This window comes from Rattus rattus, chromosome 2 (assembly GCF_011064425.1).
Source record: "Rattus rattus isolate New Zealand chromosome 2, Rrattus_CSIRO_v1, whole genome shotgun sequence".
Classification (NCBI taxonomy): Eukaryota; Metazoa; Chordata; class Mammalia; order Rodentia; family Muridae; genus Rattus; species Rattus rattus.
The window spans coordinates 21,263,376-21,335,464 of NC_046155.1; the positions used below are offsets into that span (position 1 = coordinate 21,263,376).

The 72,089-nt window shown below is 40.9% G+C and overlaps 2 pseudogenes; one reads left to right on the plus strand and one right to left on the minus strand.

Moving 5' to 3' along the window:
- The first annotated feature begins 25,224 nt into the window (after window positions 1-25,224).
- On the plus strand, window positions 25,225-26,169 carry LOC116892710 (annotated as a pseudogene).
- A 9,043-nt stretch (window positions 26,170-35,212) lies between these two features.
- On the minus strand, window positions 35,213-36,218 carry LOC116893741 (annotated as a pseudogene).
- Window positions 36,219-72,089: the final 35,871 nt, after the last annotated feature.

Here is a 72,089-nt window from a genome sequence, read left to right on the forward strand (position 1 = left end):
CATTCCTCTGTGCCCTCTGCATCAGCTCTTACCTCCAGGTTCCTGCCTCATTTGAGTTCCTGTCCGGACTTCCTTCAGTGATGAACATTATGTTTTTAGCAATGTGTCCTCTTCATTTTAGGACCACCCAGCTGGCAAGTTTGATAACCTGCCCCACAGTTCTTTCACCACTCCTGTCACTGATTTTAAAAACTAAAGTGGTACAACTTCCTGTCACAGGAACTGGTCTATGCAAAGTGATTCCCTGCAATATAGGACTCAAAATTACATGGAATTCAGATCTTACAGTAGAAGGAACTAGCCATAATAATTTCACCTTGGGGAATCAAAGATCCAGTAGAATGTATGTATGACTTCCGGAAGTATCTGTCCTTTGGAGCCAACATCTAATACTCCAAAGATAAAGATGGTTACAGACTCTAGAAGCATCTGTGCTCAGCATTCACTGGAAATCTCAGCTGGGAAGGAAATGAGGCACTATAAACCGCATCTTGCTTATATCCAAAATATACAAAGAACTCAAGATGTTAGACCGCAGGGAAACAAATAACCCTATTAAAAAATGGGGTTCAGAGCTAAACAAAGAATTCACAGCTGAGGAATGCCAAATGGCTGAGAAGCACCTAAAGAAATGTTCAACATCTTTAGTCATAAGAGAAATGCAAATCAAAACAACCCTGAGATTTCACCTCACACCAGTCAGAATTGCTAAGATCAAAAACTCAGGCGACAGCAGATGCTGGCTAGGATGTGGAGAAAGAGGAACACTCCTCCATTGTTGGTGGGATTGCAGACTGGTACAACTATTCTGGAAATCAGTCTGGAGGTTCCTCAGAAAATTGGACATAGCACGCACTACCTGAGGATCCAGCTATACCTCTCTTGGGCATATACCCAAAAGATGCCCCAACATATAACAAAGACACATGCTCCACTATGTTCATAGCAGCCTTATTTATAATAGCCAGAAGCTGGAAAGAACCCAGATCCCCTTCAACAGAGGAATGGATACAGAAAATGTGGTACATCTACACAATGGAGAACTACTCAGCTATCCAAAACAATGACTTCATGAAATTCATAGGCAAATGGAATGAAATAAAAAGTATCATCCTGAGTGAGGTAACCCAATCACAGAAAAACACACATGGTATGCACTCATTGATAAGTGGATATTAGTCCAAATGCTCGAATTACCCTAGATGCACAGAACACATGAAACTCAAGAAGGATGACCAAAATGCAGATGCTTCACTCCTTCTTTAAAAGGGCACAAGAATACACTTGGGAGGAGATAGGGAGGTAAAGTTTAGAACAGAGACTGAAGGAACACCCATTCAGAGCCTGCCCCACATGTGTCCCATACATATACAGCCATCAAACTAGATAAGATGGATGAAGCAAAGAAGTGCAGGCTGACAGGAACTGGATGTTCATCTCTGCTGATAGACACAGCCAGAATATGGCAAATACATAGGCGAATGCCAGCAGCGAACTACTGAACTGAGAACAGGACCCCTGTTGAAGGAATCAGAGAAAGGACTGAAAGAGCTGTAGGGGCTTGAGACTACATATGAACAACAATGCCAACCAACCAGAGATTCCAGGGACTAAGCCACTTCCCAAAGACTATACATGGACTGACCCTGGGCTCCAACTGCATAGGTAGCAATGAATAGCCTAGTAAGGGCACCAGTGGAAGGGGAAGCCCTTGGTCCTGCCAAAGCTAGACCCCAGTGAACGTGATTGTTGGGGGGAGGGCGATAATGGGGGGAGGATTAGGAGGGGAACATCCATACAGAATGGGAGGGGAAGGGGTTAGGGGGATGTTGGCATGGAAACCAGGAAAGGGAATAACATTTGAAATGTAAATAAGAAATACCCAAGTTAATAAAGATGGGGAAAAACAAAACCTCATCTTGGGTTAGAAAGATGGCTTAGTGCTTAAGAGCACTGGCTGCTCTTCCAGAAGGCCAGAGTTAGGTTCCCAGCACTTCTATAGTGACTCACAGACATCTGTAACCCTAATTCCAGAGATCTCATGTCTCTGACTTCTAATGGTACCAGGCACTCACATGGTGCACAGACATATATATAGGCAAAACACCTATACACATTAAATAAAAATAGATGTAAAGTAAATTTTAAAATAGCACTCCCAAACAAACCCTATATAGAAAAATACCTGCGTTTCATATCTCTATAGAAAAAAATAAGAAATTTAATAATACCCAAAGGAAAAAAGAAATTTTCACTGTAAAAACCACTAAATTACAGGTGATTTTATTCTCTACCTGGTAACATTTTTTCTGATTTTTGTAGATTTCATAATAACCATGTGTAATATTTAACCATATGCTATTTCTAAAATAAAAATTCTAAACTTTAAAATCAAAAAGCTCCATGTAGCTTTTGAGACAAAAAGAAAACATTAAAAGAATAGTCCAGTGCTGTGTTTTTCATCTGTCAACATTATATCCTAAAGGGAATTGTTCAAAACTCCTTAAACTGCTCTTAAAATAAATAAGTAATACGGGTCACAGAAAAGAGGATGGTGGTGATCCTACAATGGTTACTGGAGTCTGGAAAGCTAGCACAGCAGGCAAAAGCACTTGCTAGACAAAAGAAAGAAACTGTTGAAGTCCCAGGTAAAAAGCCAGGTCAGACTGTACACATCCCAAAAATCTCCATGTTAGAGGGATAGAAGAAGGAAGGAAGTAGAGACAGGAAGCTCTGTGCAAGACTCCATCTCAAGGCACTAAAATGATGAACACTAGAACAGGCCACCAGATGACCCAGTCTGCCCTCCAGGTGTATCAGTCCCAGGAGGTTACTTCTGACCTCACAGTTTGGGAGAGCAGATGACTGGGATAAAGGTTTCCTTTAGCTTCCTCTAGGCCCTGCCTTCTCTCTGTGTCCTGGGATCCTGTTCAGTTCATTTCATACTAATGTAACCAAAAAGGCTGTGAGTGAGTTATATGTAAAGAACAAGAATGTATCAGTGCATGGTTCCAAAGGCTGGGAAGGCCAAGCTACGGTGCTGGTGTCGGTCAAATCCTTCTTTATCCATCCTTCGGTGGAAGATGAAAAGGCAAACAGCATGTGTGTTGACAAAGAAGGAGACCAAGCTCATTTAGTCCCAGGAACCCCTTCTATGATACCTAACTCACTCCAACAATGATGCCATTCAAAGGCAGGGTGCTCATGTAACACACATATGAAGGACACACTCAGATCATGATTGATTCCTAACTTTATGTGTATATTCAGTATCCGTGTGCCTGATTTCTTCCACAAAAGCCATCAGTCATATTGGGTTAATAGCCTAAATATAACCTAATTTCTTCTCTAAATGGCCTATCTCTAAAGACAATGACATTCTGAGATACTAGGTATTAGGGCTTTAGCATACTAATTCCATGATTAGAGGAATGGAGGGACATAATACAATCAATCCATAACATTTAGGAAACAAAAATTGAAATAAATTAGGAAAAATATGACTCGTTTATATAACATCTCTAACAAGGTAATATTAGGATTATGAAAGAATGGTTTCTCAATTATAATACTGACCTTCACTTGAGTGGACTGTCCTGTGCTGAGTTTAGCAGCATCCTGGGCTTCTCCTCAAAGATTCCACCATTACCATTCCACCTACCCTTGAGTTTCAGAAAGAAAAAAAAAATCTTGCAAATATTGGCATGTTTTCTCTATGGAACAAGTTGCCCGCCATGAAAACTACTAATTTAAAATGACTCAGAAACAGCACCAAATGGAGACTCTGGGAACCAGAGGGGTGAGAACATCACCTTCAGCTCAGCACAGTGGTGTCAGCAATTCATCCATATGCATCTCTTTATTAATTGCTTTCTATTATTTAGTCTGTATTCTTACTTATGCCTCATGTGGTTTTACTTTCATCATTGCTATTATATTTTAGGGTTGTTCATCCCCTTCACCCAGTTTACTATAAGGCATTCTTTACATTATATCTTCCAGCCCCCCACTCCTGTCTGATCGCCTTTCTATCATCCTTATCCCTGGCTCCTTTTACTTTTTAACTGTGACCTTTCATAGATGTAACAATCTCTAAACTCTTTGGATGATAGCAGTATCATCTTTCCTCTCCCAGCTACTTCACCCACCTGAATTATCTTTCAAAGTCCATATAATTCTTAATCCTTATCCTACTCAGCCGTGTTCCCTCTGCTTCTGATCTTATTAACCGAAACCACACTATCCTTGGTTGTATGTGCTCCAACAGTTACTGAAGTCAAAGAGGGTCCTGATTTTAATTGGCTAGTATGACTTTTTTACTGAGATAATATCAAGTATCTGTGGTTCCTCTTCCAGTTAACAACTGATTCAAGAAATAATATAGAGTTTATACCAAGCACTCTAAAACTTTGGACTAAAGAACCATTTTCTCCACTACATACTCTACATCCATGTCCCATGTGAGCATTGTACATAGTTCAATGTAAGTATATAGCTAATAGAAAACATAAACCAAGCACCAAACCAATGCCAGAGGCACAAACCCCAGCCTAGTAATATAAGAAACACGAAACCAAAACAGAACACAACTCCTTTAAAAATATTAACCTTATAATAATAACACCTAGTGGGAATAAGTTAGATGAACTCCTGACCATAGAACTCAAAATAGTGATTATGTATTATATAAAATCACAAGCAAACAGCTTAACAAAATAAGGAAGGTGATGAATGATGTGAAAGAGGCCTTCAAAAAAATCTGAAATGATGGAAATAAAATACTAGAGCTAAGTCAAATAAAAAACTCTTCAGACAGTTTCAGTAATGGAATAGATCAATAGACAGATGGCATGAGCTTAAAGACAAGGTGAAAGAATGGAATGATCAAACAAGGGCAAAGGTGCAATGATAAGGTACCAGTGATGTATTTCAACATGGAACTGTGTGGTGGTTGCAGTGAGAATGACCTCATAGTACCATATGGTAACAGAACATATGGCGAGCTCTCAGCCATTCCTTCACTCACCATAATGTTATCTTACCTTCTGAAACCATAATTCAAATTAAATTCTTCCATTTATAAGTTGCTTCAGTATTGGTGTTTGATCACAGCAATAAAAAAGTAATTCAGGCAACCTGACTCAGGCAACTCTATAGGTAATGGGCATGGAAGTAAGCTACAGTTTCCACCCTAAAGGTATAGAAAACATTGTTAAAAGTATCATAACAAAAAATTTCCCAGAGTTAGCAAAAGAAATGTCAACACAGATACATGAGGTATTTAAGATACCAAGCTGACATGAGCAGAAAAGAATCTCCCACTGTGAAATTATAGTTAAAACAGTAAATAACCCCCCCAAAAGGGTATATTGAAAGCACCAAGAGAGAAACACACACTTAGATACAAAGTCTATCAAAATAACAATAGATCTGCTATCTGAAACTTTAGAAGCTAGAGGGGACTCAAAAGATATACTTCAGAGTCAGGGAGATGCCTCAGCCCATTAAAGTACTTGTCATATCAGCCTGATACCCCTGAGTTTGATCCCATGGTGGAAGAAGAGACTCCTAAAAGTTGTTTTGTAACATCCCCACATCATAGCCCCGGCCCCCACACACATACCACGCACATACAGCCAAGAATAATAAGTGAGTAGTTTTCAAGATGTATTTCCAGTTCTGCAAAACAATAATTGCCAACCCAGGCTGCTATACACAGCAAATTCATCTGTCAAATTGGAGGAAAATTTTTTAAAAATTCAAATTTACTTAATAGACTAAACACTAAGCCTGGTCTTCTAAAAATATCTGAAGGAAGCTTCAGATTGAGGAGGTCCATGCATGAGTCTCTAGGGAAAAATAAAGCATGCCAGAATAATAGTTAATCATGAGGGAAAATGAAAAAACACACCACAAAACTAACAAAATGGCTGGAATCAGCACATACTTTTCAATAACAACTCTGCACACTAATGATCTCAATTCCCTAACCAAAGGCACAGACTAGTAAGATTGGGTTAATAAGAAAGAAAAAGAAAAAAAAAAAAAAAAAAGCAGAAGCCATCTATTTGCTGCCTCCAGGAATGCACCTCACCACAATGGACAGACAGTACTTAGGGGGAAGGGATGACAGAGGAGATGCCAAGCAAATGGGGTCAAGAAACAAGCATCATCACTGTTTGAAATCTGACAAAATAGGCTTCAAACCAGACAGGTGAGAAAAAAATTTTTAAGGGGTTCTTCACACTTACTAGGGGAACAACCCATAGGGATGTCTGTAGTACTTTGCTTGTCTGTTGCTGGAATAAAACACTAACCAAAAGCAACCTGGGTAGGAACGGGTTAATTTGGATATAATCCTCAGGCTAGAGCCCTTCCTAAGCCAGAGCAGAGACCACAGAGAGTTGTTCCTGGCTTGCTCACATACATTTTGTTTCTTGTTGGTTTGTCAAGACAGGGTTTCTTTATGTAGCCTTGGCTATCCTAAAACTAGCTTTGTAGACCAGGTTGCCCTTGAACTCACAAAGATCCACCTGCCTCTGTGTCCTAAATGCTGGGATTAAAGGCGTTCACCACCACCACCTGGCCTTCACATCTTTTTCTTATATAACAAAGGCCCATCTGCCTGGAATAGCACTGCTCACAGTGAGCTTAGCCCTCCTACATATATTAATGTATTATATTAGCCTATAGGCCAATCTGATGGAGGCAGTTCCTAGGCTGAGGTTTCCAGTTCCTAGTTTGTAGTGATAGTATTTTGTGAAAATATCTCTTGACCCCTCCCCAAAATTGAACTTTTGGCAAACCTTACAGCAAAGTTAATAATATTATGTGGGAGTCATTTGAGACTGTTATTTAGGTTGCTATGCTACTGTGTATTCAGTATTATTTTATTTACTGTTTTATTTTAATCTACCTTTAAGAGAACACTGTGACAACCTTTCTATGTGATCAGTTTTTGTAACCCAAACTGACCTATAACTTTAATCTTAAATTATGTACTCTTCTATGTCATGGATCTGGAGTAATTCATGTGCATATTGTAGTAATCATTGGCCAAACCCAGCCAACAGGTTGGAAGCAATCTTATACAACAAATATATATCTTAATAAATGTTGGAAATAACATGTGGGATATAGCTTAGTAATGTCTGTTTGTGGTTATGTTTGCTAATATGAGTCAGTTGGGGACAGTAAAAAGACTTCTCCTCTTGTAAAACTCTGTTAAAACTTTCTGTAAAACTTGTCATTCCTTTCCCATGAAATGTTTTCTTTTCTTTTCAGTAAATATTGAGCAATGTCTATTGTTAGGGACTGCAGATGGACAGACAGACACAGCACAGGCACAGATTGAGACACATGCATGTGTCAGACACAGGCACAAATCACAGATACCAGGCAAAAACACACAACAAACTGCAGATAGGCCAATAACCACAGAACACAAATAGCAAAGATGCAGAGAGAGAAAGAGAGAGAGAGAGAGAGAGAGAGAGAGAGAGAGAGAGAGAACTAAGAATTCAAATAGGGCTCAATCTTGGTCAAATTAACTCAAAAGGAAGCAACTGTTTCCATTTCTTAATGGAGACAGTAACAGATTTTGGTGACTCTGAAGTTCTGCTATGTGTGAATAGAGGCATTAGAAAACTCTTGTTTCACATTGAAAAAGAGAACTAACCAGCACAATGGGCATTATAATTCTGAACACCTTAACAAGTACAAATAATATTCTTAACAAACACAGAAAAACCAAAATAATTTCTTGTATTCTTTCTGATTGCAAGGCTGCAAAGCAACAGCAAGAAAAACCATAGAGCACACAGAAGCTCATGAAGACAAAATGACACACTAGAGAATGATGAAAGGGATTCTCAAAGAAATCAAGAGAAAAATCAAAATACTTCTACAGGTGAAAGAAAACACAAATGCCAAACTCTATGAAATATGATGAAAGTGGTCCTTGAAAAGAAATTTGCACCTCTAAGTAGCCACATCAAGAATCAGCAAGATCTCAAATAAATAACTTAGTGATACACCTTAACACTCTTCGAAAAGAAGAACAAGCTGAACCCCAGTCACTAAAATAAGGGTAAAAAATTAACAATTGAAATTAAAAGGTTAATAATTCTAAGAATCAACAAAACAAAGAGTTGGTTCTTTGAAAATATAGACAAAGCCTTAACTAAAAGAATCAAAAGAAAGAGGAAGAATCAAATTAATAAAATTTAAAAAGATTGGGGAGAGCTGTTGAGATGGTAAATGCCACTTGCAGCCAAGCCTAATGACCTGAACCCAATTCTCAGAGCCTACACGGTGGAAGAAGAGAAGCAACTCTGGTGGGCTGTCTTCTGACCTCTGCACAAGCACCACAGTATATATACAAACACATACATACAGATGTCACTTCTGAATCTGGAGAGGGTAAAGAGTTTAACAGTTCTTAACTGAATAAACAGAGGTAGATTTTAACCATATCAAGGAACTTGAACCATTCTGCTTCACCTACAATGATCTACTAGCAACTCTAGGGAGTGTCCCAAAAATGTAACCAGATGTCCCATGTTAAGTGCCTATTTCACAGGACTCCAACAAAGGTCAACTAACACTATTTATAAATCAAGTCAAATAATTCCATGGTACCCAATTGCTAGGCTGTTTCTTTACAACCAAGCAATTGGCACATTACTTTTCTGGGGTTTCCATAACAAAACAGCATAAACTGGGTGACTTAAAAGAGCAGTTTATTTTCCCACAGTCCTACTTTTCAAAATTCTGAAATCAAAAAATATTAGCAGCACCACATTCTCAAGAAATACTGGGTTGACTCCTCCCCGACTTCCTACAGTCCTGTGGTTACCAGTAACCAGTGTTCCTTGTCTGGTTACCTCTGCCAGTCCACCACTGTGCCTCCGCCCTCTCTTCAAATGACATACCTCCTGTGTGTCTCATTGTACACACTAGATGAAATCTAGCATCATCTTAACCAGTTCAACCTGGAACAGAATTAAAATAAAATTAAATAAAAGACAATGCCCACACAAAGAATGTTTTAAATGAGGGTAAATTGGCTTCACATTGTCCTTGGTTATTAGCTGAGTTACTGACAGGAAAATTTGTGTCCAGTAAATTCAGTGTCCTTGGTTCCCACACCAAGGTTATGATGGGTAGTGAGAACAAAACTAGCTCCCAAGTGCTTCCTCACATATATGTGAAACACATGGCTATGGCTGGAAGGCAAAATATACCCCAAAGCCTGAGAATCCACAAATGTGGACACATTCTGCCAACAGCAATTCAGTTTATACACTGTTTAGCATGAGTCAGGTCTCCTACTTTAGCAGAAACAAGAGCCGAAAAATTAGAAATTATTTCCCATCATAAAGTTTTGTTCATAAAGTTTTAGGGTAAAAATCTTTATAGGTAAAATTGTTTGCATTTGAGGGGTTGCTTCTTTGAGGGTGGGTAAGAGCCTGAACAAGAACTCAAAGGGTGCCTGACTGAGTCTCTTGGTTCAGGACGCATTGAATGGAAAGACACGAGAATCCTGCTGTGGTTATGGCTGTATGACAAAGTTAAGAAGAAGAATGTTTCTGTGATCTGTCTCATGTCTAATTTTCCTAATGAGAAAGTCCTAAGTGTTGGGAATTTAGCTTTCTGGTGAACTCCTAGAATCCCACCCCCCCCCGCAAAAAAAGAAGAAAAACAAACAAGAAAAACACCCATTGCTTCACTTCCTTTATTGCCCCATAGTATGCATTCACAGAGTAAATAAATACAGCATCTTCTTTCCAAATTAGTAAGCTATCAATATGCATGAAGCCACTGAAAGCCACATAGTATAACACACAAGGTGGTTATAGATTGTAATACATCAAATACAAGGCACAATGTAGGCAGTTTCGAGAGAGATTAGCCTAGGCGACCCTTTGAATCTCTGAGTGCCAATTGAAAGGTTTTTGAGCCAGAATCTCATCATCATATTGTACATGCTGTATGGAATAGATTAATACTTAGAAATCTAAAGCTTTGCTCTATAAAAAGTTTCTACTTCAAAGTCATAAAACACATATACACATGACGATTATTGAATGTTCAGCTAAGCATATGCTTGATATATGAATATAATGCTAAGTTCAAAAAATTATGCAAGAAAAAATATAACATGCTTAATAAATTATTAATATTTTGGAAAAAATGTATTTTGTGACCTATTTCCACTAGACTAAGTTTAATGTTTTGATGTACTATTTGACTAACACACTTTCCGTGTCTTTTCATGATGGGCAATGTATGAATTCCAAAATAGTTTGGTCAAGTGTTCCTGTGTCCCCTAAAGAGAGATATTCGGTTCTCTCCTTTATCTAGAATTTAACAATTTATACAAGACTATTCCACTCCTGGATAATTTACACCAACCATCATTGTACTGTACAGGGGAAATCTCTTCCTTGTTATGAAGGAAAATACAACTTCAATGCCGTCAATGACTGAAAACCAGTTTTCTTCTAGCTTCACCACCAGGCCTCCTCCATTCCTAATCATTATCACCTTTTCAATGCACTGTGTTTGCTGAAGGCTCTGAGTTTCAGCTTGGAAATCTTGTAGAACACTACTAAGAGGAAAGGTTGACAGACAAAATGAGGGTTGTCTCTTAACCATGAAGCTGATGGGTCCTCTGAATAAACAATGTGAGAACACAATATGTTTTCTTTATCCATTTATCTAGGGATGTCTTGAATTTTGTTACTATTCCATGAGCAATCCCAAAAATGTCTTGTATACAGACTGTAAGTAAATTCAAAACATCAAATTCAAAAACAGCTAGAGACCATTAGACCAAAGCTAAGGGCGCTGCTACTCACAGCTCTCAATGATACAATTAGGGGCTTGTCCTGTTTGATCCTATAATGGAAGATCCTATATGCAGAAGGTAAATGCTGTAACCCTAAACAACTGCGAAATCCCAAGTTATTCCCCTTAAGAAACCAAATTAATTTTGGAGCACAGCGTGGTAGAAAATATGCTTTCATGTTAAGTCCATAAAGACTACGGATGCCACTCCTTGTGAAGCAATTCCTCCCCACTGCTGGACAGCAGGAAACAAAAGCTTGCAGACTAAGTTTGTAGTTTAGAAGCCAGAGTCAAGGAGCACAGAGTCTGTAGTCCAGTAGCTATAACTACTGTGAACAAAAACTCAGATTGCTGCATTCAGGATAATAAGGTTTATTTCAACCTTTGAAATCTGGAGTTGTTCTCATAAATGAAACAGTTTGGGTAATAAATCCATCTTTCTTTCCATGATTGACATTACTCTGAAACAAACTAAACCAAAACTATGTGTACAAGGGATTAAGGCTTTATCCACAGGATACAGGCGTGTGCATCTAAACCCAGCCTTCTAAAGGATAAGGAAGGATTGGTTTTGAGTTCAAACCCAGCCTAGGTCACAGGAAATGGCTCTGCCTCAAAAAGGAGTGTGGGGATATTGGAACCTTGATTGTGATGCATACAAATAAAATATTAATACAATATAAATAAAACACTAAAAGTAAATATTTAACAATTTTGAAGGGAAAATGTGCATCATATCCACTGAAAGCAAAAATTTAGGTCAGGTTATAAATTTGACATGTCTAATCTCATGCTAATTGAGCTTGAAAAACAGCTACACATTTCAGCAACAAAACTATAAATCAATTGTTTCTCTTTCATACACTTACTAGGTGTTTAACTTATACTAGATGGACTCATAGCTATGTTTTTCATCTTGGGCCAGTGCCAAAATACAGATTGATCATCTCTGCTAATGCCCTGTTGGTCAAAGTCAGTCACACATTTAAGCCTTTTCTGAACCTCTGGAATGGCAAAGGTATGCATGTATAGTTTTGTTCAAGAGAATATAGAATTTCAATACCATTGCTCTCAAAGGAGGACATATCACTCATGTCAATATAAAGCCACTACATGGCAGGAAACTATCACAGCACAATAAAAAGGAAGGCATGAACTAAACAAGGACAACATCAACAGACATGCATATAGAAGGGGGAAGGCTCAGCAGATCTCAACTCTAGACCAAGTGCTACAGGCAATTAAGGAACGCTGAGAGCAGAAATAGTCTTCCCAGGAAAGAAAGAGCACACCAATGGGTTATCCAATACTAAATGGCCATTCTTGAAAACAGAAGGAGGAGGTTGTATTTATATATTTAGGAGTGTGTGTGTGTGTGTGTGTGTCTGTGTGTGTGTGTGTGTGTGTGTGTGTGTGTGTGTGTGTGTTTGAAAGAGAGCAAAAGGACTAAACATTGGGAGATGGAAAGGTTTGGAAAGAAGAAAGGGAAGACAATTTTTAATGATATTGTGGTTACAATAAAAATAAAAAGTTTTATTAGATGGAGGAAGTATTTGTGCTCCTCAGAGCTGAAAAGAACCCCAATCAAATGCCATCTCATGTAAAGAATAGAAATAGAGACTTCCAAAGGGGAAGGATTTTTCATGCGATGAGGTGACCCACTAGTGTCCTATAGGATAGACCAATTCATCTTCCCAGTCAGCAATGGAGCACAGTAGAAGAAAGGAAAGGCACTGTCCCAAACAAAAATGTCAGCCCTCGTAGCTGTCAAATCCGAAGATCTGCAAACTATTGTGCTTAACTTAACAAAATGACATTTTCTGCCAAACCTGGTGGCTCATGACTATAATATCAGCTTCCGGAGAGATGGAGGAAAGAGAATCCCAAGTGTGGTCCTGCCTAGACGACATCTTGAGTTGAAGATTCTCTTGACCACCTCAGGAAGTTCCTAGCTTACCTATGAGAGTTAATTTCAATTGTTAACTCGACACATTGTGTCCACAGTCAGAAGTGAACGATGAGTGCAAGTTAGTGCTTAGTTTGTTTTTACTTTATAGAGTCCAGGATTCCTCACTGGGAGATTAACCTTCACACAGTTAAGATGAGTCTTCCTACAGTTACAACACATACAAGGTAATTTCCTACAGGAATGACCAGAGGCCTATATCCTAGGTCATTCTAAACTCTGTCAAGTTGACAATACTCAACACCACAACTACCTCACCATTTTCCTCAAAATCTTAGCCCTCCATCTTGACAAAAGTATGGTTTTTTTTAATTATATGTTCTCTTGCTTTTAAGGTATAAATATATAAATGATTGGGTTTAATAGTTTAACACCAGGGTCTCAAGAGGACCAGGCATATAGCCTGTATCTAAATGACTGAGGTGGAATATAAAAGAGAAGCTTGTTTACCATCTCCATGAAATAAACTCTAAAACAAAGCTAGACTTTCATATGCACGAGCATGCCGTTCTGGGTTAATAGGCACAATTAATGAGCTGCTCACAGAAATGAATGAAAAGGTCTGTCATAGGCAGAAAGGGGCTTGGGTCTGCTGTAAGCATGGAAACGAGTCTGTGTGAGGTGGGAAATTGTATCAGTGCATTTGAGTTGCACAATGTATAGACCTGTCCAGCAGAAAGAAGTCTTTTTTTCTTTCTTCCTTCCTTCCTTCCTTCCTTCCTTTCTTTCTTTCTTTCTTTCTTTCTTTCTTTCTTTCTTCCTTTTTGGTAAAAATCATGACAACAGAATAAGGCCAAGTGAAATTATGGAGAGAAATGTGGAGAAACTGGGTGACGATCAGAGATGTCTAAACATGGTCTGGGCCTCCTCGTGCGTCACCACATTGAAGGTCACTCGTGATGTCTGAGGAAAAGCAAAGTGACAACTTATCAGAGATGACATTCAAGGCTTGTCCTCTGTTTCTGAGAGAGGGATGTGAAATAATGATGCTATGAGATCTCATCCAGCGATTCCTACCAGGCCCACGTCTAGCTTCAGTAAAGCCTTCTGGATAGAACAGTGAGAGATAAAAGGCAGAAAACCAGAAAACTTGAGCTCAGTCCCATTCCCTGCGCCTTTAGCTGAGTGACCTTTACTGAATCATTTAACCTTTGTGAGTCTCTACTTGTGCACTCCGAGCTGGGTTTTTCTCATGTTGCTTGTTCCAAGGAAGTGGCGACATATTGCATGTGGAGTGTTCTGAACTTCACAGAGTAACGAAGTAGCAGCAATGACTAAATTGTGGGCAAAATTAATTGCTATAATTGTTATGACTTAAAGGAGAAGAATAGAGGAACCAGCCACAAGCATATCAGAAAGGACACCGTTGGAATTTAATGGTCCTCTCTGGCCCAGTAAACAAACACACATCTATAAGAAGGGTTGGTTAAGCAAAAGACAAAGGGCCCACTGAGGCTGTCCTGTTAGCACATGGGGTTACATGGCCACTTAATTTACAAATATGAGACTATGAAATCCTTTGCTTTTTCTACAGCATCATTGATGCATCGTCTGTCCTACAAGGCTCATCATCAATGTAGACCTGATCATCAAAATGACCAAAGCCCCTGCAAATGTATCCTATCATTCGGTGTTCATATATTAGTAGGGTACACAGAAATATGTATTTCTTGGGGGTCGGCTGAGAAGCAAAGCATGCTTGCTGGGGCTTGAATACGCATGCCCTTCCATAACTAATATGTTAGAACATAAATCCATGTGATTTATTACAAAGAGGGCCCTTTAAAAGGTGATTAAATCATTCCAGGAGCCCACATGAAAGGATTGGTGACCTTTGAAAAGGGCAGGAGGAGAATGCTGGGCCCTTTCATGTGTTTCTTCTGCCACTGGAGGACACAGCATCATCTCTGCCCTTGGCGTTTCCATCCTGTGGATACAGCAAGATTTTACCAGAAACCACAGGTGCTGGTTCCGGACAAAACTATGATATTGGGCTTCCCAGCTTCTAGAATCAGAAGAATAGGTTGCCAATCCCTGTCCAATACCTAGTTTTGGCCATTTTACTACAAGAACAAAAGGTGATTAAGGCAGGTTGCTTTAAAATCATGAAATACAGAGGGAACCATGTCTAATAAACTCCTCAGGGATATTTTTCAGGCTCACTTCTCTTTATCCCCTTTTAACCCACATCTTTTGTTTCATTACACTGAGAAATCTGGATGGTGTCCTTCCTTCTGCCTTCCCTGAGCCAGACCTCCTGGTCCCAAACAGTTCATGTTCTACAGTCTCAGCACAGAGCACTCACCTGACCTCTGCTCTCACAGCAGCTCAGTTCTTCTTTCTGCTGCTGTGCATATTTGGTCAATGGTGTTTGGGCCTGAGCTCTTCCGGGTAGGTCAGACTTCCTTTCCCTTAGGGGAATACCATGAATCTCCCCAGGCAGGTGTGGACACAAGGCGGGGGTAAAGGTGGATTCTCTCCTGAGAATTCTCTCTTCTCCCTGTTGTGAAAAGAAAAACAGTACCTCCTAACCTTAGTCTACTAAGACACATTTGATTTCCACATTTAGTAAAGAAAGGAAATGTCTTATTTTAATTTAAATCTACTCCCATGAATTGAAATGAATGTCAGCAAAAGTTTAAACTGAAATGCCAGGTCATTGTGCAAAAACTGTAGAAGCCAATTTCTCTTCCCAGGAACAGTTCGTTTCAACTCTACAGACAATGTTGGTTTTTTTTTTTCCTTTTTTTTTAAACTAACATATAGAACATACTCAACAAATATTTTTCACTGGGTAAAAAAAACAAATGGGACTCAATGAATTCTCAAAGAGACAGAGGCCAGCAGAATCACCAATGGCTCTCCTATTTCCCATCAAGAAAGTATAAATCTTAAAACTATTAAGGTTGTCACTGGGGATAACACTCTTGATACCTTTATATCAGAATTTCTAAACTTTAGTGATTTGTATATTATTTTTAAGATTTTTGACATATCTACATAGCAGCTATAGTATTACCCTATGATCTGAGCTAACTCATTTTGCTTGGTGTTTAAATAGAAAACTGTATCTTGAATGTTCATTTATTAAAAAAAAAAAAAAACACTTTTTACCTCAACGTGCACTCATGGGCCCCTGTCAGTGCAAATCTCCAACCGTAGCCCTTCAAATCCTGACTGGAAGGCCGGTCAGGTATAGAGCAGGTCTGTTTCACACTATTGTAACTTCAGGCTTCCCGTGGGGCATCCTTCCCATGCAGAATGCAGGTATTCCAAACCACCTTTGACCTCGGGTGTTGTCCACAAACTGAGATAAAGAAAAGTATTGTGCATACAGTTCTAGCTGCTCAGATTTCCCAGGTACATTTGTTCTGCCATTAGTAGGGAGCATCTGAGGAGCTTCAGGTCTCTTATTTTGAATTTTATTATATGTATATGGTTGTTTTGCCTACATATGTGTCTGAACACCATGGAAGTGTATGGTGCCCATGGAGGCCAGAAGAGAGTATCAAATCCCCAGGACCTAAACTTTGGACAGTCATGAACCGCCATGTGGATGCTGGGAATGGAATTCAGGACCTTTGGAAGATCAGCCAGTTCTTACTGGCTTAGATCCCATTTCAGCCCCTTAAAGAAAGTCATAACTGCCTGCTTTCAAACTTGTCTTAGGGTTTTCTGCTGTGAACAGATACCATGACCAAGCCAAGGTTTATAAAGGGCAATATTTAATTGGGGCTGGCTTACAGGTTCAGAGGTTCAGTCCATTATCATAAAAGTGAGAATATGGCAGCACACACACAGGCATGGTGCGGGAGGAGCCAAGAGTTCTACATCTTCATCTGAAGGCTGTTAGCAGAACACTGATTTCCAGGAAGCTAGGACGAGGGTCTTAAAGTCCACACCCACAGTGACACACCTACTCCAACAAGGCCACACCCTCTAGTAGACTCCCTGGGCCATTACACAATTCATTTCTCTCCAGTCTTTCTATTATTACAACTTTTATCCTCTGCTATCTTAGTCCCCCAGCCTGGTTCCCTGCAGAAATCTCACCTGACTGACTAAATAAATTTGTTTACCGCTATTGCCTCCTCCAGGGATAGGTATCACTGTTATTATCCTATTTTCTTTCATTACTGTGTCCACATCAGTGGGGCTTCTAAATTTATTATGTTATACAGAAATCCCAGGTCCTGGACTTGAGCTCTAGGACTGAAAAAGAAAAGAAAAATAAATAACAATATAGAGGAATGGGGGAAGGCAGATCTGTACACGTGTACTACAAATACACCATTAATTAGTGTTTGTTTGTTTTTCTGAATAATTTTTATCTTTGCTTACTTGAGTTTGTAGCTAAGCAACCCAGATAGGAAGAGCTGGTTCCATGGTCACATCTGAGGGGCCATAGTTTAGGATTTCACATAGGAACTTAAGGGAAATGAGGGACTCAATTCAGATCTTTCTAGTGCATTCAACATACTTGAGAATCTGTAGCATTTGATTCAGCCCTATAGAATAGGTGCCAGCTATAGTTCAGGCAAGGTATGGATTTTGTGTTTCTAGTGGTCTGAAAGTAGGAACTTCATTTGGTGTTCTAGTTGCACAAGAGTCTCTAGCCAAGATCAGTTGAAAGTGCCAGGCAAGTGTTCTCCAAAACACACTCTCTCTCTCTCTCTCTCTCTCTCTCTCTCTCTCTCTCTCTCTCTCTCTCTCTCTCTCTCTCTCTCTCTCTCTCTCTCTGCAGAAACAGTTAAGTGGACTGACCAAGAGTGAGACACATTGCTGAAGGTGAAACTCGAACTAAATATGCTGAGGCAGGAATTCAGTCCCAGGATTGGAATGAGTGTGCCCCTCTGGTAAAGTCAGTTTAAGAACCACCAGACAATGGATTAATGGACTATACATGCCTAGAACATGCAAGGAAGAAGAGCTGCCTCCCAAGGGCCTGATGGATACATCATGAATACAGAAGATAGGGTGCCAAGCATGTTGTGGAATGTAGAACAAAAGCGTGATGCTGCTGGATTAGAGGCCTTAATCTCTGCCATGATTTGCACTGAAGTCGTTAGGAGCCAGCTCTGACCCCCTGCTCCTCCCTACACACTCCAGTGCTGTGTTTTGAACCCAGAGATATTCAAGCAAGACATGGACTATATGAGTACAGACTGTGGATATGGAGTAGGAGATTTCTCCTCCAAGTTCAGTTGTGATAGTTTTGTCTCACCACCATGCGTGCAAAATCAGCTCAAACCAAATCAACCCCATTACTCTTCAATCAGGCTGTACTGAAAATACCTTTGGACAGAATCTGTCCAAGTCCAATGCTCACCAAAGGGAGAAAGAAATCATCCGATTGCTCAGAGGTTGCTAGGTACGTTGTTTGGAGGGCGTGTGTGTGTGTGTGTGTGTGTGTGTGTGTGTGTGTGTGTGTGTGTGTACGCAGGTGGGAGTGCACACATTGTATTTGCTGGCGAAGTAACAAGGCTGTTGAGTGCATTATTAGAAGGACAGAGGTGCATAACGCAAAACAAGTAGAGTCCAGGTCAGTAAACTGTCCGCTATGCTCGCCTGCCTCACCAGTGGTCATCACCACGAGTGTGGACGCCTTCTACTTACAGTTTCATCGTTGCCAAAATCTTACTGGCTCTATTCAACACACATGTAGGGAGCATATCACGTTCCAAGCCTGTATGGAGAATTATGAAGCCAATGTTGAACAAGGTTTATAATCTATCAGGAAATAGGTGTTAAGCAAATAATTACACAAGTAAAGTTTCAATTTGAGAAAAATGTCACAGCAATCAACTGGGCCGAGATCGAGTGCTGAAGGCCTGGGCCTTGATCAAGCTAAATAGAGGCTGACAAGAACAGAATTCCTCAGAGATGAAGGAGGAGAAGGAAATGAAAGTTGTTCTCATAGCATACACCATGTCACGGCCAGAATTTACTGGCACATTGTACAGCTTTGTTGGGGGAGGGGTTCAGAAGAGGCACAGATAGGATACATGGTTTAAACTGTTCTAAAAAGAAGTGGCAATCCAGTCAGGAGTTTATTGCAGGTCTTTTTATTTCTTGTTTTGGTTTTCTTTTGTTTGAGATAGGACCTGATACTCAGGCTGTTCAACTCTTGACACCCCTGCCTCCTACTCCTGGGAGCTGGGCTTACAAACACTACCAGCTCCAGCTCATTTGTGAGTTTTGAGCAGCTGTCTGCGATAAGAAGAAATTTAAATTTAAGACTAACGAGCTACAGAGAGAAGTCAGTGCTTAGGAACATAGGTTGCTCTTGCAGAAAACCCAGGTTTGGGTCCCAGCAACAACCTGGAGGTTCACAAACACCTGTAACTGCAGTTCAGAGGGACTCAGTGCTCTCTTCTGACTTTCTCCGGCATGTGGTGCATATACATTCACTCAGTCACACATGTACACATACTCATAAAATGTATACATATATGTGTGTGTAATGATATATGTGTGTGTGTATATATATATATGTATAGATGTGTATGTGCATATATGTGTAATATAGTATATACATATAATACATATACACATATACATATGCACATACACATATATATTGGACCATGCCTTTAATCTCAGCACTCAAGAGGCAAAGAGAGGCAGGCCCAGTTGGTCTATACACCAAGCTGGTCAGAGCTACACAGTGAGTCTCTAATAAAAAGAATAATGATGTGAGGGTTTAAATGAGATGCTGCACACATTCTCATGCATTTGAATGCTTGGAAATCCTGTTTCAAACGACTTAGGCACTGAGAATCTCTGGGAGGAAGTATGTCACTGGAGGTGGACTTTGAGGAGTCCAAAGACTGATACCATCTCAAATGTGCTCTGTTTCTAGCTTTGTGGTTCCAGGTACGAGCTCTCAACGTCTAGCTCTTACCTTCTTGTCTGCCTCTTCACGTTATGCCTATAGCTAAGAGCATGGTTTAGCTGCTGAGCATGGTGTAACAGTGGGTGAAAGGGTTAATGCCATTGTCGCATTGTCGCACAGCCAGTGTGCCTGGGTTCAGACTGCCAGCGCCCTGCATTGAGCACAGTAGCACACCTTCCTGGCAGAAACAGGTTCTTTAGGAAAAATAAATAGAGTATATTGCTACGTAGGAAAGTCAGGCAATCATTTGCTCTCTGTATTTGAAAGCTAGGTAAAGATAAACTTTCAAATGATTAGGTATATTAGGAAAATAGCAAGTAAATCACTGTTTTGAAGTGTGAATAAAAACTTAGTTGCAAATAATAATCTTTTTCCTTTATTCTTTTTTCCATTTTTAAAATATTGGATATTTTATGCATCTACATTTCAGATGGCAAACAAAAATCTTAATTCCCTCTTTACAGATATTTCATAATGCCAAAATATAGGCGCTCATGGAATTCTTTAGATAACGTTTAAAATAAATGCCTTGGAGATACAAACAATACAGGGTGGTGGATAAGCACAACCTTTGAGATTTTGTGTAAAGTATTTGCTAGAAAAAAATTAGACTTTCTTTTATAGCCAAATGCAATGTTTTCGCACCTTGTGGATGCAAAGCCATAGTACAGCTGGGAACAAAAGAACCAATCACGATCATCAACAGTGGAGGGTGCACAGGGATCATCTGCACAGTACTATTCTCCTCTTGTGTTGCCCAAATTACTCATAAAAGGAAGAACCAGAGCAGGTACATTCTGAGCCCTCTCAATTTAAGGACATGTGTCCAAAAGGAAAGGTGGAAGATGCTAATGTTTCTGGGCATGCTCAGTTCAAGTTCTATTGTGCATGCATGGCCAAAATTGAAACATGAGGTAGATGTGGTCACATATCCTATAATTCTATCACTGGAGAGACAAAAGTAAAAATAGTGGTTCTATGTTAAAGCCAGATTAGTCTACAGATTGAGTATCAGACCAGCACTGGCAACAGCTACATGATGAAATCCAGGCTCAGAAAAGAAAAGGGGAGGTGGCTGACACAAACTGCTAGCCAAGCATGTGCATCAGTAGGGCATTCTCTGTTGAGTTTTATAAAAAGCAATTTCCTTGGGCTACCTGACAAAGTGAACCGGTGTGTTTTAACAACCTTAGCCGATAACTTGCAAGTTTCCCCCAAAGAGTTTTAGTGAAATCAAAACAACCATGTCAAAGGTGTGCTAGCAGTCTTTTGAAAGGGTTGGAACATTCTCTCCCACAAGTGCGACATTCCCCCTCATAGTGCCAGCCTTGCTCAGCAGCTGACATGTTCTTTCTATTTTTAATAAGAGCAGTTTGAACTTTAATAGATTTGAGCTGGTTGATATATTTTCTCAACCCTTTTCAGCTATGCTTAGTACTTACATATATATATTTGGTCTGTTGCTTTAAAAACAAAGAACAAACATACTCTTTGTGGCTGAAAAATAACAAACACATCTTATTTTCTGGTCCCTCAGTCACAGAACAGGGCCAGTCTCCCAGCCTGAAATCAAGGTATCCTTGGGTTTGCACACCTTTCTGGTAGACTGAAGTAAAGATTTCTCTTCTGGCATGAGGTTGCCTACTTTCATGGGCTCATGGGTTCCTTCTTGTGTTAAAGGGCAATGGCTTTGGAAAAGTCTTTCTCACAGCTCATCTTAGTCACCTTGGTCTCCATCCCAAGTGGATCTCCTGTCCCAAATGGGTGGCTTAACCACAGGGCTTTACTTCTCAGGGGCCTGGAGGCTGGGTGTCTGAGTTCAGGAGCAGTGTGCTCAGGCTGAGCTATGACACTTTCTTTCACTGCCCTCACATGAGATCCTTGGAATTTAATCATCTTTCAAACACCTTGTAGTATTTGAATAAAAATGGCCCCCATAGTGCCATAGGGAATGGTTTTGCTGGAGAAACTATATCACTGGGGGGGGGGGGCTGTTTAACTGGAAGAGAAATGAAAAAGTCAGATGTAATGCTTCCATGTTCTTTAGATTCCTGTAGATTTTAATAGTTTTTTTTCTTTGTTTGTTTGGGATTTATTTTGTTTGCTCTATTTTTTAGACAGGGTGTCATCATATAGCCACGGCTGTCCTAGAACTCTCTGTGTAGACCAGACTGGCCATAAAGTCATTGAACTACTTGCCTCTGCTGACATTGAAGATATAAACCAACATGCTGGCTGCTCCTGTGACTTTTAAACTCATAAATTAAGGCTGGTGAGATGGGCAAGTCTGACAACCTGAGTCCAATCCCTGGAACTCACATGGTGGAAAAACAAAACAGATGCCTATAAGATGTCCTCTGATCTTGTATAGCAACATGATAACTTAAAGAGAAATTTGTGTTCTAAAAGGAAACACTCCATCCTATAGAGAAGCTACTTAACCTAGAAATGTAAACAACTCGAAAACTTTAGGAAGTCCCTGAAACTGACCAAGGCCCTCTCTCCTCAAGCTTATATGAATGGTAAGTAGTGCTGACTTTTCAAAATCGGGGTGCTTAGAACAGGCACAGACCAGCTAAGCTGCCTTGGAAGAGACACATAGCAAATCTGTTGATCAAGTCATGCAGTGAGATCCTAGGTTTCAGCTTTTCCTGCTGGGTGGGCTCTTAATGATATAGCTTTCTCTGAGCCTGTAAGTAACCCCTCACCCATATTCCTATAAGTAACTCCAATAAAACTCATTAATTTTAGTGGTATCCTTATATTGGTCTGTCATCGGTCCTTTATCTGGAGTGAGTAAATGTTCATTTACATCTCCATAAGAGTAGTGTCATACAACAGACCTCTGCATACACACACACCACACACACACACACACACAAACATACACGGGGAAAGAGAGGAGGGGGAGGGGGAGAGAAAGAGAGAGAGAATGTAAAACAAAATTAAATTATCAGAATTTATGAAAGATGTTATCTATGTTGTATATGCACTTAGGACATAAATCAGTAGACTTCAAGTAATAAAGATTTCTTTCAATCACGTAAGGAGACTTTGTCCAATCAGCTGAAAGCCTTAAAAGAAAATGTGGGATCTCCTAAAGAAAAGGGATCTCAGACTAAAGAGATGGCTCAATGGTTAACAGTACTTGTTGCTCTTGCAGAGAACCCGGGTCCTATTCCTAGCACCTACATGGTAGCTTACAAAACCCCTTAATCCCCAGTCATTAACATGGTGCACATTCATGATCATAAAGTAAATAAAACTTTAGAAAAGATGGCTGCCTTCAGTCTGCCATTGCATGCATTCTGTGAGACTATAAGATCTTTTGTGAGAATTTCCAGTCTTGGAAACCAAGATTTTGAGGCCAAGTTTCATTATGTTGTGCAGGCCTACCTCATACCACACAACCTAGGAGAATATGAGTTCATGCCAGTCCTCCTGCTTAGGCTTCTAGGCTCTGGGATTGCAGGCATGAACCACTGTGCTTGACTAAGATTTTCACTGCAGGAATTTAATTGGATATGTGTCTGTGGAAAACAACAGATAGTGCTATGTTAAGTTGGAGCCTGAAATTGTCATAATTCAAAGCTGATATCACTTGTGAGGCCCATACAGGAGGGCTACTGTGAGCTTCAGGCAAGAATGATCTACAAAGAAAATTCAAGACCACTCTAGGCTACAGAGCAAGATGGTTTCAAAAGGAGGAGGAGGAGGAGGAGGAGGAGGAGGAGGGATACATGCCTGTGAGAATATTCTATAGTCCTCATAGAAACCTGTTTGAGACAGATAATAATGAAACCATCTTCTTCTTAGTGCATCAGTCTTAGTATCAAGAATCTTGTGAAAATAAGAATTTCTGCTGTAGAAAAATGAAACTAATGAAAAACTAAGATATCAAAAGCATAAATAAAACGTCAATACTTTTATACATTTAGGACACAGGCACAAACCTTCAGCTTTTCACAGGCTTTCCAAAAAACAAAAAACAACAACAACAAAAAAAACAAAATAAAAAACTTTGTCTTAAATTATATACTGAAACATGTATCTTCCAAGCATGTGACCATAGGTCAGGCAGGACCCGGTTAATGCCAGAAGAGTCACAGATGCTTGTCAGATTTGGTATAAGACAAGATGAGCAAAATTCTGTACTAACATTCAAAATTCTGTACTAGTGCTTTTTCAGGAAAAAAAAATCTATAGAATTCATCCCTGAGTTTAAGTAATAAAAGAAAAAAGAAAATGTGCTACCACTATAATTTTCAAATCTACACAAAAATAGGAACTTGTCAGTTCAGTGGATTTCTCTAGCTTTCAAAATGTCTACTAATCAGGCCCTAGGGACCCTTGAGAAAACATCTAACTGTCTAAAGTGACACTTTTTTATAAAGGACTACAGAGGAAAGTCTCTGATTTGGGGATCTCCTAAAGAAAAGGATCTCAGGGCTAAAGAGATGGCTTGGTGGTTAACAGTACTTGTTGATCTTGTAGAGAACCTGGGTACTAATTACACACAACTTATACACAAAGGCAACAGAAAGTCATACAAGAAAACAAAATAGCTTGTGCCATTGGAATGAACCATTTTACAGTTTTTACCTGCCCCAGACATTACACTTCTGATTGTTTCTGACTATGAATAAATGATTCAAAGTCATTAGTAGGACACTAAGCAGCCAGCAGGTAGGACTAGGGCATGAGGATGAAGTTGGTCCATCCTCTCCATAGACAGCGGATCTTAACCTCAGTGAACAAGGAAAATTTTAATTGCTGCAATATACCCACTGTAATCTCTAAATGTATCAGGGAAAAACAAGACCTTTCTCAAAAGAAGGTATGTAAGTAGCTATCAGATATGTGGAAAAACGTTAAATATCACTAATCATCAGGGAAATCAAAACCATAAGATACTACCTCACTCCAGCTGAAATGGCTACACCAAAAAAGCAAAAAAATAAACACTGGGAAGATTTTTTTTTAAAGGCTCTTTTGCACTGTTGGAGGAAATGTAAGTGAGCTAAGTCAGCATGGGAAGCAGTATGCAAAGTTCTTTAACAAACTGAAGAGAGAACTACCATTTGAGCCAGAGTCTAACTCTTTGGTTACAAAGGAGAAGAAAACAGAGCACTGGAAAGACGTTTACATGCTTTTGTTCATTGCAGCACTGTTGACAATAGTCAAGACAGAGCAGTTACCTGAGTATGATGTTGTTGTCGTCGTCGTCTCGTCGTCGTCGTCATCGCTGCCTCCTCCTCCTCCCCCTTCCCCTCCCCCCCCCCCTCCCCTCCCCCTCCCCCTCTCCCACCCCCTTCCCCTCCCCTCCCCCTTCCCTCCCCTCCCCCTCCCCCCCCTCCCCCTTCCTCCTCAACAACTGATGAATGGTTGGGAAAAATGAAGCACATATCTACAATTCATGGTGTGGATGGCACTCTTAGCGGATGAAGCTAGTTTAAGAATGTTGAGTCATGGTGTAGCTGTGCAGTGGCGGTAGCAGTGGGTCTTGGACACAATGAGCAGCTTCAGCAGCGAGGATCCTGCTGCACCCTTCACGCTCGAGTACCGCATCTTCAACAAAAATAAGAAAGGGCAGTTTATCTCTCCATTTCATGATGTTCCAATTCGTGCAGACAAGGATGTGTTCCACATGGCGGTTGAGGTTCCATGCTGGTCAAATGCAAAAATGAAGATTGTTACAAAAGACCCTCTAAACCCGATTAAAAGATATGAAAAAGGGAAGCTCTGCTACGTTGCCAGCTATAAAGGGTATATCTGGAACTACGGCACCATCCCCCAGACATGGGAAGACCTAGGACAAACACAGTGGCTGCTGTGGTGACAACAATCCAATTGACGTTTGTGAAATTGGAAGCAAGGTGTGCGCCAGAGGTGAGATAAGCAGGGTGAAGGTCCTGGGCGCACTGGCCATGATCGACGAGGGCGAAACAAACTGGAAGGCCATTGCCATTAATGTGGACGATCCTGGCGCAGCCAATTACAACGATATTTCTGATGTTGAACAACTGAAACCTAGATGCTACTGTTGATTGGTTTAGAAGGCACAAGTTTCCTGATGGAAAACCAGAAAAATGAGTTTGCATTCAACGCAGAATTTAAAGACAAGGGGTTTGCAATTGACTTTATTAAAAACACCGACGATTATTGGAAAGCATTAGTGACTAAGAAAACAGATGGGAAAGGGATCAGTTGCATGAACACCACAGTGTCAGAGAGCCCCTTCAAGTGTGACCCTGATGCTGCCGAAGCCATTGTGGATGCTTTGCCACCACCATATGAATCTGCCTACTCACGACCAACAGATGTGGATAAATGGTTCCACCACCAGAAAAACGGATGCGATTCCTCTGGAGTGCAAGCTGATACGGCTGTATCCTGTTCATCTGGAGGCATTAGATGCAAAAGTGGAGCAGCTTTTCCAAGCTCTGGATGTCTGTAGCTCACCCCTAATGAGGTAGATTCTGCTGTGACTGGTCCAATATGTTCAGAAGGTTAGCCATCTAAACACCTCACATCTCAACCAAGACGGCTTTTACTAAACGTTAGCTCTCAAAGCCATGGGGACATGGAAGTCATTTGTGCATAGATGTGCAAGGTGGGCACCTTTATTGGATGTATATGTTTATTGCGTTAGGGAATAAAATTATTTATCTGAAAAAAAAAAAGAAAAAAAGAAAGTTGAGTCATGGGAGTTGTGCTATTGAACAGGATTGAAAGCCTGGCTGCTTCCTGTTTCTGTTTGATCCCAGATCTCCATGAAGTAAACTGGTCTCTTCAACAACATGTTCTCAGTACGATAGACTGAGCAGCCACCACTTAAAACCACAGAGCCAAGAGAGCACAGTCTCAAACCCTGAGCCCAAATAAACCTTTTTGCTTTTATTCTTTCAAATACCAGAGGTTGAACGCAGAGCCTTGGGATAAAATAAATCTTTTCCTGTCTGATGTTGCCTCTGTTATTTTTCTCATAGTGAGGAAAAACTGCCTATCACACAGGAGCTAAGGAGAGTGGGCTAGACAGAGGACAGCAAGAAGTGTGTCAACTGATATAAATTTACAGATCGGCAGAGTACATTCTGGTGTTCTACTACATGTGTTCTACAAGGTGCTTATAGCTAATAGAATTGTATATTTCAAGTAGCTAGAAAAGATTATCTTAATTTTTATCACCACCAGAATATTATAGGCATGGGTGGGGAATGTGTTCACTATGCTATTGATCATTGCATTATACATACATGTATTGAAACAGCACTCTATACCATAAACGTAATTAGTACATGCTAATTAAAAGTAAAGTTTTCAAAAGAAAAATTAATTCAGTGTTAAATCACATTGACTATTTATATACTGGTAGGAAAGCAACTTCCCTGGTCCAGACACTTGTCAATCAATATTTAAGTCACAAGTTAATAGTGGCTACATCCACTCACATATTTCTCCAATATTTATTTATTTAATTTCTAATGCATTCCAGAAATTGCGGGAGGGACACACACACACAAAAACACTTTACAAATTCATTTTTTTTTTTTATAAGTTTTTTTTTTTTTTTTTTTTTTTTTTTTGGAGCTGGGGGCCGAACCTAGGGCCTTGCGCTTGCTAGGCAAGCACTCTACCACTGAGCTAAATCCCCAACCCACAAATTCATTCTTAAGACAAACTTTTGAAAATTATACTGCTCAAGAATTTGAATTTATCAAGTTAAAATGTTTTAATTTACAGAAATGTTTGACTTTGGTTTCTAGATATCCTACCCAAGCCCAGCAATGTATAGTCAAAAAATAAATGAGAAGAGATGGTGTCCGCCTAACTATGAGGTGTTAAAAGTGGGAGCAAAGCCAAAAAGGGGAATTTAACATGGATGATAATGAACCTTCTGATTAAGGAGGTGAGGAGCCAACACGTGTTTCATGTGCACCAACGCTGCCTGATTGGAAGAACTTCAGTGGCTCCGCTGACAAAGGGAGGCTTTGCCTTACCACCCCTTCTCTAGTAGCATGAAATTAATTTTAGTTACAATGATGAGGGGTAAGTTCACATCTTTTGGGCCACAAGTCATGCATTTATTCTGAATCAGGAAGTAGGACATAGCAGAGACAATCTGATTGTCAATGTCTATTCAGAGGCTGCTTCTTCACGGCCTGACTTGGAAAATTAGCCCGTGTCTAGTTCCTAGTGAATAGCTGACATGCTTACATATCCACCATGACAGGGACAAGGATATGACAGGAATAGACTGTGGAAACGTTATTTGGTGCACTGTGGCTATTATAAGAAATTATTCCAAATCCACAGTTGCAAAAATGATAATGGTAATTCACTAAAGAATTTTCTGAAAAATAGGTTATAAATAGGTTATAAAGGTTTATTCAAGTTCACATTCAACTCTCTTAAGCTGTTCTCCAACTTTACACATGCCCTGTAGTGGCATGGACACCCATGTACACACACGCACGCACACACACACACACACACACACACACACACACACACACACACGCACGCACACACACACACAAATAAATGTAAAGAACACTTTTTTACTGTAAAGCTATATCAGAAACTGTTACAATGCAGTTAAATGAGAGAGTACAGGAATGTGAAATTGAGATTTCATATTATTATAGTCTAATGTGTTAATTATTCAGAAGAAAAAATAAAACTATAAAATATCTTTAGCTAGAATATCAAAAAAGAGATTGAGTAGACAATAGGAAAAATGTCTCAGAAGATAGTAGTTTAACAATTTTCTGGAATTAGTAAAAGTCACATATATGCCTGGATTTTGAGATTCAACATGCATATAAAGAGATAATAAAAAAGTAATAGAAATAATTTATTTAGAACCTACTATGCACTTTACAGATTGTCCTTTTCAGAATTTAATTTTCTCACCATGAAATCTGGCCATCCTCAGGCAATAGAATTTCATTCTGGGTCTGAACTTCCCACAAGGGTAGTGTTTTCTAGAAGTAAACGATTTATCTTTAAGAGGTAAGGGAGCTTTTCTAGAGCAGCCATTAAGTTTATCAAAGAATTATAGCTATTAATTGACACATTGCAATCATTGTGCTGACTCCTGCCTTTGACAAGGGCAGTGTATAAAGACTGTATTATGCTTTGTAAATCAATCCCTGCTTCTTCTCCTCATCCATCTCTACCTTCTTGCCTAAAGCAACTTCAGGTAAATCTCAAAGATGTTCAGTTAAAGGAATCAACACTTTAAACATGGCACCTGACTGATATTGTCATGTGCAACGCCTTGATCATCTCTCGATAGTGCCATGTGTTCCCTCAAGAGTTTTACACATTCCTATTTTCTGGCTTTTTATCTGCTCAATATCTGACTTCTGCTGACACTCATTCCACAATACCCCTCTTATTAATTTTGTTTTTTATTCTATATTTTTAATTTCTTTGACAGTCTCATATGTGCATATAATGAATTTTATTCATTTTCAAGACCCTCTCTCCCATTCCACTCTCTTATCCCCTACCACTTCCTTCTGAATCCCTTCTCCTTCCAGACAAGTCTTTCTCTTGCTTCCATGTTTGTGTGTGTGTGTGTGTGTGTGTGTGTGTGTGTGTGTGTGTGTATGTATGTGTGTCCCACTGAGTTTAATTATGGCTGCCTGCATAAGCATGGGAGTTTATTTACTAGAGCTTGAGCAGCTTATCAGTGGCTACACCACTGAAGAAAGTGACACTCTCTGTCACCCAGCAACTGTCGATAGTTCCTTAGAAACAGATGGACTTCATGAGCCCCTCTCTATTCAAGATGAAATATTGATAAGCCCAATCATATACAGTCTTAACTACAGCGGCTGCTCCTGGGTACATCTGACAGGTCATGTCAGGAAGTATTTTCCCAAGAGTATTCCATAGACTTGATATTCTAGTGCGGTGTGTTGGAAATACATGAGAATGTAAGCCACTCATTTAGTTTCATTTCTTTTTTAGTTCACTCAAAAATGTAGGACAACACAGGTAAAGTAAACTTTAGTAATGAATTTTTACTGAACTCGGGGTGCCCAGTTGTATTGCTATGGCATTTAGTCAATATTTAAGATTATTAAGAATATAATTTACAGTTTTAAAAAGCATTTGTTTGTTTGTTTGTTTTTATTTTTGAGATAATGCTTTTCTGTGTAGCCCTGGCTGTCTTGGAACTCGCTCTGTAGATCAGGCTATCCTCAAACTCAGAGAACCGCCTGCCTCTCCCTTTCGAGTGCTGGAATTAAAGGTGTGAGCCACCACTGCCCAGCTTGGTTTACATTTGTGTACTAAATTCCCAAAATGTGCAGAGTAGGAAGACGGTTCTGTGAGTAAGAATATTTGCCATACAAGCATTAGAACCTGAGTTCAAATCCCCAGCACCTACATAAAAGCTGGGCATGGCCATGCATAGCTGTAACCCCAGAGCTGTGTGGAGTCCAGCCAGGAGGATCATTTGCCAATCCATCTCCAGGTTTGCTGAGCAACCGTGCCAAGGGCATAATGCAGAAAGTGACAGAACATTGTGTTTTCATCTGCCCTCCACAGTTGTACACACAGGTACGTGAACCCGCATGTACACTTGTGCACACATTCATTTAACACATGCCGTACTCTCCCACACACATCATTTTTTAAAATAGTCATTTTATATATACAGGACATCTTAGTTTGGATGAGTCATATCTGAGAAGCAACAGTACTGGATACCCTGGGTCTAAATCCTGCAAAAGGATATTAAACAAACTCAGGTATTTAGACAAGCCTCATTTGTTTGTTTAATTTTCCTACTAGTCTGTTTTTTAAATTTTGACAGTTTCTTACTTATACAATGTATTGTGATCAAATTGTTCATATCCCACTACAGTCTCTTGTCTTCTTCCCACTTTTGTCAACCACTTTCTTGCCTCACTTTCCTCTCTCTGTCTCTGTCTCTGTCTTTCTCTCTCTCTCTCTCTCTCTCTCTCTCTCTCTCTCTCTCTCTCTCTCTCTCTCTCTCAGGCAGGGAGGGGGCGTTGGAGCTTTGGCAGGTGACCACAGCTACTGTGTGTTCATAATTGTAGCAGCCATGTTACCCTCGGAAGCTCCACCCTCTCACCATCCATCTCTAAGTCTTTCCAACCATTCCTTCACAATGTTCTGCTGGCTTCATAAGGTTACACACTTGGCGGCCCTTTATTCTCATGTCTTTGATAGTTAACATGTTCCTATTTTGACTATCAACAACTGCCAAAAGAAACCTTATAACTAAGGCTGAGTGCAACATCAGTCAGAAAACAACTTACCTGCATTTCATTTAGTAGACTCCCTCATATGGCTCACAACTTTCCTATTCATAGGCTTTTGACTGGGTTTGCGGGACTAAGCATGCATTCTCTCCAATGGGCTAGATCTCCGGTCTGATCAAAAAGTAGTTGTTAACCCCAGGAATAGTCATACCACTATTGAATCCATGCACATATCTTGCCCAATGGGTGTTGTAGCCTACAGGGTTCACATCTGGATTAGAAGATCTTTGATAACTTCTCTGCCCCTACAGCTTGGACAGTACCTCCTGGACCTGTGAACATAGAATCAACAGGTAGGAACTTCAGCTTAGTTGAGGATGACCTGTCTGTGCTCTCTATGGAGAGTATGTGCTGTCTTCAGCAGGAATATCTTGCGATCTATTTCTGGTGGGCAACCAAGAATAATGGCAGTACCTTATGTTGTTTTGAGAACCTGATTCCCTGCCAATTTACTTACAGGTAGCTATTTCTTACCTGGCACAAGAATGTGAACTTAATAATCTGTAACTTATTGGCATGGTTATCCATCCATGAAAAATAACCCCATACAAGCTCCTTAAAAAGAAAAAAGAAATAAAAAAGAAAGGAAAACATGTTCTTTGTTAACTTATAAAGTATTATGTTCCTATATGTCTTCTCCATACATCCTTGGTTTTAATTGACTCTGTCCCCTCCCCCAACCTGTCTCTGTCCTCAGTTAAACCTTTCCATCCACGGTATTCTTCCCCTTTATTTCCATGGCAACCCCTCCCTTTGGTCCTCTTCTTCGCCCACCTCATGACTACTTTTGTGGGTTCCAGGAATCTGCAAACACTCCAACTTAGACACAGACATTTAAAACTTTGAATATAAACTCTGCATATGAGAGAGAAAGTATATTTGTTTTTCTGACCCTAGGTTACCTCACTCGGGGTAATATTTTTCAGTTCTGTCCATTTTCCTGCAAGCTTCATAATTTTACTTCAGTACTGAAGAGACTCCCATTGTGTAAATGTGTCATATTTTCATTACCAATTAGTGAATAAATCATTAAATGATATTAAGTATTTAGACTAACCCCCTTTATCCATTTATTTTTACTTAATTTTTTAATTAACCTGCACAGTATTAGATTTTATTATGGCATTTTTAGAACAAAATTTGCATTTCTTATTTTTCCTCTCCTCCTCTTTCTTCCACGTGTACTTTTTCACCCCTTTTAGCCTCCTTTCCAGCTTCATGTGGTAGTGTGGATGCCGGAAGTCATCTAGTGGTTTGCCAAGCTCATTCTATGAGATGAACAAAGAACTGAACACTCAGGGAAGACAGGAAGTCAAGCGCCAGAAAGCAAAAGTTGCTACACTGTGGAAAGACTGAGAACTTAATAGCTGCCCAGTTAAATGCAGCCGAATGCCTCAGGAATCCTAATCTGGCAATGGATGGTTTCTAGAGCAACACTGGTTTCCACCCCATGTGGGAAGAGCAAAGAAGATAAGTTCTTATGTCAGAACAGAAAAGCCAAGCCTCACAGCAACAGAATAAACACATTCCCAAGCAAAGGATGAAGGAAGACAAGAGAAAGGTAGCGCTGGGTTTCCCTCAGATCTGTTTGTAGTGGAAGCGCGAAGGGGCGGACCACTCTGAGACAGGGGCGTCCCACTTCCAGGAAGTCCCCTCACGTTCTCTCAGTTTGGTTTACAAACCTAATCAAGTTGGCAAACAAGACTGACCGTCACAGTCACCTTAGAGCCCTTTCACTAACCACCTTCAATAAATTAAAGTCACGATCCCTAAAGATGACTCAGGAGTAAGAAGCAATCACTGCTCATGCAGAGAATCCACTTCCGTTCTCAGCGTCCATGTTGGGCAGTTTACAACTGCCTTTAACTCCAGCTCTGGGACTCCAACACCTCTGGCCTCAGAGGGCACCGGTACTCAGGTGTGTGTGTGTGTGCGTACGCACACACACGCGCGCACACACACACACACACACACACACACACACACACACACACACACGCACACACACACAATTTAAGGCAAATAAATCTTTAAATAAAAAGTAAAGTTCCCATACATCTCATTAGACTGTTCTAAATTTTTTATACATTAGCTTTCAATATACGATGAATAAAACATGTTTCAACAAAAGCAAATTTTATTACATTAAAGCTTCCAATGTAAAGGAAAGGGGGAGAAAATACTTTTGTAATTGACACTGAAAGATTAAATTTATGTTTTTTGTGTGTACAGGTGTGCATGCTACGACTTTCTTGAGTATCGATCTAGACCTACTGTTGGGAAGATTAAAAAACATAGACAAAAATATTCACAGTAAGATGGGGCCTTTGCTTGAGGTTTTCAATAAACTGCAACTTATAGATAGAGTCTTTGCTCTTTCTGAATCTAGGGGGGATGAAAGATTTACAAGTCAAGAACTATGTGTTGTTGAGAAGAAATTCTGTAAATTCCTCAGCCTAATCCCCCGAGTCATGTTAGCAAGCCTAATGAATTTCAGTGCCGAGCATTTGCCATACAAACATATCTTCATAGTTTTCATGATAGGGAGCCCTAAAATTCCATGTTTTCTGGTGGATCCTTAAGAACGTTGTTCATGTATGCTTGCCTTAGAAACCACAGCTTTTACCACCAGAAAATACAATTCTCTCATATATATTAGCATGGGCACACGCACACGCACTCCTATATTATACTCAACTGTAACCAAACAGTTGCTAAAAGAAGCGTGAGTTGTTTCAGATAGTTTTAGCTTTTTACATTGTGTTTATTTGTTGATGCTTGCCTATGTACGTGTGTTGGTGCACACATGCCATCGTGCAGATAGGTCATAGGACAACCTGCAAGAGTTGCCTCTGTCCTCCTACCATGTAAAGGCCAAGAACCAACCACACCCTCAGGGTTGCCCACCGGTGGCCTGCTAGGCCATCTCACTGGCCCGATTGCAGAGATCTGTAAGCTAGTGCGGGCACCCGAGTAGACAGGAAGAGTCAAAGAAGATGGCAAACTGAACTGTAGAGATTTGAAGTTAGCTGCCCCACTTTTCAAATAGTAAGATGAAACTATGATCCGTTCCTGTCAGGCGCGGAGCCTCAGCTCGAGGGAGGCCAGCTGCCATTGCCCGGTGCCTTGTTACTTACCTCAAGGGGTTTTCGCTGCGTCTTGTTTGGTTCGGCATAGATAAGGATTTTAAACAACTGTTTTTTGTTTTGTTTTCAACCCGCTGTGCTAAAATAATGTGATCACTGCGTGTACCTTATGTTCTTTAAAAAGATGGTTTTAAATAAAAGTGTTCCGAAAAATGAGCCGTCTTTGAATCCTTTTCCCCCCTTTGAGCAATTACCGCAATCAGAACTAATTTTGAAAAGTACTCAATTAGACGGCAATCGAATGTGAGACATCACCTTCGCAAAGCCTGCTGAGCGCTGGACACGCTGACTTCTCTTGATTTCAGAAGGAATATGGTGTGTGTGTGTGTGTGTGTGTGTGTGTGTGTGTGTGTGTGTGTGGGTGTGTGTGTGTGTGTGTGAAACCTCCTGTAAATTTCATTTTATATATAAAATAAAGAAAAAAAGAGAGCAATCTGGAACAAAAGTTACTTACAATTTACTCCAGATGGAAGAAAAGAACATTCAGTTTTTATGTAACAGACTTATTATTTAACTATATTTCAATAAATGCACAACTTTAAAAAATTAAGCCAGTGAACATTAAGAATTTTTTTTGCTGACTTCTTTAATCAAGTGAATTAACCACATGTTATTTTACAAATGAATGATTAAAAATTATGACCATATAAAGCATTGTTTACGGATATGTGCTTACTAGGTACGGATTGAATCTTTGAAAAGCTAGTTGGCTTGGGTGGGGGTTTTGTTTGGTTGTTGTTGTTGTTGTTGTTGTTGTTGTTGTTGCTGCTGCTGTTGTTGTTTGAGAAATGGTCTTGTTATGTAATTCAAGCTTGGGTCAAGCTTACTATATTTTTACTTTAATTTTTTTGGGGGTGCAGCGAACTTTATTGATGGTATTCAAGAGAGAAGGGAGGGCTCCCTAGGTGCCTCCTATTATTATGGGGTCTGGGATGGAATTGTGAGGGAGATGCTCAGTGTTGGAGGCTGAGTTGGGGTGGGGACTTCTCAGCAACTGAGGGCCTCTCTCTTGCTCTCAGTATCCTTGCTGGGCTGGGTGGTCCAGAGTTTCTTACTCCTTGGAGGCCATGTAGGCCATGAGGTCCACCACCCTGTTGCTGTAGGCATATTCATTGTCATACCAGGAAATGAGCTTTACAAAGTTGTCACTGAGAGCAATGCCAGCCCCAGCATCAAAGGTGGAAGAGTGGAAATTGCTGTTGAAGTCGCAGGAGACAACCTGGTCCTCAGTGTAGCCCAGGATTCCCTTTAGTGGGCCCTTGGATGCCTGCTTCACTACCTTCTTGAGGTCATCATACTTGGCAGGTTTCTCCAGGCGGCTTGTCAAATCCACAATGGATACATTGGGGGTAGGAACACGGAAGGCCATGCCAGTGTTTCCCTTTCAGCTCTGGGATGACCTTGTCCACAGCCTTGGCAGCACCAGTGGATGCAGGGATGATGTTCTGGGCTGCCCCACGGCCATCACGCCACAGCTTTCCAGAGGGGCCATCCACAGTCTTCTGAGTGGCAGTGATGGCACAGACTGTGGCAATGAGCCCTTCCACGATGCCAAAGTTGTCATGGATGACCTTGACCAGGGGGGCTAAGCAGTTGGTGGTGCAGGATGCACTGCTGACAATCTTGAGGGAGTTGTCATATTTCTTATGGTTCACACCCATCACAAACATGGGGGCATTGGCTGAAGGGGTGGAGATGATGACCCTTTTGGCCCCACCCTTCAAGTGAGCCCCAGCCTTATCCATGGTGGTGAAGACGCCAGTAGACTCCAGGACATACTCAGCACCAGCGTCACCCCATTTGTTGTTAACGGGATCTTGGTCCTGGAAGATGGTGATGGGCTTCCCGTTGATGACAAGCTTCCCATTCTCAGCCTTGACTGTGCCATTCAACTTGCCATGGGTAGAGTCATACTGGAGCATGTAGACTATGCAGCTGAGGTCAATGAAGGGGTCGTTGATGGCAACAATGTCCATTTTGCCAGATGCAGAGCAGAAGGCAGCCCTGGTAACCAGGCACCCAATATAGCCAAATCCGTTCACACTGACCTTCACCATCTTGTCTATGAGATGAGACTGGAACTGCAAGAGAAGACGTGGCTGTCTCTGGAACAGGGAAGAGCAGAGAGCCTACTTTAATTTTTTAGAGCTGAATGTCACTCTGTAGCCCAGATTTGCCTTGAACCCATGGTAGTCTGTCTGTCTCTAGCATCACTATGCCTAATTCTGTTCTTCTCTCTCTCTCTCTCTCTCTCTCTCTCTCTCTCTCTCTCTCTCTCTCTCTGTGTGTGTGTGTGTGTGTGTGTGTGTGTGTGTGTGTGTGTGTGTGTGTTTCATGTGTGTGTCACAGAAGCATAGGTATTACATCATGTATGTGGAATTCAGAGGACAACCTTGGGTATATCCTCACTATACACTTTGGGATCTCTCTGTTGTTTTTCTACTGCATAGGCCCATCTAGATGGCCTCTGAACTTCTATTGCTATCTCCCATCTTCCTGTGGTACTACTGGGATGACAGACGTTCATGCTTCTCACCTGGCTTTTACATGAGGATTTGAACCTAGGTCTTTACACTCGAGCTGCAGGCAGCTCTACCCACTAAGCCGACTCCCCAGCCCTCTCACTCCAGCCATTTTAAAAACAGGCTTATAACGGTGCTTTCAAACTCTTAAGTCACCATACATGTAACTATCTCCATAATCACATATGTAACCAGATAACACATCAGAGAGAAGACCTTACAGAACTGTGCTGCAACTGGGTGGAAGAGACAGTTACAGAGGGTGTCTTGTGAGACTGGGTCTTTCTGACACTGTGACATCTAAATAAAGTTCTAAGAAGAAAAGTACGAGGTAAACTGGGGATTGTTCTAGATATGGCTTTATCATCATCACCACCATCATCATCACCATCACCACCACCACCACCACCACCACCATCATCATCATCATCATCATCATCATCATCATCATCATCTTGGGTTTATTTATTTCCATTCTCTGTATATGTATTTTTAGTCTACATATATGTATGTGCACCATCTTTGTCCCTAGTACCTTCTGGAGTTATGGATGGCTGTGAACCACTATATGGGTGCAGCGAACTAAACAAATGTTCTTCCCCAATGAGCCATCTCTCCAGCTCTTAGACCTGGTTTATTGGTGCAACATCCAGTTGACCTCTAAGACTATGCTGATTAAAGATATCACGATAAAAATCATAAATGTAGTAAGTGTCCATATTTTAATTACAGTGTGGACCACTACACCCACCAGGCAGGAATTTGGGAGAGCATGACATGATCTCTTCCATCAGCAGAAGCAATACTCATTTATATGCACTCCATTGTTCAAATCACATAAGAACACAGTTCTCAAAGAATACTTTCATTATTTAAAATCACTCCAATAGAAAAAAGCAAGCCAATACCTATTGATTCATGGAACAACCAATTCTTCAAAACTCTACTAGGTGAGTGGGGTCCTGCTGATAAAGTGAAGAAATTAAAAAAACAAACCCCACACTTAGATAAGTTAATGCATACCTATTCACACAAATGACATATTCATTAATATCACACTATCTCTAAGTAAAGATATTATGTATTCAAAAGTATTATCTGCCTCTGGCCTAGCAGAAGAGTCAGGCTTGTGCACACACAAAAATTCATGCTCTTGTTTGGTATGCTAACATACAACTGTAATCTAGCATTTGGAGGTAGAGGCAAGAAGATTGGGGGTTCAAGACCATTTCTGGCTATATGGCCAGACCAATTCGAGCCTAGGGTACATGAGCTATTATCCCAAAACAGACAAACAAACAAAGAAACAACAACAAATTTTACACTGCCTTCAATATAAGTATAAGAGCATTAGACATAAGTACTGGCCCCCAGAAGTGCTATATTATTATAACAATTACTGTGCATTATGTACCACTACTAGAACTATATTTGAAACCAACTCTAGGCCTCAGAACAACTCTGCAAGGAGGTATTATTTCCATTTTACAGATGATTTATCAAAATGGCTTAATAGTGCTGGGTTGTACCTCAGAGTAGATTGCCTAGAATTAAAAATGTCCCTGCTTCAAACTGCACCTCCTCCACACACACACACACACACACACACACACACACACACACACACACACACACACACACACACACCTAATCCAGGCACACTCACATGCACATGTGTACACAAAAGGGCTTATTATCTGTAAAGGGGGAAGTTGATTTATTCAGACTTAAAGTGACGAGTTACAATGCCCCTCTCAGGATAAGCTGTGGCATTCTGAACAATACACCATCTCAAAGCAAAAGCTCTACATGTCCCCATCGAGTCCCAGAGGCTATCACATGAAATCCTGCTCTGCCCCCGTACTGCTCCAAACACTTCATACTCATCGTTTTGTTCTTTCAACAATTCTCCAAGATAGATAATAATGCCCCACATTACAGACACAAAATCTGATTCAGAGGGTCTAAGTAATACACCCCAAATAGTTCGCCCTGTGGGGCTACCAACCAAGAGCTGTCTAACCTTCAAACACTCTGTTATCCTGAAGCATTCTTTGTAAACTGCTGACACCTCTTCTCTGTGCCTGTTAGAGTTATGCCCCCCCACCCCACCCCAGCCTCTTCTCTGTCTTCAAAACCAAACACAGTTGTTCCTGCTTCAATCTCAAACACCCCAGGCGTTATAACCAGAGTAAACGTGTCTGCTTCAAACCTAACACTTACCTTGTAACACTGTGATTATTTGGATAGATTTCTCTTCCCATGGGAGGTGAAAAACCTTGGCTAGAAAAATGTTTCGTACTCACTGTGAGTTCCCAGTGCATAACACACAGTGAGGTTCCTATGTTGATAGTCAATGTGACCCTTGGTGACAGACATGACAGCATGCTGCAAATTTAAGAGACTTCCCCAAAGAGACAGGACAGGTTCTCCCTCCCCTATGCAGAACCTCAGTTTTGATTGCTTGTGTTTCCTTACTTTTTACTTAATCTTTTTAAAGAGTCATGGAATGTTAAAATCGCTCCCCCTCAGTGTTTGTCACTGACCTACAAGTCATTCTATCTCCATTCTCCCAGGCCAGTCTCAGAGAAGTCTGTCATTTCACATCAACAAACAAACAAACAAACAAAAAACAAAATGGAGGCCTGGGCTAGGGATGAGGATGAGGGCAGTGTGTATGACTCCCACGTACAAATTCAAGATGGAAAGAGAAAAGAGAAAGAAAGAAGAAGGGAAGGGAAGGACAGAAATAGCAAAGGAGAAAAGAAACTGAAAATTGGTTTTGTAATTTTTTGTTTTGTTTTGTTTCTTACAAAATCTAGATTAATGTTTCTGGTTAACTGAACATAAATGGCCAAAAACCTTTCTTTTTCTTTTAAATCTATGGGTTCTCAGCATAGACACAAGCTTTTCCCTGCCAGGGAAATGTGATAGCCACGAGACGTAGACATCTGTAAAGGAGCAGGCTGAACCATGGTTCACCTCAGCCTTGCACACAGATGGGCGGGCTTGAACTGACGTGTGTGCCCAGAGCATCTGCCATGTCTACGCTGCTATCTAAGAAAAGTAACCCCTTTCCTTCTCCCTTAGCAGGCTAGAAAATTACAACATGGGGGAGACAAACAAGTGACTGGGTCCATACCTTCTTGTCCTACAACCTAAAACTTAATTCTAAAGTTTCCACTGTCCAGGTTATGCACAAATCCAAGGCAAATTTTCAGATATGAATTTTAACTATACTATTTTCTTTATCAAGACAATTATATCAAGATAATCAGGTGGTTCTTTTAATAACTTCTTTCTGCTTTAGAGGAGACACTTAGGTATAATTTTCCTGCAGGCTTCTATGTAAAACAGACTAATACAAAGATCTGGCTTTTCTTTTCTTTTCTTTTTCTTTTTGGAACTCTTTCCTGAATAGAGAAGTTCGTGGATAATTGGCAGTTCTGTCTGGACAGAGCGTTACTGCTTTGTGGTCTAAAAAACATAGCCTACTTGTCCAAATTAGTTCAAGAAATCTCCCATTTCTGAGAGTTGGGCTGGCTGCCAGCTCCATAAGAGAGAAAAACAGCCTCTGAGGAGATGAGTCAGTGTGTGTCATGTTAAGCCTGAGTTGTGCACACACGGGCATCTAAGGGATTGCTCAAGACTTGCCAACTCTCCCCCTACAGTACATAACGTGTACCTTTGCCAACCAAGTTCAGCCTGTCCTCTTCCTCGCTAGACTGTTTACCAAGAACATTGCCACATGATGTGTCTCAAGATGTATTGTAAACAGGATCAGCAAGCAGACACAGGAGGAGGCTTAGAGCTGATGTTGGAGGACACATAGGTTAAGCTTGGTGCCTGCTACTGTCTTTTTTTTTTTTTTTTGCCAAACTCCTTTTAAAAACAGATTGGTTGACTTTAAGCCTATAACTGTTTACTTAATCCCATTCCTGAAATGCAGCCCTCTTGGGAAAGAAGACATAATCAAGGCTTCCTGTTCTTCAAAAATAGGCCTCACTCAAAGTGTGACCCGGAACAGCAGGGAGGTCACAAGGCCAAAGAAAAGAGCCAATGACAAGGCCATTTGCCAGAAATGAGAGGGAAACACGAATACCTTGATTATTCTTCTTATCCACACTCAAAAGTACACTGGATGAGCAGATGGATAAGGGATGGTGGATGGAAATGAGACCGAAATAGTTACAAACTCCGAAGGCAAAGATTCCAGATGTCTCAACACACATTCCTTCAAAAGCAAGCTTAACAGTGCCCAGAGAGTAAACTTCTTGGATTTACAAGAATAATTAACTGATGTGCTCTTTAACTGCCTCGGCATAAATAGCACATTCCCTGGGGGAAAGTTGTATTTATTTTTCCTGTGTTAGCTAGAAAGTAATAAGAACTACTAAGTTGAATTAAGATGAAACTTATTCCCCCCTTTATAAATATTTATGAATGGTATAATGTTGTATGCCTATAATCCAAGGACTCAAGGAATATAGGCAGACAGAAGAATGGTCAGTTTAAGACTAACCTAGGCTGTGCAATAAAAGTCTGTCACACTCTCATACATAGATACACATACATACTCAAACATATATACACAAACCCATACACACACAGTCATGTACACATATATGCACATATGCACACACTCATATACATACACACACATATACACACAAAACACTCAAACACATACCCACACACATGTGTATACACATGTATACACACACTCACAAGCATACACACATGCATATACACACATACACACACACACACTCACAAGCATACACACACAAAACACTCAAACACACACCTCCACACATGCGTATACACAAGTATACACACACTCACAAGCGTAAATGCATGTACACACACACATACACACACACACACACACACACAGCTTTATTATTCGATCTTGGACTTTAATCCCTTTTAGCTTCAGCAGTTATTTTTAACAGGGTAGAACTTCAATTTACAAATTCAAAAGTTACAACTCTGTTCAACACTGAATTGGCCCATTTAATACTTCATTTTATCATGGGATTGTGTAAATTGGTAGTTATAAATACTCCTATTAACTGTCTTCAGTGACCAGCACAGTTTTGCCAACAGCATTCAATGCCATGGCCACTTCCACAGCATTCACAGAGGGGTCTCTTTTTGAGACAGGATCTACTAGGACTATGTATTCCCAACTGACCTGGAACTATCAAAGTAGTCCAGGCTAACCTTGAACTTGCTGTGATGCTCCTGCCTCAAGATTCTAGTGCTGAAGTCACAGATAGGCACTACTTTAACAGCTTAAATATCGTTGTCCTTGTTGTTGTTACTCGGTACGCTGGAAGGAAAACCTGCATGCCTTTTTCAGAGCATTTTCTTTAAAAAAATGTAAAAGAGGAAAAGCAGACAAGCCCTACTTGAAAATTTTTTCATGTGGTTTGTTAGCATGTTTTAAATGTGCTTAATTTGAGCCAAACATGATGGCACGTGCTTATTATAGTATTCAAGAGGTTGAGGCAGGAGGATTGATGTTACTCCCAATTTATCTTGAGCTATATAAGACTCTATCTCAAAAATAGCCCTTTAAAAATTATTTAAAAGACTTAAATTTGTTGAATAAAATAATCTAAAACGTATTTTTCACTAAAAATAAACAAACAAAACTAAACACAAAACAAAAAACACAGAATGGGGATTATAGGTGTAACTCAGCGGGGAGCAGGACTTGGGCTCAGGATATTAGAGGTTCTGAGTTCCATCCCCAGGATGGGATGTTGTGGGCAGAGCATGATGACGCACTTCAGTAATTCAAGTACTTGGGAAACTAAAGCAGGAGGATGACATATGTGAGCTTGGCATGGACTCTGCATGGAAACCTTGAGCTTTTTGGAGGTGGCAGGAGTGTTTTTGGCTGTTCTGTTGGTTGGTTGGTTGGTTAGTTGGTTGGTTGGTCGACTGGTTGGTTGGTGCTTTGGTTTTGGTTTTTGCTTCCTGGTTTTTTTGTTTGTTTGTTTGTTTGTTTTGATTATTTAAGAAGCAAAATGAGTGTGTACATAAAAAAGTATACATTGTTTTTCAAAGAAAATCGGAGTCAGACCTCATAGTTCAGACCCGTAACCTAGATACACAGGCAGCTAGAGCAAGAGAATCCTAAATCCAAGTCTGACCTAAGCTACAGACTGCATCACAGACAGCATGAGCAACATGGTAAGACTGTCGAAATCATGTATGAAAGGAAAACTGAGTAATTACTCAGGAGCAGAGAGCACGTGTGGTCTCTAGCACAAAATTAGAGGAGAAAGAAGATGAGGGGGTTGAGGAGGAACAGAGACAGGCAGAGATAGAGAGAAGAGAAGGGAAGAAGAGAAGAAGGAAGGAAATCACGGCCTAGAGAATAATCCTTTGATAGCTTGGTTTGCCTCTTAGTTATGAATGTCAATTTAGATATTAGCCTCCAGTGGCTGAAGAGATTTGGGGTCCATTACATGACTTTTCTATATTTCTCAATTTTTAGTAAGTATAAATTGTCACTATTTTTTATTGGTTACTTTGGTTATTTAGATTATTGCCTTAAAACTCCCCATTATTTAAAATTTTTCATTCGAAACTTCTTTTTGGCTTCTGAATTAGGCCACACATTAAGAAAACATGTAACATGTAGACATGTTCAAAAGCAAACCTTCCTGAGATGACTGTCCGGTGGCCTGCTATCACTTCTGGCAAGAAACTGGGTTAGACCTCTGACTTGAAGAAGTGACTGCCACATCTTGGAAAAGACAAGGGAGATCCTCATTGCCCCCACCAGGAACATCACTGTCACTTTTGAGGAGTCCTGGTAATGCTGAGCATTATGGATAAGCAGAATCATCTTACAGACAAATGGAAGATTTATTCAATTCCATTCCAATTAGCAAATAAATCATCCCTTGGGTCTACAACTGTTGCTAGCATAGAGGAGCAAATAGAAGCCATTCCATTGCACTCATAGTTGCCCACACAAGATCAAATCAAGACCAGCCAATGTTTTAGTAGGAGGCACTAATTAGATTCAGTGAGTTTAAGAAACAAAAAGTGAAAAGGAGACCAAGGGCATGATGTATTGCCACCCTCACTGCTTTGCCCCCTAGGCTTCCTCTCAACCAGGAATTAGAACCAAGATATACTTGTAAAGAGTGGACTGTCTTAGTCAGGGTTTCTATTCCTGCACAAACATCGTGATCAAGAAACAAGTTGGGGAGGAAAGGGTTTATTCAGCTTACACATCCACGTTGCTGTTCATCACCAAAGGAAGTCAGGACTGGAACTCAAGCAGGTCAGGAAGCAGGAGCTGATGCAGAGGCCATGGAGGGATGTTACTTACTGGCTTGCTTCCCCTGGCTTGCTCAGCTTGCTTTGTGTAGAACCCAGTACCAGCTCAGGGATGGCACCACCCACACTGGGCCCTCCCACCCTTGATCACTAATTGAGAAAATACCTTACAGCTGGATTTCACAGAGGCACTTCCTCAAGGAAGACTCCTTAATCCGTGATAACATCAGTTTGTGTCAAGTTGACACACAAAACCAGCCAGTACAGGTACTTACTGGGGTTAAAAAGGAAATGATTGGTGGATGAATAAGGAGAAGTTGACATTCAGGCTTCCCAGTTCCAAGTCATAGCCATGCTGATCTCAAGACCAATACCTGGGAATGAACACTAACAAAACCTTGAGAGGAGGATCCCTACTAGACCCAGTTACTCCAAAACTAAAGGGACCCTGCATTGCTGTCCTGGCCAATCTGATGGTAAAGGTCATTGAAGTAGACAACTGGGTTCATCTTTCTAGAGTTGAGCCCATTCCACTGACTCTAGAATCAACAATGAAATACTGTCGTGCCAACTCAACATCTACCGCTACATTTAAAAAACTCGTCCATAGGGGTTGGGGATTTAGCTCAGTGGTAGAGCGTTTGCCTAGCAAGCGCAAGGCCCTGGGTTCGGTCCCCAGCTCCGAAAAGAAAAAAAAGAAAAAAAGAAAAAAAAAAACTCGTCCATAGTCATTTGCCTGACTATGATGGCTGCAAACTAACACCACCCTTGACCATTTTTCTGAGCTTTTTTTCTTTGTCCTTTTATTGAAATTCAGCTTCCAAAATGCCGGTCAGTGAAGCAGGTAGGCCAACTGCACATATACCCACTCTCATCAGTCGCATCTCCAGCTCTGTAGCAGACCACCTGATGCACCCTTCTCTTTCCCCTCCTAACTTCCTTCACTCATCCCTTTATCCTGATCTCCAGCTCCAGCAGGTCCTCCCCAGGAAAACTACAAGCCACTCTGGTCAGGGAAGCAGGGACTCCAAACCTAATGCACCTCCATCCCTGTAGCAGGCCACATGCTGCACCCCACCCCTCCTTTCTTAGCCCTTCTCCAGTGTATCACATAGATCTTTGACTTTAATCTTCCTCTCCACTCACTGTTACCCCAGCACCCCCCAACTCCAGCAGGCAGGCATGTTTCAGATCCTCATTCTCCCTTCTTACTTCACATTCAATCCCTGAGTCTCATGGGTTCTCCACATTTTCTGCCCCCATTCCCCAGTGACTAAGCAGATCCTGATGGAACACCCTACCTTCCTCCCTTTCCCGTGACCCTCCCACCATCACATTCCCCAAGTCAACTCCTAATACCTAGAAATACATTCTTACCCAGAACCCCGATAGCTACACCTATCAGGATCCCAGAAGAATTTCTTATCAGAAAACACACAGCCACCATACTTTCCTAAGAAGCAAAGAAGTCAACAGAAACTAAGGAACAACTCAACAAGAACAAGACCAGAGATCAGCACCTAAAATTACAAACTTTCCAAACCTAGATGTCAGCATAAAAACATAATAAATGTAATCAACCATATAAACAAATGAAAAGAGGAAAACCACGTGATTATTTCATTTGATGCAGAAAAGACTTTTGACAAAATCCAACACCCCTTCATGATAAAAGTCCTGGAGAGACTAGGGATTCAAGGGACATACCTAAACATAATAAAGGTAGTTTACAAGGTCAGAGGCAACATCAACTTTAGGGAGAAACTCAAAGCAATTCCACTAAAGTCAGAAACAAGAAAAGATTGTCTGCTTTCCCCATACAGATTAAATATAAGATTTGATACTTTAGGTAGAGCAATAAAACAATGGAAAGAAATCAAGGGCAAATAAACTGGAAAAGAAGAAGTCAAATATCTTTATTTGTAGATGATGTATGTGTACATAAGTGTAGATGACAGTATACATAAGAGACCCCAAAGATTCCACCATGGAACTCCTACAGTTGATAAACACTTTCTACACAGTATCTAGACACAAAATTAACTTGCAAAACTTAGTAGCTCTCCTATATACAAATAACAAATGGACTAAGAAAGATATCATGGAAACAACACCTTTTGCGATAGCATCAAATAATATAAAATATCTTAGGGTAACTCTAACCAAGCAAGTAAGACTTGTAATAAAGGCTTTAAGACATTAAAGAAAGAAATTGAAGAAGATATCAAAAGATGGAAAGATTTCTCATGTCCATGGATTAGTAGGACTGATATAGTAAAAATGGCCATCTTACCAAAAGCAATGTACAAAACAGTTCCAAAGCAGTTCTTTACAGATCTGGAAAGGACAGTTTTGAGCTTCACATGGACACACACACACACACACACACACACACACACACACACACACATAAAACAGCAACAACAACAAAAAGCAAACAATAACAAAAACCAGGATAGCTCAATCTTGAATAATAATAAGAAGAAGAAATATTACTTGACCCAATTGCAAGTTATACTATAGAACTATAGTAATAAAAACAGCATGGCATTGACCCAAACACAGATATGTCAACTAGTGGGATCAAATCAAGGAGCCAGTCATAAATCCATTCACTTATGGACACATGATTTTTATAAAGAAGCCAGAAATACACACTTTGAAAAGACAACACCTGGGGTTGGGGATTTAGCTCAGCGGTAGAGCACTTGCCTAGCAAGTGCAAGGCCCTGGGTTCGGTCCCCAGCTCGGAAAAAAGAAAAAAAAGAAAAAAAGAAAAAGACAACACCTTCCACAAATGGAGCTGGTCAGATTAGATTTCTGCACAAGGAAGAATGAAAATACATCTATACTTACCATACCCTGCACAAATCTCAATGCCAAATGGAACAATACCTCAATATAAGACCAGATATGCTGAACAGATAAAACCTGAACACTGAAGAGAAAATGAGGAATATCCTCGAAATCATTAGCGCAGGCAAGGTTTTCTGAACAGAATACTGTTGTCACAGGCACTAAGATCAACAATTAATAAATGGGATTGCATGAAATGGAAAAAGCTTCTATATTGCAAAGAACACCATCACTCAGACAAAGCAGCAGCCTAAAGAATGAGAAAAGATTTTTTACCAATTATGCATCTGATCGAAGGCTAATATCCAACCACCAAAGTATATTATAAACTGCAAAAACTGGATATAGGGGAAACAAATAACCCAATTATAAAAAATGAGGTACAGATAGAAACAGAATTCTCAAAAGGCAAAACTCAGATAGGTGAACAACACTTGCATCAGTGAATGCAAATCGAAACCACCTAGAGATTTCATCTTCGTTGGGATTTAGCTCAGTGGTAGAGCGCTTGCCTAGCAAGCACAAGGCCCTGGGTTCGGTCCCCAGCTCGAAAAAAAAAAAAAAAAAAAAAAAAAAAAGAGATTTCATCTTCTACCTGTCAGAGTGGCTTAGGTCAATAAATCAAGAGACAGCTCATGCTATAGAGGATGTGGAATAAGGGCAACACTCATCCATTGCTAACAGGAACGCAAACTTGTGCAGCCACTATCGAAATCAATTTGGTGATTCCTCAGGAAGATCTAGCTATACCATTCTTGGGCATATACCCAAAGGCTGCCTCATCCTACCACAGGGACACTTGCTCAGCCATGTTCTCTGCTGCTCGTTTCATAACAGCCAGAAACTGGAAACGGACTAGATGATTGTCAATAGATGAATGGATAATAAAAATGTGATATATTTACATAATGACTCAGCCATTTAAAAACATTTTGATGTATATAGGTAAATGAATGGAACTAGAAAAATCACTAAGTGAGATATGCCAGACCCAGAAAGAAACATGGTATCTATTTGTTTGTAAGTGGCTATTAACCATTAACTCAATGATAACCAAGTTACAATCTATAGAACCACAGAGATTGGATATTAAGGGAATAGGGGTAGGGGCAGATAGTTCGCCCTAGGATAGAGAAATAGAACAGTGTGAATGGATGAAGGGACTGCCTTTGGTACAGGAAGGAACTCTGTAAACTACCAAATTAGAAGAATAAATACCTACAAACTACAAACTCTTTAATCTACAATAATCTCTGGTTTACGAGATTTGCTAAGGCAATAGTGGCACAAAATTTGTGGGAGTAACCAACCAATATTTGATTTGACAGGTTTATTCCATGAGATGAAACCCCCATGTTTTAGAGTACACAGGTAATCAAGAATTTGAGACTAGGTATCCCAGGGATCTAGGGTAAACCCAAACACTACTGCTCTCACAAAAATAAAAAAAATAGCAATAAAATAACTCTGAATGGTATTCTGCTATAAAACAGTGCCTTGCCCTGCCATCATCAGAGAAGCTTCCTCCTGCAGCAGATAGGAACAATACAAGACCCACAGCCAGATATCACTCAGCGAGTGAGAGACCTTGTAATACTCAGCCCTAAAGGGGAAATTTTATCAAATCCCTCCCTCGGGGATCAGGGACTACGGCAGACGAGAAAGCATGAAGCGTGTGGGAAAGAGAATGGAGACCAAGAAAACAAATCAAGTTGTTGTAATATGAACTCATAGTTAGAGGCACCAATGCCCAGGAACTGCACGGGTCAGTACCAGCAGGGGTCCTATAGCTAAATGAAGTGGACACATGGCCCAAATCCCTAATCTAGAATCAATCCCAGTTGATTAAACACCTAAAAATGAAAATTTAGGGTTTTTTCCAAGGTAGTCAGTCTTACTGGACAAAATTCAGGCTACATATCCAGCAAAAGGTGGCCAACAGAAAATGAACCCCGTGGCATCTTTGGAAGTTCTCTGTCTTCTAATGTCACATCGGGGACTTTTCTTTGTATTAAATTTTATCTTAATATATTTGTAACCACGAGCTTTTCCACCCATGCTCAAGTTCTTGGAATTAACAACTCTAAGACTGAATTATTTATGAATAATTGCCTAGGTCACAGACACAGATGAATAGTCCATTTCTGAATTAACCCAAAATGTCGATGTTTTCCTTACCACAGGCTTTAATTCACACATCCAGCCTGAGGCTCATCTATTAAATTCCCTTTCTTCCTACACAAAGATGGGTTCTGTTCCCTATATAGAAAGCCTGTTTAAGAGTTTCTATAGATTCTTCTTGCTTGTCTAAGCCCTCAGCTGGTAACTATTACTCAGGGCTTGCACTTGAAGACTCAGAACTACATCCTCTTTTACATTGTCCCCTGATCCTGCTATCTTGATATCTTAGAGGCAGGTCAGTTCAGGTTTCTCCTGGGGAAGACCCACACCTGACCAGTTTGAACTCCCTTCTTATAAAAGTCTACTAAAAATAATTGTTTCCCCATCACTAAATAGCACAAGTTCTCTTGGTTCCTATGAGATCCTAAAAGAGGTGTCTCATATTTTCAAAGGCTAGACGATCAAATATAGCCCAAATAACCTAGACTTCCCCTTGGCCTGGTACCAATTTGTCAGTACAAGGAGTAACCCTACAAAGCTAAACCTGAAAGAGTGTGTCCAACTTGATACCTGAAACTCTACTTATTGGCCTCAAAATCATTGTTCACATGCAGATCCTGAGAGGATCTTGCCTTTAACCGTACACTTCTGATCCAAGCTGCCTGATTCATAAGACCTCTACTAGATTTATAGCCAATCAGTCTTTTTAATATTATCACATTTCAGAGGCACACTTGCTTGTCTGACTATGCAACAGCAAATATTTCTGTGACTTGGGAAAATGTCTCCTTGCTCCTCCCAGCACACAAAATATCCATGTTCACAGGCACCTCTGATTTCACAGGTAATGGCTCTGAGTAGCTTGCTTGGGAAAGGTTTCTTGGTAGTTGGGGCATGGGAGATAAAACTGTATGTCCACAAGCAATGGCAAAAAGAAACTGCCAGGGCCATGCAAAACACTGAAGTAGCTAGCCCAAATTCAATATCAACTAGACTTCCCAGAAGGAGCAGTCCTCTAAAATAGGAGAGTCTAAGAGCTACTCATTGCAGAACAAGAGAGAACTTGCATATGTTTCCAGGAGGAATATTGGTGTTTACTCTTCTAATGTTGTTTTTAATCCATAAGTCTGGAGAGGTCCAAGGGCATATCAGCAAGCCCCCCAAGGGACTGAAGTGATTGGTAATCTGGACAACAGTCTTTTGGTCAAGTTGAACACTGTCGGCACTCCTTACCATGGTAGCAGTGGTTTTGTTTGTTTTTTTGTTTTTGTTTTTGTTTGTTTTTGTTTTTCAGAACCAACAGGTCCATTTCCAAATGGTCCTTCAAGGACAGCTGCCATCTGGAACAGAAAAAGACTGTCACGTGATCATGGCAAAGGGAGACATCTGTTCGACCCTGAATGAGCAAGCTGAGAAATTTTATGGATATTTTCCAATAGGGCCCCAGGAGATAGAACAGCTTTAGGGATAGAATAGGAGAGACTGTTTCCGCCCTACTCACTCAGCATGTAGCAGCTCCAAGGAGGATTGCTTTCCACCTTCAGCTTCCCTAACCAATGAGGCAGGCAAGCATAGGAGAGACTACAGTCTGAAATCCTATTTGGTTTTAGTTACACGTACACCATCCCTTCTAACAATGCTCTAAGCAGCCTGGCCCCTTGAACTGCATGTACTATGCACATATACTCTTTTTGACTTGGTTTCTATTGCTGTGATAAACACTATGACCAAGCACAGCTTTGAGAGAACTTCACCTTACAATTCCCAGGCTACAGCCTATCACTGAGGGAAGTCAGAGCAGGAACCCCAGCAGGGCTGCGCTAGGGAGGCTAAAACTGAAGCAGGGCCTCAGAGGAGTGTTGTTTATTGGAGTGCTCCCCATGGTTTGCCTAATGCTACCTGGCCAGAGACACCACTGTTCCCAGTGACCTGAGCTCTCCTCTGTCAGCCATCAGGCAAGGAAAGGCCCCCACAGATTTGCCTGCAGGCAGTGTGATGCAGGGCTTTTCTCAGTTGAGGCTCTTCTTTCTAGATGCCTCTAGCTAGTTTGTCAAGCTGGCAAAATATCTAAACAAATCAAACCCCTATGGAACAATGTCATATCAGATGCAGCCCCCACCCCAATCTCCACCATACATCCGTACTTGACTCTGAACAACAATATTAAGCTTCTTTGCCTATAACACCAATTACATTTAAAGGGTGAAGGACAGGTTGGTGATTATGAACACATGTGACTCTTGCTCCCCAGCTCTCTGTATCTGGCTGCTCACAAGCATCTTATTATGGCTTCCACAGGCAACGGCATTCATGTGCACATACCTCCACATAGACACACATGCATACACATAAATGAAAATGAAATAAATCTTTAAAATATAAAGGTAAAGGTGGTTCTGATGCTAAGGTCCTGTTGCCCAGTTGATTCTTTGTAGGGCCATGGACCATGAGAGGAAGCCTGGTCCTCCATGAACTTAAAAGCTTGAAAATTTGGGGTTGAAAGGCATGAACATTGTTTTAGGTGTTCCTGTTAGGGAGAACAAGCATTTAAAGAAATCCTGAAAACTTTTGGGTTAAAGGTTTCAGATGTGGGGAAGTGTATCCTGAGAGGAGCTAACTTCGGCCTTCCCATGCCTCGGACGGCACTTTCCCACTGCCAGAGCAGTGGTCCAGGCAGCACAGTCAAAATCCCCTTGACCCACCTCCCCAAGAGGCCATGCCCTGTGGCAGAATGGACTGGACCACAACCCAACAACTGGTGCTTAACCTGGGGCAAACTGAAGCGTACCCCCAACTGGTGACCCACAGAGACCCACATTGGAACTCCGCATTACTCAAATAACCCCTGACCTAGTTCAAAAGACCTAGACACACACACCCCCCGCCGCTCTCCTTCCCGCCCCCCCCCTCTGTCTCCCCGTGTGTCTCTGGCCAGTCCCACCTCCTACCCCTCTTTGACTCTTAGTTACACTCTCCAAATCTTATTTTAGAGTTAACTCACTCTGTTACCGTGGCTACTAGCCTCCATTCTCTGCCCTTCGCCCAGCCCCACAGTGAGGGCTACTACACAACTGAGTTGTGTTTCAGATGACAGTGCCTGCCTCGAGCTCTTTGCCTTCCCTGCCTGCCAACCTGAGCCCAGTCCAAGGTCCTCTGCCAGCCAAAAAGCAGACAGAGGATCACTCTCCTGTTCTCACCACCCGGCCCACTACAGCCGCTGCAGCTAGAGACACAGACAGCACAGCTACGGGTGCTGACTCACCACCCATGGCCCTACAGATACTGTGCTACCAAGCCTCCATGCGTCTTCTCTCTCCACTCTTCGTTTAAAATATACCAGACAAGAATAAAACGAACAGGGGGGTTTGGGGGGGCAATGGAAACTGTCTGCTAAAGCACAGCCTGGGCAAGGCGAGCAGCCCCTCTTGCCCCCACATAGGCCCACCAAATGCTGAGATTTCAAAAGAAAAACATACCTGAAACCCTTAACCCAAAAGTTTTCTGGCTTTTTTAAAAAAATGTTTGTTCTCCCTAATAGGAACACCTAAAACAATGTTCTTCCCTTTCAACCCCAAATTTTCAAGTTTTTAGCTCGACCGAGGACCAGGCTTCCTCTGACAGTCCACTGCCCCACAGTTCTTGGTCTGTCAGTAAAGAAATTGCCCATGGGCCAATTACTGGATGAAAGATATAGGCAGGACTTCTGGGTCCCTGGAGGAAATGGGAGATGCAAGGAAGGAGAGACAGTGGTTCGCCATGCTTTGAAGAGAGAAGAACCAAGCAGCCATGGGAGTTCGCAGGAGGAGCAGTGGCCATTGCCACTCCCATCGGAGAGTGGTCAGAGATGTTTAGCAGGGACTAGATTCACCTGGCCAACTAAGGTTAAGGCAAGTGGAAGGAGCAGAGCTAAAGGTAGCGATGAGGGCACGCTTTCAAGGTGGGAGGTAGTAGCGCCCAGCAACTGTGCCAAAAAGGCGAGTTGAAAATGAATAACTGTGTGTTTGTCTTTTATCCAGGGATTCAAGGGGGGCTAGGTGGGGGCTGGTAGTTCCATCCAGGAGCTAAGTAAGGCAAAAAGCTACATGCAACATATACGTGTTAGACAATTTCTGTTCAAATATATTTTCATCGTAGCTAGTTATAAAAAAATAAAAATAAAAGTAAAAATAAAAAAAGGCTAACCCATCTGGAACTGGCTTGGGGTCCTTGAATAATAACACAACTGTGTCCTTAAGTAAATTTTGAGGGTAAATCCTCTGTCACCTTGTGCCTGTGTTTAACGCATGTGGTTAAACTCAGATGACCTGTGGGAAAGGATATCACAATAAGGAAAATGTATGTGACCTAACCTACCGATTGAAACAGAGAATCGCCCTTACGACAGACACCCTGTAAAAACCAAACTCCTTCTCTTGATCCCTACACAAAGAATCCCCAAACAACCATCAGGTCCTTTGGACTTTCTCACTCACAGGACCCAGTTTCCTTGGGGTCTGTTTCTTTTTTGATGATACAACTTATTTGCCTTGCTTTTAAATGAAGCTACTCTCCATTACTTGGCAAATCTGTGTGATTCCTTATTTCCAGGTCTTTGACTAAGAGTCCAAGAGCATAAAAACAACCAAGCCTGGTCACCATAACCTGGAACCGATCCTGGAGAGGTGCTTCAGCCTAAGAGGTCCCTTCCCACATTTCAACACATCACCTGCTGCCTTCTTAACTACGAACTCCGCTGCTGTAGAGTCTCTTCCTTGCTTTTCTTTCTGTCTTTGCCATCTAAGAATGTGCAGCTCTACATAGTAATTCTGCTCCTAAGTTTTACATTAATAGAACGATGAACTATTTGGGGCATCAAACTTTTTAAATTGATTTTTAAATTTTGCTCTATGTGTGTGTGTGCGTTTGCGCTCATGCGCGCATGCACAAGAGAGAGAGACACAGAGAGAGAGACAGAGAGAGACAGATAGAGACACAGAGAGACAGAGAGAGGCAGAGAGAGGCAGAGACAGAGAGACAGAGAGAGAGAGAGAGAGACAGAGAGACAGAGAGAGAGGGGGGGGGAGAGAGAGAGAGAGAGAGAGAGAGAGAGAGAGAGAGAGAGAGAGAGAGAGAGAAAGCTCAGGAGTGGAGGTAACAGTTACTCCCAGCCTCTGGGAGTCTGTACCCTCCAGGGAATTGACATGAAGTCATCAGGTGCTTGTACCCAACCATCACCAAGCCATCATTCCAGCCTATGCATTGGACTTTTCTTAACTTGGCAGCATATGTGTGAGATTCCTCTGTATTGTAGCATATGGCACTCTAAGCTGTGCTCATTGCTACATTGAAACTGAACTACAGAATCACAACACAGTTCATTCCTATTTTCCCACCAATGAGCATTTTGCTTATTCTTGAGTCTATTTTGAATGCAGTTATAAGGTTTACTGAACCTGGAAAGAATCTTTATTATTTAAAACAGATTATCTTTATTTTTAGCAGATATGCCAAATTGCTTTCCAAATTGGTTAAGCCAGTTTCCATTCCCACTAGCAGTGTACAGGGGCAGGACAGGGGGTAGGGGGGCAGCACCCCATGCCCTTGGCAACTCTAGCATCTCGGTGCATATTTAATTTCACATACTCTTCGAAATTTTAATGTTCATTTCTCTGGTGAGTAATAACGGTAAGGTTTTATCACATTTGTCTATTAATTTAACATTTCTTGGCTTTGTTTTCAGTTTGGTGTGTGTGTGTGTGTGCTTGTGTGTGTGTGTGTGCTTGTGTGTGTGTGTGCTTGTGTGTGTGTGTGCTTGTGTGTGTGTGTGTGTTGCTGTGGGGTCATGTTTTTATCTGAATGGGTATTTTGCCTGCATAGAAGCATTTCTGTACACCATGTACAAGCTAGGTGCCTTCAGAAGCCAAAATCATGTCCCCTGAAACTGGAATTATAAACAGATGTTAACTCGTATATAGGTACTGGGAATCAAATCTGGGTCCTGTGGAGGAGCAAAAGGAGCTCTTAGCCACTTAGCCAATGCTCCAACATACCCTGTTTGTCTCTTTGTAGCTGGCGAGTTATTTACCTATTTTCCCCATTGGGTATTACTTTTTTTTAATTGACTTTCATGAGTTCTTCAATATCCTAGGTACGAGCCATTTGTTGACTGTACAAGTAGCTATAGAGTGTTTACTTCAAATGCCTTCAAATCTGTGGCATACTGTTTTGTTATTTCATTTTTAATGTTCTTAACTTTATTATAGCCAAACCCAGTCTTTAATTTTAGGAATACTGTTTCTGTTTGTTTGTTTGTTTGTTTGTTTGTTTGTAGGACAGTATCATGCTTTGTAACCTAGTTGGGCCTTGAATTCATGATCTTCCTGCCTCATCCTTCAAAATATTGGGATTACTGGTGTGAGCCAACATACCTGGCTAAGGTCAGTGCGTCTTGATATTCAGCATAGTAAAAATATAACAATAATTGATTTTTATAAAATCAGTTTCTATATAGAAAACATGAATTTTTTTATATTATTTTCATATAAAGAGTCTATAGTCTATTTATATTTTTATTTATAGTGTGGATTGAATTAAATCATCTTCCTTTGTTTTGATAAAAAATATCTTCTGCATCTCTCAGCAGGGCCACTTTTTGGCAATATTTAAGCTTCTGGTCTGATTCTTTGACCTTCCATTTTTGTAAAATATGTACCTTCCTATCTTGCCCCCCCCCACCTGACTGTAATCTCCCCAGGTCTATCAGCTGGAATGGAAACACCATTGAAGCTGCTAGGCCTCACACTCTGCTCTTAATCACCAATTCCTCCATGTTTAGTGATTGGGTATGATAAAAGTTGATAGTCAATGAACAAAGTTGCATTATTATGACTAATCAAGTTGTTTATGGTAAAATCAAAGTGCTAACAGTTACCGTCTCTTGGAACAATTCTGATCATATGATTCTTGTGTCAAATACAAATGTGTATGCATAACACATAGACATTGAGGTTAAGTAGAATCTCCTCTTACAGTTTACCAACTGATAAAAATTTATGTTTTAAATTATTTTGTGCCGAAAAGATGTCATTCTTGTGAGGCATTTTGATTACCCAGGGTTTCTGATCATTTTATTTTAACATTACTAAGATAAGGTTAAAAATAGGCTTTTGAACCATATTCTTGTATCTGACTATCGATCCAATATATACTTCATATTTTCATTACAATAATTCTTCTGCGAGTCAGCCAAGCTCTGCTCTAAACTGAACATATGTCATTCTAGGTCTGCACCATGGTCATTCTGATTCCTCATACCCAGTACTACTTCTTGTCTACCTGAGAAGACCCAGACAGCTGCAAACTTAAGGAACATAGCCCACAAATGTCTGCTTTCATTTGTGGTATCACTGTCAAGTTGGAGAAATTTTCCAAACTATACTCTTCATTGTGGTGATTTTTCTAGAAAAATTCCAAAGAATCTGCTGAAGTACTTGTGATCAAGAGTCACTGTGGAGAATGTGAAAGTAGGAGAGGCACTGGCTGGAAGAAAAGGGGATTTGTCAGGAGTGGGAGGGGATGGGGACCTGGGGCTAGGGGTAAAATGATCAAAAATTATATATACGTTTATAAAAGTGTCAAAGAATACAAAAAGATAAATTTAAAAGAAGGGATAAAGGATTCCCAATGGGGAAAACAGGCAAACAGACTCAATGGCTACAAGAACATTGGTTAAAATGGCCAGAGGATGGAGAGCAAAGTGGCATCTAAAGCCACCTGGACACGGACCCTCTTTGTCCCGCTGTGGAGGCCATTACCATCACTACCATCCCAGCACTGATGAGTGACAGTAAGTACAGATTGTGCCAAACCCGGAAGTGCTCCCCAAGGCTCCATTACAGAAACAAAAATGGCTGCCTATACGGCTTATTTTAGTCTCTTATTTCCAACCCCTTGAGGTGTGACATGAAATTCTCAACTTAAATCACACCATTTCTCTCTGGTAACAGAGGTCACCAGGATCACACAAACACTCCTGTCCAGCATGACATTCTGAGGTTAGAGAGTTACTGATTGCCCAAAGATTCCTTTAGGGACAAGATGAGTTCTTCATTACCCAACTCAATGTCTTCTTCCTTTTGGGCCTATTCTTCTATTTTGTTAACACACATCTTCAAGTGGGGAGCATTGATGTAAACTGCCATTTTAAGCCTTTGGTCTTCTGAGGTTTCACAAAGGATCTCTGCTGCTTTATCTTACTGGACTTGGACTCCTAAATTTCCTTTGAATTTAAAGATCTTGGCCCTTGTTTCAGCTGGACAGATGTTACTCCTTTAACAATTCTGTTTCCATAGTAGTATGGACATTTTTCTCTTTCAGTGCTTCGGAACATCTTAGATTGATGTGCCAGCTCTAAGCCCAAAGCTCCTCTGAGAGTTTTCCGCGCCCATAGGTGACTTCTGTTCTTGTGCTCCCCAACTCTCATATTCTAGAGGTTTTATCTCTCCTCTTCCTCTGTGCTCTATTGATAAAACAAAAACACGTTTTCTCTCTAGCTCTCTCCTCATAACCATCTAGAATTCTCTCATCCTTATGAGATCTCTCTCCCTCCCTCCTTCCTCTCTCTCTCTCTCTCTCTCTCTCTCTTTCTCTTGCATGCATGCCCGCGTGGGCACACACACACACACACACACACACTCTCTCTCTCTCTCTCTCTCTCTCTCTCTCTCTCTCTCTCTTCTGACTCTCACTCCCTCTCACTCTCTCTAGTACTGAGATTTTAATCTAAGGCTTTTTGAAACAAGCCAGGTAAACACTCTGGTCACTGAGCTACACTCTCGGCCTTTTTACTTTTATGTTCACTATTCTTTTTTGCAGATTGGCCTTCTACTCACTCTATACCCCAGGAACACTTGAATTTGTGATCCCCCTGCCTCAGCTTCGTAAGTAGCTTAGATTACAAGTGTATGCTATCAGACATGGGTAATTTAAGAATTTAAGAATTTAAGGCTATTTTAAAAATAGGCATCCATACCCTTACATTTATCTTTCTACTGCTCTATCAGTAGCAGGAGAACAGCAATAGTGTTAAGGTGCTTCCTGCCAAGGCTGGCAACCTGAGTTCAATCCCTGAGACACACATGCTGGAAGGAGAGAATGGACCACTGAAATTTGTTTCTGGCCTCCATATATACATTATGGTACATGCATATGATGAATGAATGAATGAATGAATGAATGAATGAATGAATGAATGAATGAATGAAGTGAAACCTCTTCCCAGGTACCAGACAGTAGCTCTGGTAAAGAGCTGACTTTCACACCAAAGACCTGTTTTTGATGCCTGGTTCTGCCCTTGTCTTCAGACTTTGTGGAGTTGATATAAACTTCTCTGAGTCTTAAGTTGCCCAACTCTACACAGAATGATGGTGCATGCATCTCACTGTGCTGCAAGGCTGCCAGGAAGGAGCAGCCACAGAAAACCACAAAGTAAACAGAAAACAAAGCTTGTTCTCCAAGAGAGGCTTTATTCAGAAATCAACAGAATTGCTGGGTGGTGGTGGACTCACCTTTAGCCCCAGCGCTCAGGAGGCAGAGGCAGGTGGATCTCTGTGAGTTCAAGGTCAGCCTGGTCTACAGAGTGAGTCATAGGATATCCAGATACACACAAAGAAACCCTGCCTCAAAACGAACAAATGAAAGAAGAAAGGGAGAGAGAGAGAGAGAGAGAGAGAGAGAGAGAGAGAGAGAGAGAGAGACAGAGACAGAGACAGATACAGAGAAACAGAGACAGAGAGAGACAGAGACACAGAGACACAGAGACACAGAGACAGAGACACAGAGAGAGACAGAGAGAGACAGAGAGACAGAGAAACAATCTGGAACTGTGGAAGTACACCTCTCTGGCTACCTCTCTTTCCCTAAACTAGACCTAAAAAACGATTTAGAAACAAATCTCTAAGTTTCCCATGGTTTCTACCAAATAAATAAATTAGTAAATACTCATTAAGTGGCCAGGCCATTCAAAACACTTCCGAGATTGTTTAAACTCAAACACACCATTACTTGATAACTAGAAAGATTTTTCTTTTCAAGGAATTCATGTATGTACATCCATTTTCAAGGTAAAATATTGAGTCTCCCAAGTGACATGGACCAGAGGTAAAATAAGAAACAGTACATGAGTTGGAGCTTGGAAAACAAATACGATTTCAGTTGTTTAAGGTAAGTGGAAGGACATTCTGAGAGAAGGGAACTGTTAACCTCAGAAGTTAGAGATGTTTACTAGTAATCCTTTCTCGTAGTGATTGTGAAAGTCTTTGGCAGCTTGAATAACAGGTTCCATGAATGTGGGCTTTATCACAGTATGGAAGCTGTCTTACAACAGGCACTTGACTTTGACCCATGTAGAATGGGGAGTGAGGGATAAGGGCTTGAAAGTTTCCATTGTTAAAACTGTCATAGTTATTCTCTACCAACTCCTTCTACTCTGGCTTCATCTGATTCCACACCATTCTGTGGTGGCAATGTTATCATTCTTTGCTGCTAAGATAACCTTTACACTAGATCTGGAGTCTGTGGCTTCTGATCCCAAATCTGGGATTCTTCAAACTGATTTCTAGTGCCACAGGAAAGTGTGTATAAAAGACCCTGAAGTAAGTAGACCTCGAATTCTGTGTTGAGGCTTGTAAAGAGAACTTCTGAGACAGAATATAGTTAGGGGGTGGTATTTAGAAGATGATACAACTGAACCTCGCTGATCTCAGCCCACAGCTCCCTGCTCCCAAACCACATGGGAGAGAGAGCTCACCGCCAAGATAGGTGGGAACTCCTGAGACTGCAGGGCAGGAAAGACCACCAATACTGCCCACCCTTGCCCACATCCCTGGCCCAAGAGGAAACCGTATAGGACCTCTGGGAACAGGGACATAGGGGCACTCAACACTGCAATCCAGACACCACCAGATCTGAAGGGACCTGGTCAAACAGCTCCCTGCACTCAAATCCTGTGGGAGGAACAGCTAGACCTTCAAAGGGGCAGACACGCCTGGGAAGGCAGAGGAGACTACACTCTGCCCACATTTCTGACTGTAGAGGAAAAAGACTAACGCCATCTGGGCCCCCTGTGCACAAGGTCTCTAGTGAAGGCTGGGCAGGCCCTTCTGGTTGCTGCCTTCACAGAGAGCTGAAACCCAGATCTGAGAAGCGACTCCAGGCCTGAGACCAGAGGTGAGACAAACTTTTCTGCTCCAAGTAACCTGCCTGGTGGACTCAGGACACATGTCCACAAGAACACCTGAACACAAGTAGACAGGAATGACTACACGCCTGAAAGCAGAACACACTGTTCCCATAACTGACTGAAAGAGAACAGGAAAACAGGTCTACAGCATTCCTGATACAGAAGCCCATAGGACGGTCTAACCACTGTCAGAAATAGCAGAATAAGGTAACAACAGAGACAATGTGATGGTGAGAGGCAAGCACAGGAACCCAAGCAACAGAAACCAAGATTACATGTCATCATCAGAGCCCAATTCTCCCACCAAAGCAAACACTGAATATCCAAACACACCAGAAAAGCAAGTTCTAGATTTAAAATCACATTTGATCATGATGATGGAGGACTTCAAGAAAGACATGAAGAACTCCCTTAGAGAAATGCAGGAAACCACAAATAAACAAACAGAAGCATATAGAGAGGAAATGAAAAATTCCCGGAAAGAATTACAGGAAAACACAATCAAACAGGTGAAGGAATTAATAATGGAAATAGAAGCAATAAAGGAAGCACAAAAGGAGACAACCCTGGATACAGAAAACCAAAGAAGAGACAAGGAGCCATAGATACAAGCATCACCAAAAGAATGCAAGAGATAGAAGAGAGAATCTCAGGAGCAGAAGATTCCATAGAAATCATCGATACAACTGTCAAAGATAATGTAAAACAGAAAAAGATACTGGCCCAAAACATACAGGAAATCAAGGACACAATGAGAAGATCAAGCCTAAGGATAATAGGTATAGAAGAGAGTGAAGACTCCCAACTCAAAGGACCAGTAAATATCGTTAACAAAATCAGAGAAGAAAACTTCCCTAACCTAAAGAAAGAGATGTCTATAAACATACAAGAAGCCTACAGAACTCCAAATAGATTGGACCAGAAAAGAAACTCCTCCCATCACAAAATAGTCAAAACACCAAATGCACAAAACAAAGAAAGAATATTAAAAGCAGTAAGGGAAAAAGGTCAAGTAACATATAAAGGCAGACCTATCAGAATTACACCAGACTTCTCACCAGAGACTATGAAAGCCAGAAGATCCTGGACAGATGTCATACAGACCATAAGAGAACACAAATGCCAGACCAGGTTACTGTATCTAGCAAAAGTTTCAATTAACATAGATGGAAAAACCAAGATATTCCATGACAAAACCAAGTTTACACAATATCTTTCTACAAATCTAGCCCTACGAAGAATAATAAAGGGTAAAACCCAACACAAGGAAGCAAGCTACACCCTAGAAAAAGCAAGAAACTAATCATTTTGCAACAACAAAAAAAAAAAAAAAAAGAGAAGACAAGCACAAACAGAATCTCACATCCAAACACGAATATAACAGGAAGCAACAATCACCATTGCTTAATATCTCTCAACATCAATGGACTCAATTCCCCAATAAAAAGACACAGATTAACTAACTGGATATGCAATGAGGACCCAACATTTTGCTGCCTGCAGGAAACACATCTCAGAGACAAAGACAGACACTACCTCAGAGTAAAAGGTTGGAAAACAACTTTGCAAGCAAATGGTCTGAAGAAGCAAGCTGGAGTAGCCATTCTAATATCGAATAAACTCGTTTTTCAACAAAAAGTCATTTAAAAAGATAAGGAAGAACACTTCATATTCATCAAAGGAAATACCCACCAAGATGAACTCTCAATCCTAAATATCTATGCTCCAAATACAAGGGCACCTACATACATAAAAGAAACCTTACTAAAGCTCAAAACACACATTGCACCTCACGCAATAATAGTAGGAGATTTCAACACCCCACTCTCATCAATGGTAACAGAAATTAAACAGAGACATAGACAGACTAAGAGAAGTCATGAACCAAATGGATTTAACAGATATTCATAAAACATTCTATCCTAAAACAAAAGGATATACCTTCTTCTCACCACCTCATGGTACTTTCTCCAAAATTGACCATATAATGGGTCATAAAACAGGCCTCAACAGGTACAGAAAGATAGAAATAATCCCATGAGTCCTATCAGACCACCACGGGTTAAAGCTGATCTTCAATAACAATAGGAAAGAATGCCGACATATACATGGAAGTTGAATAATGCTCTACTCAATGATAACCTGGTCAAGGAAGAAATAAGGAAAGAGATTAAAGACTTCTTAGAATTTAATGAAAATGAAGGTACAACATACCCAAACTTATAGGACACAATGAAAGCTGTGCTAAGAGGAAAACTCATAGCTCTGAGCGCCTGCAGAAAGAAACAGGAGACAGCATATATCAGCAGCTTAACAACACACCTAAAAGCTCTAGAACAAAAAGAAGCAAACACAGCCAGGAGGAGTAGAAGGCAGGAAATAATCAAACTCAGAGCTGAAATCAACCAAGTAGAAACAAAAAGGACCATACAAAGAATCAACAGAACCAAAAGCTGGTTCTTTGAGAAAATCAACAAGATAGATAAAACCTTAGCCAGACTAACCAAAGGACACAGAGAGTGTGTCCAAATTAACAAAATCAGAAATGAAAAGGGAGACATAACAACAGAGCCAGAGGAAATTCAAAAAATCATCAGATCCTACTACAAAACCCTATATTCAACAAAACTTGAAAATCTGGAGGAAATGGACAATTTCCTAGACAGATACCAGGTACTAAAGTTAAATCAGGAACAAATAAACCATTTAAACAACCCCATAACTCCTAAAGAAATAGAAGAAGTCATTAAAAGTCTCCCAACCAAAAAGAGCCCAGGTCCAGATGGTTTCAGTGCAGAATTCTATCAGACCTTCATAGAAGACCTCATACCATTAATATCCCAACTATTCCATGAAATTGAAACAGATGGAGTGCTACCGAATTCCTTCTATGAAGCCGCAATTACTCTTATACCTAAACCACACAAAGACCCAACAAAGAAAGAGAACTTCAGACCAGTTTCCCTTATGAATATCAATGCAAAATACTCAATAAAATTCTGGCAAACCAAATCCAAGAGCACATCAAAACAATCATCCACCATGATCAAGTAGGCTTCATCCCAGGCATGCAGGGATGGTTTAATATACGGAAAACCATCAACGTGATCCATTATATAAACAAACTGAAAGAACAAAACCACATGATCATTTCATTAGATGCTGAGAAAGCATTTGACAAAATTCAACACCCTTTCATGATAAAAGTCCTGGAAAGAATAGGAATTCAAGGCCCATACCTGAACATAGTAAAAGCCATATACAGCAAACCAGTAGCTAACATTAAACTAAATGGAGAGAAACTTGAAGCAATCCCACTAAAATCAGGGACTAGACAAGGCTACCCACTCTCTCCCTACTTATTCAATATAGGTCTCGAAGTCCTAGCAAGAGCAATCAAACAACAAAAGGAGATCAAAGGGATACAGATTGTAAAGAAGAAGTCAAACTATCACTATTTGCAGACAATATGATTGTATACTTAAGTGATCCCAAAAGTTCCACCAGAGAACTACTAAAGCTGATAAACACCTTCAGCAAAGTGACTGGGTATAAAATTAACTCAAATAAATCAGTAGGCTTCCTCTACACAAAAGAGAAACAAACTGAGAATGAAATTAGGGAAACTACACTATTCATAATAGTCCCAAATAACATAAAGTACCTCGGTGTCACTTAAACCTGGCAAGTGAAAGATCTGTATGATAAGAACTTCAAGCCTCTGAAGAAAGATATTGAAGAAGATCTCAGAAGACGGAAAGGTCTCCCATGCTCATGGATTGGCAGGATTAATATAGTAATCTGTATAGTAATCCAGTATAGTAATCCAGTATAGTATACTGGAGGTCCGCATGTAGAAGAATGCAGATCGATCCATTCTTATCACCCTGTACAAAGCTTAAGTTCAAGTGGATCAAGAACCTCCACATCAAACCAGATACACTCAAACTAATAGAAGAAAAATTGGGAAAGAATCTCAAACACATGGGCACTGGAGAAAATTTCCTGAAAAAAACACCAATGGCTTATGCTCTAAGATCAAGAATCGACAAATGGGATCTCATAAAACTGCAAAGCTTCTGTAAGGCAAAGGACACTGTTGTTAGGACAAAATGGCAACCAACAGATTGGGAAAAGATGTTTACTAATCCTAAAACTGACAGAGGGCTTATATCCAAACTGTACAAAGAACTCAAGAAGTTAGACCGCAGGGAGACAAATAACCCTATTAAAAATGGGGTTCAGAGTTAAGCAAAGAATTCATAGCTGAGGAATGCCAAATGGCTGAGAAACACCTAAAGAAATGTTCAACATCTTTAGTCATAAGGGAAATGCAAATCAAAACAACCCTGAGATTTCACCTCACACCAGTCAGAATGGCTAAGATCAAAAACTCAGGTTACAGCAGATGCTGACGAGGATGTGGAGAAAGAGGAACACTCCTCCATTGTTGGCGGGATTGCAGACTGGTACAACCATTCTGGAAATCAGTCTGGAGGTTCCTCAGAAAATTGGACATTGAACTACCTGAGGACCCCACCATACCTCTCTTGGGCATATACCCAAAAGATGCCCCAACATATAACAAAGACACGTGCTCCACTATGTTCATAGCAGCCTTATTTGTAATAGCCAGAAGCTGGAAATAACCCAGATGCCCATCATCAGAGGAATGGATACAGAAAATGTGGTACATCTACACAATGGAATATTACTCAGCTATCAAAAACAACGACTTTATGAAATTCATAGGCAAATGGATGGTACTGGATAATATCATCCTGAGTGAGGTAACCCAATCACAGAAAAACACACATGGTATGCACTCATTGATAAGTGGATATTAGCCCAAATGCTCGAATTACCCTAGATGCACAGAACACATGAAACTCAAGAAGGATGACCAAAATGCAGATGCTTCACTCCTTCTTTAAAAGCAGAACAAGAATACCCTTGGCAGGGAATAGGGAGGCAAAGTTTAGGACAAAGGCTGAAGGAATGCCCATTCAGAGCCTGCCCCACATGTGGCCCATACATATACAGCCATCAAACTAGATAAGATGGATGAAGCAAAGAAGTACAGCTGACAGGAACCAGACGTATATCTCCTGAGAGACACAGCCAGAATACAGCAAATACATAGGCGAATGCCAGCAGCAAACCACTGAACTGAGAATGGGACCCCCGTTGAAGGAATCAGAGAAAGGACTGAAAGAGTTTGAAGGAGCTCGAGACCCCATATGAACAACAATGCCAACCAACCAGAGGTTCCAGTGACTTAAGCCACTACCCAAAGTCTATACATGGACTGACCCTGGGCTCTAACTCCATAGGTAGCAATGAATATCCTAGTAAGAGCACCAGTGGAAGGGGAATCCCTTGGTCCTGCCAAGACTGAACCCCAGGGAAGGTGATTGTTGGGGGGAGGGCAGTAATGGGGGGAAGATGGGAGGGGAACACCCATAGAGAAGGGGAGGGGAAGGGGTTAGGGGGATGTTGGCCCAGAAACCGGGAAAGGGAATAACAACTCGAAATGTAATAAGAAATACTCAAGTTAATAAAGATGGAGAAAAAAAAAAGAAAATGATACAAAAAATACTTAGACTTGTCTCCTATCCATAAGGTGGGAATAATGGAACTGTACAATCTCACATTTTTTTGAAGTCTGTCCTGAAGTTCTTAGCATGGAGCCAGGTACCCACCAATTCCAATGTGCCCAATACTGTCATTTCCTTCACCTGGGCAAGGACATGCATTCAGTCTGTCCAAAAAGTCATGAAGACAAAGAAAAATAGAAGGCAAGAGCAGGGAGTACCTTAATCCTCACAATTGTGTTGAATTTTATTAATGCTCCCAATAGCTGGCTCAGACCAGTGCAATAGAATTAAAGTAGGCACTTCTCCCAACACAATGACGTGTTTGTCTAGATGGCAACTGTCAAATCCCCCAAAGACAGGTGAGCCATGAGAGCAGTAGAGTTCACTCACAACTGCTCGCTCTCTCTCTAACAGCCAAGAGTGGGCAACTGTGAAGAAGCCGAACAATTCTTCATTGTTGAAATCTTAACTGTGAAGAAGCCAAACAATTTTTTTATTGCTGAAGTCTTGGGTACTGCTGTTTGTCTAAAAAATTCCCTGTTAATGATGATGATTACACAAATGAAAATGTCTTTAGATATTAAAAAGCTTTAATATATAAAACATTTAAGTATGGTAAGAAAGACCTGAATTTGTTTCAAGCTATCTAACAGTACAATGTAAAACAAGTGGGATAAAAATTTTCTGGCATTAAATTACTCTGAAAGGCTAACATGGTTAAAACGCTAAACAATGCCTCTCTTTCAATGTTCCTCTTCTGTTCTGTATTGGATCGGACTGAGCCCTTGGAGACTCCAGATCTTCTCCTTCATTCAGTTCAGATAGTTCCCAGTTATTGAAAAGAGATGATAGAAACGTGAAGAGTGACTTCTGTAAGAAACTCCATGAAATTCTGGAAATTGCTTATTTTCTAATGTTCAGCACAGGGAACCCTGTCTTTACAAGGCATGTTATGTACACACCCAAACTATTAAAGTCACCAGAGACAAAATGAAAAGAGTACTAGAACAAATGGAGATCTGACCATCCATGTGCTATTGCTATGCCACCAGTCATTTGCTGAGCATGGAGCAAAGCTATTGACCTGAAAGTGTCTAACCTCATGTAGAACTTACTAATGATCCTCAGAAGTTCAGCCCACAAGACCAAGTCAATGCTTCTAGAGCTTCTACTTGCTCACTTCATTTATTCATCCACCAATCCATCCACCCATCCACTCACCCACCTACCCATCCATCCATTCATCCATCCACCCACCCAACCACCCACCCATCCACCCATCCATCCACCCATCCATCCATCCATCCATCCACACATCCATCCCACATCCATCCACCCACCCATCCACCCATCCATCCATCCACCCACCCATCCATCCATCTACCCATCCATCTATCTATCCATCCATCCATCCATCCACCCATCCACCAACCCATCCATCCACCCACCCATCCATATGTTCTCTCCATGGCTATTCACTGAGTATTTACAACACACCAAGGACTGTTCTAACCTTGAGAAATAAGTCAACAAAAATGACTAATTTTCTGCTTTCATGGAGCATACATGATCACAGCATCTGGTGTGGTTTGGGGGGAGTAAACAAAGCTATGTATATCTGATAAAATAAATGGATTTTAAAAAGGCAAAATAGTGTAAGAGAATAGGGCAAGACATATAAGTGTGAGGGGGTACTGTGTGTTCATATGCATACAGTTTTGCATGAGGGTCCAGGGAGGGTCTTCTCATATAGGGGATCTTTATAAAGAGAATAAACAATCAGGCATGGTTGTGCATGCTTTTAATGGCAGCACTCTAGAGGCAGAGGTAGGTGGATCTCTGTGAGTTGGAGGCCAGTCTGGTCTACAGAGCGAGTTCCAGGACAGCCAGGGTTAGACAGAAAAACCCTGTCTCAGAAAACCAAAGAGAAAGGTGAGAGAGACAGAGACACACTGAAAAACAGAGAGAGACAGAGAAAGAGAAAGAAAAAGACAGAAATAAAAGAGACAGAGACAGAGAGACAAAGAGTAAAGGACCGGTGAAAAATGGTTCCACAAGGGGACCTCTTTCCACCAAGCCTGCCTACCTGAATTCAATCTCTGGGTAACAGAGACAAGAGGATCATGGACACTTGAGGGCCAGCCAATGTAGCAAATTGGTGAGCTCCAGGTTCAGTGAGAGACCCTGTCTCAAAAATAAGATCGACGGGCCCTAGAGCTGGCTAATAAATTAAGACCATATACTGCTTTTCCAGAGGACCTGAGTTCATTTTACAACACCAAGGTGGTTCATAACCACCTGTGGCTCAAGCTCTAGGCAATCGCCTACCTCTAGATTCCCAGACCACTCACAAGTGCACAAACCCTTACAAGGACACATGCATGTACATAATTTTAAAATACTAAAATTAAATCATCTTTAAAATAAAGTTAAGTTATAGAAGATACCTAATCTCTAGCCTCCACATGTATCTTAACCCATACCCACATACAAACACCACACACACACACACACACACACACACACACACACATACACCCCTTACACACACAAAGATGACAATGATTATTCAGGATGAGAGATGTTCCAGCAGAAGAAACAGTAAGTGTAATGTCTGTAAAACAAGAGAGTACACAGGATTTTTGTGGGAATGTAAAGAAGACTGAGTAGCAGGAGTTCACTGAGCAAGGATGTGAGCAGTAGAGTGTGAATTCAAAACATTCTCTAAGAAAGACACAAGTCATGCTTGGCCTTGCTCTCTGGAGTCCAGTAACCAATGACGCAGATTTTTCTATCTTAGTGTGTTCTATATTACTGTTAACACAGTCAGTCGAATAAGTTATACAGGAAAGGGGCTCATTTGAGCTCACAATCTGGAATAAAATTGAAGGGGCACATCTGGTGGAACCCCCCAGGCAGAATAGGGTATGACATACAGACAGATAGGGCATGAATAAAAAACCTAGCCAAGCTGGTTTCTAGAGTCTGCTCTTTCTCAAGATAACCCATTAACCTAAAATAATCCATTAGGTCATTAACCTGCTAATCAGTCCGTTAAATTATTCATGAAACTAGAGCTCTAACAACCTCTTAAAGGCCCCACCTGATTCTACCTACTAATATTTCATAGTGGAGAATAAATGTCAACATAGACTACTTTGTTTGTTTGGATCCTGGGAATTAAAGGCAGGACACACCCAGGCATCAACATGCTTTTTTGTTTTTAAACAAAGTCGTACTGTGTAGCCTGAAAGGCACAGAGATCTGCCTACAACTGCCTTCCAAGATCAAAGAAATGTAGGATCAAAGGGCTACTGACCCAATAACAAGATGTTTGAAGAATGCAAATTATATTAAAATAATAGCAATCTTAATACATATGTGATGAACAGAATCAGAAATTTCATTACCTCCCATGCTCCCTTCTCTGTGTAACCACTGGCTGTCCTGAAACTCTGAGATCTGCCTGCCTCTGCCTCTGCCTCTGCCTCTGCCTCTGCCTCTGCCTCTGCCTCTGCCTCTGCCTCTGTCTCTCCCTCTGTCTCTGCCTCTGCCTCTGTCTCTCTCTCTGCCTCTCTGCCTCTCTGCCTCTGCCTCTCTGCCTCTGCCTCTCTGCCTCTCTGCCTCTCTGCCTCTCTGCCTCTCTGCCTCTCTGCCCCTCTGCCCCTCTGCCTCTCTGCCCCTCTGCCTCTCTGCCTCTCTGCCTCTCTGCCTCTGCTCCCTTTAGGCAAGAAAACTGTATCAAAAATTCATTGAAATTACTTTTGTTGGTTTATATTTGTACTTGTTTCAGTTTGGTTGCTTTCTTGAGACAAGGTTTCATACAACCCAGGATGGCCCCATCATATAACTAAGGATGACTTTGAATTTCTGATTCTGCTGACTACAGCTTCCAAGTTTTGGGGTTATGAGAGCATGACATTGTGCCCAGTTTACAACACATTTACTTTTTTAGTGCTTCTATCCAAAAGTTGGAGATGAGAAGCTGATGATTTATTTGTCTGATATAGTTCAGAACATCCCCATCTCTTATGGAAAGCACTACCTCCCTCTCTTAGTGTCCCCTGTGAAAGAACAAATTGTCCACAGTGTTTACAGAGCTATATCCCCCACCACAGTCTCCGAGTAATTTCTGATGTTCTCTCTGCTTAGATTACACTGTGGCTTGTTCCCAGGAAAATAATGCCTGGAGAAGGACAGATGCCATTAATATCTCAGATCCCCTGGCACGTAAAGCAGGGATTATTTTAAATCAAAAATGAGAGGAACTATTGCAGAATCAGTGGCTTTACACTGTACCCCTAGAGAGGTAAGAGGGACAGGGAGGGAGGACACACACACACACACACACACACACACACACACACTCACACACACACACACAGAGAGAGAGAGAGAGAGAGAGAGAGAGAGAGAGAGAGATTGAGAGAGAGAGAGAGGGAGAGAGACATGAGACATGGTCTAACTCTGGCCTTGAGCTCATAATCCTCTTAGTTTAGCCTCCAGAATGCTGAGATTAGAGGCAGGTATCACCAAACCTGGCATAATTGTCTGTCTTTTGATGATATGCTGTCTTTGTTGACATATGGTTATTCTCTGTGTCACCTACACACAGACACACACACACACACACACACACACACACACACACACACACACACAAAACATACTTAATTTGCTTTGAACACTGATAATGAAAGCTTAGAGCGTTGGCTTCATCTAAAACAACTAAAAACAGCATTTACTAGATATATTCTGGACAGGACGTTAGATTTAACTATTTGACATTTAAGACCAAAGGAACCAAGCAACCATGATGGCACACACCCTTCATCCCAGCACTTGGGAGGCAGAGGCAGCTGGGTCTCTGTGAGTTGAGCCCAGCCTGATTTACAGAGTTGAGTTCCAGACTATACAGGACTGCGTAGTGAACATTGAGACCCTTTCTCAGAAAGAAAAACAAAGAAATAATATCTTTTGTGGTTTTGGAGTCTGTGATTAAGTCTTGTCTGTTAGTCTTTCTGTCACTGTGACAAAATGCCTGAGACACACAACTTCAAAGGACAAAAGGTTTCATTTGGCTCATGACGTCAGAGGTTTCTGTCTACGACCACTTTTTCTTGGTGCCTTGGGCAGTTAAGACACAACACTAGAGCAGAGAGTACATGATGTAGGAAACTGTTCATGTCATGATGACTGGGAAGTAGAGAAAAGGGGAAAGGCAGAGGAAGGAAGAAGGAGAAAGAATCCAAAGTTCAGTGGCCTCTTCAATGGCACATCCCAGTAAAATAAATTCCATCCAGAAGAATGTACCACTTAATGGATCTACCACCTAACTACCTCGGAATGGCAAATGAGCCTTTGGTATAAGAATCTTGTGGGATTACCTTAGATCTTCCTGAGAAGTAGAGTGCTCACCACCTACTAGTATAGACTTTTATAAAGTATGGAACAGTTCTTTAAAAAGCAAACAAACTAAAAGAAGATTCTTACCCTGTACCCCTGGCTACCTTGTACCTATGTAAAATGGCCTTAAAATCAAAGAGATGCCCTGCCTCTGCCTCTGCCTCTGCCTCTGCCTCTGCCTCTGCCTCTGCCTCTGCCTCTGCCTCTGCCTCTGCCTCTGCCTCTGCCTCTGCCTCTGCCTCTGCCAATGCTAGGATTAAAGGCTTATACCACCATATCCAGCCCATAGTTGGCAGCTTTATGAATTAGTTTACTCATTGATGCAATAAAATTCCTAACAAAAGAAATTTACAGGAAGGAAGGGTTTATTTCAGATTATGATATGAGGGTGCTACCCATCATGGTGGCAGAAGCTTGAGACAGTTGGTCATATTGTATCTGCTCATGGAGGAGAGAGAGGGGACTATTTAGGCTCGCCTCACTGTCATTTTTGCTCATGCCTGGGACCCTAGTCTTTGGATGTTACCACTCACATTCCAGGTGAGCCATCTACATCATTTAATCCAGGCTAGAAAGTTTCTCACAGCCATGTTCAGGGGCTTGCCTCCCTGGTGACGCTAGATCCTGACAAGCTAACAGTTCATATTAAGTATCATCACAGCTGGGGACATCAGGACCTTAATGGCCCTGCTCTACCTCCTCTTAACAGTGAAGGAGGCTTGCACAGTCTCTCCATAGAGAGACTCATTCTTTCAAAAAGAAAGAAAGAAAGAAAGAAAGAAAGAAAGAAAGAAAGAAAGAAAGGAAGGAAGGAAGGAAGGAAGGAAGGAAGGAATAAAAGAAAGGAAAAACAAACAACACACACACACAAAAAAAATAAAACGAACAAAAACAGTGAAGGAT